The following is a 50,552-nucleotide window of genomic DNA, read 5'->3' as shown; positions in this document are numbered from 1 at the left end:
TGGTTTTCCAAAAGAACCTGCAATGCAAAGACAACACCGATGTTAGGCCTTACTACACTGGGTTACAAATTGAGCCTTACATCATCCAAACCTTCCCTTACAATGCCTAAATTACAAGGGCATGAGAAACAAAGCCCAATTCCTCACACATACCCCGGCTGGCTGGTATTGTTGGACCAGACTAACTCACCCAGACAGACAGTCTCCACACACCGCATTGCTGGTGGCAGTGCAGTTGGCCCTGTGGAGGCGGTTGAGGTGGGCACAGGCTAGACAGGGTTTGCATTTTTGGGCACCCGCGCCGTCTTTGAAGCGCCCGGGTCTGCAGGGCACACAGCGGGCACCCTCACCGTAGCTGAAGCCACATTCCTGGGGGGATTAACACAGGAGACCCAGCTGACGATGGAGAGTGGGGGTTCGGGGTGGAAGTGGGGTGAGGGCAACCATAAGAAGAGTAGTGGGGGGGTGGAAAGAGAATGACAGTATTCATCACTGTGTTTGAGTGATAATTCTTAGGCACCCGCAGAAAAGTGGTAGAAAGTGAGAGACACATAGAAAGGCAAGCTACAAGGCTTTTTTCTGCAAGAAAAGTTGTAGTTCAATACAGAGCTGAATGTCATCACCATTGGTTCCTCCTGTTGGAATTTTTTTTTTAAACAAGACATGCTTCACAATAGCTTACAGAATGCTGCCCTCGTGATTGGTTGGTGGGTTTCAGACCGCCACCGTGCCTGCATCATGAGCAGCTAGTCATCTGTAACGCACGAGCAGTGAAAATCACTGACTGGAACAAAAGGCTTTTGCTTGTTAGGATCCAGAGCACACCACCTAATCTGTTCCCTCCAACAGCCCCCTAAACTGCTAACTGCTTCATTGGTTCTCATTCTGACTTGAGGCAGCAGGCTTTATTTGACATGATTAAAGTTGGGAATGGAGATTTCCTAAGTTTGGACAGTGTGCCTGGCTGGTAAATAGGTTCAGCAAGAAGAGGCTTGTTGGTACAACAACCAATCAGTCCAAGCCAAGACACTGTACTGACAACAGCATCAAAAGTCATCAGGTTGCCTGTAGAACAAGGTTTTAACAGGAGCTAAATCGGCACAAAAGACCTCCACCCAGCCTAAGCATGTCCTCCATCCAGAATTTCAGCTCCTGCTATCAAAGAAACGCTACAGACAATCAATATGCAAATGTAACCACTATGATTGAACTATGATTGCCAGGATTGAAATGCATATTTCCCCAGGGAGAACCCTTCCCTACTGTGAGCCTAGGAGCTAGGGAAGGTACATATAGCCGAGCTGGAATACTTGTACAAAATTAAGTAGGCTCTGCACTAAATTAAAACAATGGTTTTTACTATTGTATGAGAAAAGAGTGAAATGTAATAAAACATTGCATACAATGGCATGTCTTGGTCTACAAACATTATTGACACATGGCAGGATGATACTCACCAAGGAGAGCTCCTGTCCAGGGCCACACTGCCTGCAAGGAACACAGTCCCCAGCGCTGTCCCTGTACTCCTGTTCCCTGCATTCTCTAGCTTCTCCTGCTGCTCCGTGTACCTGACCATGGCAAACGGTCACACACTTGGGTATGATATGATCTAGGCATAAACTTTAGGCCTAATTCTTTCACACATTTCACAGTGTGTTGTTTGGCAGATTCATTGACAGCATAATGGCAAGGCAACTGTTAAAAATCGAATCAACCTTTATTAATTACATTTCGATTAGCTGATACCATAGAATTGTGAGGGGCCGCACTAGCTTTTTAAAATGCAAATGCATGAGCAGAAATTACCATGTAGGAACACAACGTAATCAGCTGGAGTAAATGGCCCAGACTCTTTCTAAGTTTCCACCGCATTCTGTTCACGGGAGGATAGCTCAAATATTGTACTGTGGAGAAGAAACCGTAATGATGAGGTTCCAACAAACAAAGCTGCCAATGATTCATTCAGAAGCTAGACAACTGTATTAATAACACATATGAATAACAATAAATTATTTTTAATTACACTATACTGTGCACATGCAGACGGGAAGAGAGCAAATAAGGCAGAGTTTCACATTAGAAAATATGTTTGTATTATTGCTCACCAAATAGCGCACCGACTTCAGTAGATGTGTCACAAAACAAACAAAAAAACCTCTATGAGTTTGAACTAACACCAGTCCTTATAATGGATTAGTTCATATCATCCACCTGAAGAAGTTCGCAGTGTATACTGGTTGACTTTACCACGTCCCATTCCCAAATACTCCCGTCTCGAAATTAATTTAGAGCAGACAGACGTCTTCATCTCGGGGAAAAAATAGAAAGAAAAAGTTCTGCCCTGACGTCACCATATTGGTAGCGCGTCAACCTTCCCCTAAACTGGGAATGCGTCTTTCTCTTAATGAATGAAAAAATATACATAGTAGGCGTTTTGCAAAACTGGATACAATAGAGACCCCCTAGAGAACCGTATATGGCAGACTTGTCTTAGATATGAGAGTAACAAGGTTGTCTTAAAAAGCCAAATAACTTTATTAAAAACGTTTACTAAACGTATTTTTCGAAAAGGCACCTTGAGACCAACCAACCATCAATATTCTGTCCAATGTGATATTATGCAGATGAATACAAATGTGTACAGGGGATTACAGGTTAAAAAAATAAATAATAATAATAATAATAATAAGAAGAAGAACGTCCCAGCAGTGGAGTGTCAACACTCAAGACTGTTCTCATGACAGGTGGAGGTGAGTCCAGCCTTGGACTGGTACAGTCTCCCATCAGGACAAACACACACTTCATACAGCTCCTCCCTAGGGCTTCTAGGGCTTCTGATGTCTCCTTCACCACTCGCAGGTAACCTGGGCAGCTGCACCCTGTCAGCATCCAGCATCAACTGCAGAAAAGACACATTTACTTTATGCACTATTCATGTTGGGACACATGAAAAAAAGAAAAAAAAGTACAGATAATTGTATTTCGTGAGCTTAGAATTATACGGTTCTATCTCTGTTTCAGGTAGTTCAGAGATATTGAGCGTCAACGTTTTTACATTCCATTATGTTTTGTGAGATGCAACCTTTGTATTCTATTAATTACTAACTAAAAAATGTCAACATTTCAAAAATAACACCACAAAGGCATTAATAAACACCTAATGGATCAGATTATGTAAAAAACTCAATTTTGACAAAAATGGAGATAGAACCTTATAATTCTAACGTCACGTAGACATATTGATGTTAAATTGAAAATGTACACTATTACAGACATTTAATTATCAACCTGCAGTCTTACCACTCCATCCATAGAAAGTAGAGAGATGTCCGTGTTGGACACAGCCTTAGCGCTACCAGACATTGCTCTGATGTGGACTCCTTTAGGAGCGTCCAGGTGGAGGGAGCGAGTGGGGGCCTCCAGCCTGGACAAGACAGGAGATATAGGGATATAATCATATGTTAACATTAGCAAATAAGAGAATCGGCGCAAGTGATGTACAGTAGTAGCTTACAGCTTATGAGGGCCTCAAATGAGTGATTCAAGAAAGACCTTAGGTACAACTGCCTATTTATGAAGCATTAACATCAATGTTCTGTCACTTGAGGCTGTCGAAGTCTGATGCCTTTCAGTTCTTCGTATCTACATGTCACTCTTTGAAGTCTCAGGATCAGCATGTACAATGATAAGCCTGTGGGTGGGACCAAAATCATATATTCCCGGTTTAAAGGGGATTTATGTATATTCCACATGAGAAAAAAAAGAACAATCAAGTTAATCAATTAGAATTCTGAACATTATTTGAATTGCATTACTTGTAAACAGGCAGCTGCTGGCACACATGTGGACTCAGTCAATCAAATTCACTGGGGCTTTCATAGAACAATATGAGCCAATGACATGGATATTCATGCCTGGCATCTGCAAGCTGTTGCCATGAGACCCCTGGATCCCACTAAATAAAGAAAAAAAAACAGCTTAACATCTCTCTGAAGGCTTATCTTAATCAAAAATGTAAATTGAATTCCCTTATTTTCACAACAGCATGAGTGACCTTTTACATCGCCAGAGTGCCAATGAAGAGAGAGAGAGAGAGAGAGAGAGAGAGAGAGAGAGAGAGAGAGAGAGAGAGAGAGAGAGAGAGAGAGAGATGTACATGAGAGTACAGAGGTTTCTGCTCCCACCCACTGGAAGTGCACTGAGCGTGTGGTATTATAGTCAAGAGGCTTAATGCTCTTGTTCAGACTTACCGTTACCGGGTGGATAAAAGGACAACATTTTGCATTAGGCTTCCTTAGGACTTACTGAATGATTTTAGCCGTGGAGCCCACCAGATTTTTTTTTAAATGTGCATACAGTGCTCAGAAATCTCTTGATCAAAACCAATGAGAAAAAACATACGCTCAGTCTGATTTTAACTTGGGTACTGGCCAGCATACCTTCCAAATGATTGATCTAATAAAATAGAGTGCCAAGGCATCTGGTATATGGTACACCTTCCATAAGTCCTGTACAGTATAGACGGAATTTTCAACAAAAAGGAGAAAAAAGTTGTCTATTTTCTTTTTGGTTTTAGACCCAGGATGCGCTACTTCAGCATGTTAAACGGCTAGTGTATCAAGCAGGAATCTGGGCGATCAGCAGACAAAACACAGCAAGTGATTGCTTCTCCACAGGACTATGGATGGACCAAGGAATCAGGGTCATGGGTGCCAGTTTGGCTGACAATTCCACTGGTCTCCAGAGCATGCAGAGAGCTGATCAAATGCTCTTTGCATCTGCAAATGAGGCAATGCAAATTTGGACTGCTCACCACTTTGCAAGTGTAATTGTAACAAACAGACAACATGGGGTGCCCTGGTGGCTCCCTGGACTACCATGAATGAATGAATGAATATGAATGGTCTTTATTGTCATTGATATAGTACAGGTACCAAACAACGAAATTTGGGAGGGGGGGCTCCCCTGGTGCTAGGGGGGGGAAAAAAACAAACTAAAAAGACAAGAAGGGAAAGGAGCTGGTTTACATAAATAAAGGCTATGTACACTATCCACTATACTATACTGTACAGATAAAACACTGTGCTGTACTCTATGCTATGCTATACCTATTCTAAAATTTCCTATTCTCTGAACCTTATGTACCCTAGGGTTGTCATATTGCACATAGTGTTATTGCACATTCATTTAAAGTGTCGCAGTTTGCAGGCTTGAAATGTACACATTTGTGCCTCAGCACTACACCTGATTTTTCAATCCAGCAGCTGCCATCAATCCGTCCAGACTGAAGGCTGGCCCTTATCACAGCGACATGGGTTTGAATCTGGCCCATATTCTGTGCTGCATGACTCCCTCCCCCCCCCCCCCCCCCACACTTTCCTCACTCTCTCACTGTACGATCATTTTTAAAAGCTGAAAAACAATAATAAATAAAATAAAAATACACAACATGTAACAAACTTTAATAATGTCAAAGTAAATCTAAGATACATGTATTAAAAAATAAAAAGTAATTTGATCATCTTATGATGCTTAGGGACTTGAAAATAGCAGGCGTTTTCCACATATTTCATTGATATTGATAGTCTTGCAATTTCATATTTTACACAGACATTTTCCAGGGGCTCCACGGCTAAAATGATATGATAGACCCTAAGGAAACATCCTTAGGGAAAAAAATATTGTGCTTTTATCTGCCCGGTAACAGTAATTTCACTAAGCCACCTGACTATTAGGATTTGTTAAGGATTTGTATTCTAGGGAGGAATGAGCACGGTGCAGTGTAAGGACCACCGGAGGGGTCTGGAGGGGAGACCAGGCTGTAGGGAGAGATAACAACACTCAGGAAACTAAAACTGTTCAGAAAAGGGGGAACTTGTCTGTTATACCTATGCACTCACTGTTGCCTCTGCTCCATTTATATTCTAGAGACGAGGCATCTAGGAAATGTTGTTCTGCTACAATGAATGTAAAATTACCAGTGTGTAATTGCTGAAGTAATACAGCATGAAGGCGATTGTAGGTGGGTTATTTCTGTCAAAAGCAAGCCGTGACAACATTAATCAATTCTCTGTGTAGTAAGGCCTCTCTCCCCCTCGCGCTCCATCAGGGAGAACTATCATTAGGTCCCAAAGCCTCACCTCAGGTCTGTGGAAGCCTGCGCCCTGACCAGAGGCGTCTCTAGGGAATGTTCACACTCCGCACCTACAGACCCTGGGAAAACAAAAACAAGAGCACTGCTCAGTTGACAAGCTGTTCCCTTCCACAGGGTCAGACGCAGTATGAACCAGTCCAGCAGTCGTCTCCAACTCTGGTCCCAGAGAGCTGCTGGGTGTGCCTGATTTTGTTCCAGCCTTCAAGATTCAAGATGTTTATTTGTCACTCCAGTCATACAAGTACAATCGTGTGAGATACTTTCGCTGGGGGGTGGGGGTGGGGGGGGCTCCACCTAGGGTGCGAGCATTTAATGATTTAACATTTAACATTTAACATTTAATAAATAACCTAGACATTTATAATATAATAATAAAATATAACGGAAAATATATTTTAAAATGTTATAAAACCATCGAATCCTATATATTCAAGGTAAGAAAAAAAATGTCACACTCAAGATATACTGTACATTTAGGCGAATGTTGCACAGGAGTCGGATAGCACTTGTGTGTACAGTATATGTGTGTGTGTGTGTTTGTGTGCATGCTTCTATGTGTGGTGTGCGGGGTGTGGTCGTGTCTCAGGCTACATTTCAGCCTAAATGTCCAGCAGCAGTCACCTGCCCTGGCCAGAGAGCTGCTGATTGGCTGCTTGATGTGTGTTGGCGCAAGGCTGTAACAAAACCCTGCATACCCAGCGGGTCTCCAGGACCAGGACCAGAGTGGACTGCCGTACTGTATTCCCCAGTGTGACATTTCATCATACCTGTAATTGTGAGCTTCTCTGCTCCGACAACCATCTGTTCCACATCAGCAGAAAATAGCAATGTCCCCGTGCTCGACATCACCTCCAAGTGTTGTCCTATGGTATCTACTGACCGTGGACCTAAAATAACAACACAAATGAGACATCAACACATTCAACACATAGGTAGATGCTAATGGGCACAAGGTTGAGTTTGAATGTTGATTATCTATCATCTACAGCAGTGTGGTGAGTGATCTGGCCCAAACCAGCTACTGGCAACCTCTCAGGTGAATGAATGAATGAATGAATGAATGAATGAATTAAGCCTTTATTGCCCCTACCTCTCAGGTGAATGAATAAATGAATGAATGAATAAATGAATGAAGCCTTTATTGCTCCTATCTCTCAGGTAAACAAATAAATGAATGATGCCTTCATTGGGAATTCGCTTTGCACAAGGATCTTAAAGTATCAAGAGACATCATCATGAAAACATCATAAAACATCATAAAAGAAGGTGGGTGGTGCACATTGGTAGTGGGCGTTGAACGTTAACCCCTATAATGTAGAAGACTGAGATTATGAACACAATAAGAGCTTTATGAAAGTGATCCATAGAGATTGTTAATGAAGACCATTACCATAACACATTTATATTTCATTCAGACCTCAGGAGGCATGCAAGGGGCAGGCAACACCATGGCAACACCATTTAAAGCTGCCCTCAGCTGGCACATCACTTTGTTAAGGAACGTGATGTTGCAGCTTGTAACACTTTTGTTAATGGACTAGCATTAAGCAATTAGTTCAGTAAAGGGCAATGACCATGAATACATTAGTCTCAGAGAATGAATGTTTATTTGCTCTCACCCTTCTCATTCCCACCCTTTTGAGTGTTACTGTTAATGAAAGGGTATGTATGCGCGTACACACACACATGCACACACGCACGCACGCACACACACACACACACACACACACACACACACACACACACACACACACACACACACACACACACACACACACTTTATACTTGCCAACAATTGGATCAATTTGATCAAGTATTTATAAGACGAAAGTGAATACTAAACCAGTAAAACCATCCTATTGGATTATTCAGGGATGCCTCTAGCCTTATTGATATCTGCCATTGCTCATGAATCTACATTTATGAGCAGAGCAGGTCCTAATTGTATCAGACCCACAGGGAAAGCGGATTGATACTTCACTGTTAGTCTGCATCAAAGCCATTACGGAACCCAAAAGTATCATTTGGGAGCCTAAACAGATTGGGATTTGATTTGAAAAGTGGACTCTCACCCAGAGTAAGTCTGCCTGTCACCCCTCCTCTCCCATCGCAGGCTTGGAGTGAGATATTCTGAGACTCTGAGTGGACCAACAGGGAGGTGTCCTGTGTAGAAAGCAAACTGTTTAAGCGCAGTGTTACTCTGCTCCGATGAAGTAAGACCATTGAATAAAACAGGACAGACACATCAGACATTATGCATGTTGTCCAAGCATGTTGTTTTCATTGACATTTTACATTTTTACCATTTACCAGACATTTTTATCCAAAGCGACTTACAATTACAGATTACAGGGACAGTCTCCCTGGAGTAATTTAGGGTTAAGTGCCTTACTCAAGGGCACACTAGTGGTGGTGGTCCCAGGTGGAACTCATCATCAGTCTACCTCAGTATCCACTAGGCCACCACTACCCTCCAGTTTTCACTACAGCGTACCTGTTTGGAGACGATTTCTTGTACATACAGGTGGGAGAGAAACTCAGACACGCCTTCGAGTCTCACTAGTTCTGATGTTATTCGCAACTGCCCCATTCCTTCCTGTAATAGTGATAAGATAAATCAACTTGGTGTTCGCTTCTTTTATATAAAAATCGAGAATGTCAGCAGAAAAGACTGACTCGACTCATTATTTTCTTTCCTCTGTACCATTGTGCTATGCTGACATTCTCCTCCAAGAATTAAAATCGAACACTACCTGTATTGTATCATATCTATAATATTGCATTTCATAACCTGTACAGTGTTTTTGCACTACTGTTTCTACTGCAGTACGACTGGTCCTGCTGTAGTATGACTACCATCACTTTATTACTTCATTCTACTTTATTATTACTTACTTTACTTTATTTTATTATTGTTGATTTTGTACTTTGCTGCATTGCCAATGTCGAAGAACCTACGCCTAAGAATGTTACTCTTGTGTACCTGTACATTGGATGTAATAAAAGCAATTCTGATTCTGATATGTCATGACCTGCAGGGTGTAAGGCTGAAGGACACTCACAGTGTTCAGACAGGTGACCCTGAGGATCCACACGGTCAGGGCCAAGTTGACCACCAGGATGGAGAGCAGCAGCAGCACCAGCAGGTAGAGGCAGGTCTTCCTCCAGCCATAGATCCCCAGCCTGTTCACATACTGCTCCTCTGTGTCAGCGCCCTCTGCTGGTGGGGGGTACTGCTCTCCAACCATCAGCTGAGGAAAAACAATTAGGGATGGACACTTGGCTGAATACAGCTACAGGGAACACCAGAGACGCTGAAATGGAAAGGTGTACACAATCTGTGCAAAATCAGACACATCAGAGCTTGCTGTTTTTGTTGTTGTTGCTTTATCTACCGGGTGCATGGCACCTGTATAGAAGTCAGCCCAATACGATTTCCCTATTGTGTAAGCCTGACAGCCTGATGGTAGGGAGTAAGTGAAATACATTTCAGAGTAGATGTGAGACCCAAAGCCTAACTTAATGTGCACTTTCAATCTAGATGCTAAACTAGCAGCAGTATGGGGAAAATGAGAGAAGGGATTGGGGTGGGATGAAAATGGTTCAGTATTGTAATGAGATTAATCATCTTAATGCGAGGAATTAAAAAAAAAAGCCTTCATAGTTTGGTGGGGGAGCTCCTTTGCGAAATCTTCCCATCCAATTATATATGTCAACTCCCATTCAATGCATTCTAACAAGCTATTCAGCATGTCCTGGTTGACACAGACGACCATCATCGGACCACTAAGAAAAAGTCATAATCAGTGGCAGGTTAATAAGTATTTCTTACCCAAGTCTCAAAGTGCTTCCCTCAAGCCTCTGCCGAGGCAGTGGGGTTTGTGTGTAGCTCAGACAGTCCTTGGAGCTCCGTAAGGCAGGTAACAGCAATATGCCCTGAACCTCGCTCTGAATTGGCACTGACTGAGTGAGGCTTGGCATCTCCTCTCTCTCTCTCTCTCTCTCTCTCTCTCTCTCTCTCTCTCTCTCTCTCTCTCTCTCTCTCTCTCTCTCTCTCTCTCTCTCTCTCTCTCTCTCTCTCTCTCTCTCTCTCTCTCTCTCTCACTCGCTCTCTCTGTCATCACATGTTCTATGTCTTTAACTTCTCTCTTTGTTCAGCCTGAGTTATGTAAAGATATATATTGGAGGTAAAAAATTAATAAACAGCAGGTCATTATTCTCAGTCCAAAACTCTGCAGAGTAACAGAAAACTGAAGACTTCTTGTAAGCTATTGTTATGTTGCAGCTCCCTACAAGGTTACTGATGTAACTATGACATGATTTCTATGAATCCAATAACCATAAAATGATTGCATAGATTTTAGCTGTTATGATCAATACTGAGTGATTCAACAATGAAAAGCTACATTTATGCTATTATTTATTGCACATTAAGTTTTTAATGGCACTGTTGAGGGTTAAAATTGCTTCTCACGTTCCGTTAGCGCAAAGCTTGTCTTTGAGATCAATCGGTGTCCTCCAATCTCCTCCTAATAGTGGCATTGAGTTAAGTTATACAGTACAGGCCAAAACTTTGGACACACCTTCTCATTCAATGCGTTTCCTTTATTTTCATGACTATTTGGTACATTGTAGATTCTCACTGAAGGCATCAAAACTATGAATGAACACATGTTTTTTTGTTGTTAATAAAATATATAATAATAATATTTAATATAATATGTGTTAATAATAATACGTTATTATATATATATTTAATATTATTATTATAGATTTTATTAACAACAACATTTTTTTATTTTATTAACAACAAAAAAGCAAAGGGTGGCTACTTTGAGGAATCTAAAATATAAGACATATTTAGAGTTATTTCACACTTTTTGTTTTTTGTTAAGTACATCATTCCACATGTGTTCATTCATAGTTTTGATGCCTTCAGTGAGAATCTACAATGTAAATACCGGTAGTCATGAAAATAAAGGAAACACATTGAATGAGAAGATGTGTCCAAACTTTTGGCCTGTACTGTATATATATATATATATATATATATATATATATATATATATATATATATATATATATATATAGACTATACGATAAATTATGTCAAGTAATATTGGCTGTGGATAGGCTACCTGTCTTGAGCTGTCTAGTTGGGAATATTATGTATCCATACAAGCAGAGTGATTTCCTTATAGAATCCTTCTGAGTCTGAGACCGCCACTGTCAATAGCTGCAAAAGCTTCAGGCTACCTAAACTGTGCGTATTTTATGACATTTAAATAGATTATAATAAACAATGACAATACCTGTCAACGCATCACTGGCCACTACTCTCTAGTTCCATTTCAGAATTAGTAACCTGATGCCTTTATGTAATTTTGTGTCAATAACACGCTGCTTATTCAATTCCCTGTGAGCGCTTTATCAAGACAAACATGCCAATCCTGTGAGCCTCTGTGCCGCTACGGATGAACAGGTTTATTTGATTTCAAGTTTAAGCACAAGAAATTAATTCAGAACGTAATTAAATTTTGAGAGGTGGCTTGCGCAGCTGTTCATCCAGCATACACATTCTAAAGACGCAAGCCACTTCCCCCATAGGCAAGTCTTACTCTTTCAGAGATGCTGTTGCCTTGGTTACACAACTTTCCTAACCCCTAGGTGTAGATAGGCCCGCTAGGGGAATACATGGGGTGAACTCAGGTAATCTGGGACACTTAACTTCTTGTGTTCATGACATCCATACTAAACCTATAGTAAAAGTCCTGTTGACTAGAATTTGTTAAAACAGGAAATAAACACACTGGATGCTAGATGTCCCACATCACCCAAGTTAAAGTGACAAAACAGTCACTTACATACAATCAAGAATTTAGGGGAGGTATAGGGAGGTAATAGTAGATGTCTGACCTTTCTCCTAACCAGTGGGTTTAAATATCTGCCTTGCCCCACAAAGGTTTATTTATTTTATTCCATGTCATTCCTATTGTTCCATAAAGCCATGCTGGCACATATTGATAAGTTGTCTGATACATGTATTTAAATATAAATAAATTGACACAATACTTTTCCATGACAGAATGTATATGACAGAATGTTTAATTATCAGTAGCAACTTTGACAGAGCATAACTCCCAAGCACAATAACAAACAGACAATTCTTAGGTTTTTGTTGACTTTATTTTAACCCACAAAGAGATCTTGATTCAGATGACTGGTGCCTGAAAGAAACAAGAAATTGTGTTAAAATGTGACTTGCATGGTTGTGATCACTGGCCATCAAAATGTACAATGACATAATATACTGTATGAGCTTCATTAAACACCAATGGTATATTATATATGGGCCTTTGAAACGAAATGTGAAGTAAGATTATAGGAATTAAGTCTGACAGCGCTGCAGTGTGCTCTGCTCACCTCATGCCTTTTCTGCTTTTTCTGCCTTTTCTGCCTTGTCAGCCTTATCGGGCTTTTCAGCCTTCTCAGCCTTCTCTGGCTTCTCATCACCACCCTCCTCATCGCCCTTTGTGTTGCGTGTGTAGATCACCTGTGCTCTGTGCTTTGACACCAGCCTGATCATACCTGTGGGCAACAGATTGGAAGAATACACCAGATCAGAGTTGCACACATCATACTCATTGTGACATGGCTTGACAGGCACTAGTATTTATTTAATACATTTGTGCACAATCACCAGTACATTCAGATGTAACAATGATAGTGTCACTAATATACCACACCCAAAACCATACTTCCCATTCCTCATAATCAAGCATGGTGTTGACAAGTGTTATACCTTTAGCAAGGAGTTCTTGGAGAGCCCTTCTTGCAAGAGAACCTCTGATCTTTAGCCTCTCAGATACCACCGCAGGCGTGATGAGTTTGTAATTGGGAACTTCTTTCAGGAGCTTGTCGTAGGTGGCCTTGTCGAAGAGGACCAGGTTGTTGAGCTTATCCCTCACCTTTCCTTTGGACCACTTCTACTCGGGAAAAGAACAGGCCAGGCATTAATACAGGGGCATAACAGTGACATGAACTGATCTGCAACAACCATATATATTTGTTCAATGTTGAGTCACTTTTGCAGTCTGCTGGTGGGTTTAGGACATTATTGACAGACATCCAGCAACGGCCGAGCTACTCAGCAGCACGTAGCTATATACATGATGTAGCTACCTTCTTCTTGGCCTTGCCTCCAGATTTGTTGGCATCCTTGTCTTTTTTGGCCTTGCCCGAATCCTTCCCCTTCTTATCGTCCTTCTTGGGCGGCTGTAAACAAAATAAAAGAAATACTGTTGGATAGACATACGTGTATGGATGGTTGAGTACAGTAGGCCGCAACTCATAGCTAGCTACACCTCAGCAAAGTCAAGCAGCCGTCGACTTAGCTAGCTAGTAGCTACACGGCTAACTCCGTGTCCGCGAGCTGCGTTGAATTGAACTAGTATTGTAGCATTAAAATGCATTTTAAGTATATTCTCTCATTAATTTATCGAATACTAGTATACAAGTGTACAAATACAGTAGTCAAATGTAGAAATATTTAAGTAATTTGATGAGGAAAATGAAAATTTCTCTCCAACGTGCTCTCTTACCATGTTGAGGCAACACGAGTCGGTTCAGAGAGAAAGATTCTCAGCTGCGCATGCGCATTTATTTCATGTGCAGAAACGTTACTTCCTGTTTCATATTTTATTGTTTTATTTTTTTAACACAAAACAACAATTACATCAAGACAAGTAGAGCACATACATAATAACGGGCAGGAGAACTACCGCATATCACAAACATTTTACACACATGACAAATAAAAAATGTAAACTATCACAACAGTCCGTCAAGCTTTCTGTTTGTACATTAACGTTGTATTGTGGTGGGTTGACAATTATGTGTCCGTTCCTATTTAAGTAGATTAGGCTATATGTCGATATATTTATTGTCAATTTAATTAAACATACAAGTATATAATGTTTTATACAATTGTTTAATTATCGGTTGGATCTAAGTAGAGCAATACATCCTACTAAGAGGGTTATCTAAATAGAATTAAGAAATTCCTTCCAAAATACAGATATGGACAAACATATTGGACTGTGTGGAATGATATCCGATTTGGCTTTTTTGTGTTGTTCCAATGCAAACAAAAGACATTAACATGTAAATACTAAAGCATTTATAGCCTAATTGCAACCATTTTCTGGGAGAAGTGGTGCATTATCTGGCAGAAGTGCAGGGGTGCCAATATTTTTGTCCATGACTGTAGATAGATGGATAGATCTTTTTTTTCCCAGGGGGAATTGCAGTTGTGGCAAACGGTCAGACAAATACAGATACAGTTCACAAACATGACAAATACCAAGCACACTGGTCAGTGCTCCGAGACTGAGTCAGAGTGACCATCCGCCATCAGACCTCTGCAGCAGAGTGCAGCTCATCCAGAATGCTGCCGCCCGTCTGGTGTTCCATCTTACCAAGTTCTACCATGTCAGAGACCCCTCTCCTTCGCACCCGTCACTGGCTCCCGGTAGCGGCTCGCATCAGATTCAAGGCCCTGGTGCTCCCCTACTGGCCGGCAAAGGGAACAACACCTCCCTATTTGCAAGCAACGGTCAGCCCCCAAACCTCTGCCCGATCACCCCCCAAACCTCTGCCCGATCACCCCGATCTTTCACCTCGGCTGGCAGCCTGCACCGCCGTCTCTACGTGGATGCATTAGTCGGCCTACTCGGTCACGGCTTTTCACTGTCCTGGCGCCCCGCTGGTGGGAGTCACTATCTATCTTCCGCTGTAGACTGAAGACCCATCTCTTCAGGCTACATCTTAACTGTCCCTCCTAAAGACATCTTCATCATTACCCCCCGTCCCCGTTCAGCACACTAAGGTAACATTGAATCATGAGTTGTCTGTAAAGGTACTTGTGCATGACAGCTTTACATAGAATGTCAGGTTTTAAAGTAAAACAATGACTGGGTGACTTTGCTTATACTTTATTAGCTCTTCTTACAATTTCACATAATTATTCCAGTACTCCCAAATGGCACCAAAGTGAGATTGACATTTTCACATAGAGAAAATAACACAGTAGAGGTGCTGATGACAACAACAACACATTTGAGGGACAAGTAAACCTGTTACAGTGAATGTCAACATGGTAGTGACAAAATAGTGTCATGTGACAAACACTGTAAAGGTTGACAGTTGCAGAACAGCTAAGACAGATCTCTACATTGTAAACATGTCTGTAACATGCAGTAGGGTGTACCAAAATAGACTTCTTTTATTGCTTTTCTTCATTCAACAACAGCACCCTATTTGTTTCATTTACCGTAATATTAATGTGTGAATTATGTATAGAAAGAGGAAACTATCACACATCAGGCTACTTGTGTGCAAATTCTTTAGACCCAAGAGTGTGTTCCATCAATTAAACATTCAGTAACTTCAAGACATTTAGCCTCCACTGAAGGCAATCTATGCAATTGGCATTACCAGCACACATTCACTGTGTATTCCACACTGTCCTTCAAATCAGTGTTTACAGGGGTGACATGACTAACTAGCATAGTGGTAAGAGAATAGATCATTTTAAATTAATCTGTAGGACATGCTGTATATACAAAAATGACTTCAAATGAGGTCAATGAATAAATAACATTGTCAGGTCAAGCATTTGCTGAAGCACCAATACTGTAGCTTATTTTTTCGAATATACATCCATGTGCTTAGGGGTGGAATCTTAATACGAGATCTGCACACAAATTTCCCATTGAGATAAATGCAACATTTACGTGAATGTCCGAGTTTGGTGGCCTGATCTCGAGTTAGCATTCCACCCGTAGGTGTTTAGTTCACTCATTCAGCTCTTCATACTGACATTGGGTCCGAGCAAACCAAGTAAAAACATAAGATACTGTCATTGACTTGAGGGTTCTGAACGTAGATAAAAGATCGATGTGGTCTGTGCTAACTGCAGTATTTATGGAGCATTTCAGAGTCATTTAATGTGTAATGTGTTCCCTATTAGGAGCGTCAACATGGTTACTCTAATTAATTCATATGACTAAAAGTGTAATATAGGTCATGATAGGTTGAGATGAGATCACCTTGACACAGTGTTGTGTTATGAGGGAAATAGGGGTACTGTATGAAGTGTTAAGTCCCAGTAGACTGATCATCCAGTCCCACAGTGGGGCTCGGTGCCTTGGTTCAGCTGGCGCAGTGATCAATCTGTTTTCTGGGGGACCCGGCCCATCTTGGTGCGCATGTTACGCAGCAAGAAGAAACAGACGGTTGCCACGGCACTGGTCACCTCAGCTACCCAGAAGGCCGTTTCCCAGCTGTGTTGCTTGGCAATGGTGCTGAAGGGGAGTCCCGCGAGAAATGCCCCAACTGTGACCAATAGAAATGCAGTTTACTGACACTAATCACAGAGAATGACAGAGGCTCACATCTCTGTATGCATTTGACATATCAGAGGAACCAAGCTACAGACTTACCATTAGCCATTAGAGCTACAATGGCATGGGAGGTCCCACAGTAGTTTGACGGAGCACACTCATTTGCAATCACTCCGAACAATGCGATTGGTCCATAACAGGAAAATCCAAACATGGCACCCAAGGAGAGGATCCAGATCTTAATATGAGAATATGAGAAGTTAGGAAATATTGGTCTGTCTCAGATGTTTTTGTCTTCCTGTTCTCTCATACTACATGTTTCCCCCTGCTATTTTCACCAATAGCTTGATTTAAGACTGAAGACCGTGAACATATCTGACAAGAAAGTGTGTAAGAAGAGTATGGTACTCTGTGGCTCAGTTGGTAGAGCATGATGCTAACAATGCTTAGGTTGTGGGTTTGATTTCCACTGGGACCATATACACTGACAAATGTATGCACTCACTGCAATGTAAGTCGCTTTGGATAAAAGCTAAATGGCATTTATATATACTGCCACCAATATTAAGATGTCTACCTCTTTCTCTGACAGGCCAATGAGGACAGATAGGGGATGAAGGGCCTGACTCCAGATGGGAGCTTCCTTTGGGAACAAAGAGAAAAAAAAAGGTCAACGACAGATTAAAAAGAAAGGAGTTAACCAAACTTAAAGTTACAACATAATTGAATAACTTGCAAATACACTTCAGGATGATTGACAGAAATTCAAGAGCAATTTGTCATTACCGTCGGGGCCTCAGATGTGACGGTGATCCGGAAGAGATACATAGACACAAACATGCCAGACATCATGGTAAGCAGCAGACCATGGCGAGGGTTGCCATGGGTACTCAAGCCTTGCTGTGGGACATGAGGACAGTAATGAGAGGAGGCACATCATACAGTAGAAAACAGGAGAGAGATTGGCCTTCATTAGGAATTAGGAATATTGGTGGTTTATGTGTAACGGCCAACCTAAAAGCATATTAAACCGTGGGCTCCATTTTGCTTAAGCAAAAGAAATGGCAAAACCATGTGAGCCATGTCCACCATGGTAACTGTTATATTCTAATAGACAGGATGAGACATCAGTTAATGGGATACTAGCCAATGCGTTGTGTGCAATATATTTTCATGCTGTTTACTTAAACATCGGTTGAATAAGCACAGTTGCAAGAGTTTGAGTTGCTGAGTATGTTATGCTCAGTTCAGCACCCCGTTTTGCTGAAGCACAATGGAGCCGCTTGCATTTTATGTTCTCACTTACCCTAGCGACAGCCCTGTCTGAGAGGAAGCCAGCTGCAAGGCTGCCCACCAGGCCGCCCACCTCTAGGGCACTCATGTAAGAGCTGCCTGTGGACGACATGTGTGGACAAACATGCACAAATGCAAATAAGCTGCAGTGGGCCCTCTAGCCATTCCGGAGCAGTGACTCCCAAGAAACCAGTGTGTGTGAGAGTGAGAGAGTATGAGTGAGAGTCAGAGTGAGAGTCTTACCCATGAGGACAGTCTGGCCCTTCTCCTGGATCAGGTAGAGCTGACCCCAGTCAGTGCAGGCAGTCTTCACCCCAAACACCACCATGTAGCCCAGGGACAGCAGCCACAGATAGGGGGACAGGAGGAACTCCCGCAGGGTGCTCTCACTGTTGGCTGCTGCTTGGAAGAGGAGAAGGAGAGGAGACAAGAGTCAACACTATCCAATAACACGTGTTACCTTCACACGTACATGTTTTGGGGTGAGTGGTTGCACTGGTGGAAGTATCGCAACCGTAGGAATAGTAAAAAAGTAAGGCCATAAACCGATGAGTGTGTGCGTACTTGTATGTGTGTGTGTGTGTGTGTATATGTGTGTGTGAGTGTGTATGTGTGTAAACTGAGGCTGTTCACCTCCCTTGGCCCCCTTCTTGGCTACAGCTTCGATGCTGGGCAGGCCCACGTCTTTGGGCTCGTTCTTTACGAATATCAAACAGATGAAGGCAAAGGCAGCACAGACAACGCCCGACACGGACAGGATGGTCCTCCAGTCGTAGTACTGGAGCAGGATAGTGGCTAGGAGAGGCCCCAGCCCACCAGCCAGATTCATACTACATGACAGCACCGCCCACCACGTACCAAACTGGGATGGCTCAAACCACTGAGGATGGACAGAGAGAGAGAGAGATGTCAACATTAAAGTAATCAATTGCATCCTTACACTGTACACACACAAACAAGTTAGCCGACCCATCTAAACTTCACTCTCGCTTTTACATGAATTAAGTACCCTTATTCACACACAGCAACCAACAGTCACCCTGTAATATCGTCACTTTCCTTTATCTTCACTTATGTCTATTGCCTTATTGTCTTGTGCTGCAATGTCAGGAAACGAAGACTAAGAATTTTACTCTCTTACACTTGTGTAATGTGACGCAACAATAAAACATGAAACTTATTTTATATTATTATTCTGTGCATATTATGACAATGAACACGGTAGAGATGGAAGGGTAACTAAATGAGGGTTTCTGTCAAATCACCACTGCAGAGAATAAGCAGTAAACTCTGAGCAGAACAGTATCATAGATGTCTGACAAGTCCAAATACTTATTCCTGGAATCACATCACCCCAAAATCCTACTCCTGACCTACAAAGCCCTCCACCAACTGCCTCCTTCCCTCAGTAACAATCTGACCTCCTACTCATCCACAAAATCAAACCCAAATCCAACCTCCCCAGTTTTTGGTAAGAATGTCCAAAAGGACATTCTCCGGGCCTGTCCATAGGCTCTGGAACTCACTGCCCCCATTCATGACCACCTTTCAACGGCGTCTCAAAACCCACCTGTTCTCCCTGGACCCTGGCCTTTAATAACCTCCATGACATTTACGCCCTGACATGCCCTGACATGTGTTTACCATTCAGCTGGAATGTTGTGGACCCTTGGTCCCCAAGCCGGCAAGGATTTATTTTTTTATACAGATTATGAAAGTGCAGCTTGTGGGCTTTCAAATGATGTGTCATGCATTGAAATCAGAAGAAGATATGCTTATTTGAATATTGGTGCGTTACGCCACCAAGCGCCCCCAGGTTGATTTAGTATCTTGATGATCCGCAATGAAGTACTGCTAAGCGCTTCAGCACTGCCTCTTACAATGTGTCATCATGGTCAGGCTGAGGTGCTAGCTATTATCCTTGCCATTAGGAACGAACACACCTGTATCTATGTGTTTGTATTAGGCTTGGTCAGCAGCCTCTATAAATACTATAGCAACCTAATCCCTCTCTCTCAGCCTGGCACACATGCCAAAGCCTATTTATTCATCTCTCTTTGACCTTGACAGCAGCTCCTTGGAACTCCAGTTGTCTCAGTGTATAGTCATTCAAATAAACAAATGATTCATCTAAACTGCATGCAGAAACTTAATATACTGTAGTTGTGTATAAATGAAGATATTCAGAACATTATTGCATAGAATCTACATCTTATGTCTATTTCCTTAGGGCCCCTGGACATGTCACTATGAGCACCCAGTGCCAAGATGACCCAGTATCAGCTGGTGTGGCTCCTTCACAGAGAACAGTCTGGCCCTAAAGGTCAGTGCTATGTGAGGGCAAGGGTTAGGATTCCTTGTAACCGTGCCAACTGGTGAGTGTCAGGTGCACTTTCCCCCTAATATTGACGCAAATAGTGACGCACATAAACAGAAGACTAAATCTAAAATGGTGGGGAGAGAGGAGAGGACTATTAGGTTTAGGGGCCAAACGGGATTAGCCTGTTCAATATCAATACCTTCAATACCTAGAATATGTGTGTGTATACTGTTAAAGTCAACTTGTTAGTGTGGAGCTCTGGCCTTTGTTAAGGGAGGACTCTGGGCATAGGAGATTCCTTGGTTCCAAGATGTATATGTTCATGAATTCAACCTTCTTGTATGGAAGCCCCTTCCCATAGTCTCTCCCTGTAGGATGAGTAGTCTTACCTTGCGCAGCACCTTCCCACAGGGTGGCCAGCCCAGACCTTGACCCAGACCGTTAACGAACCACAAGGCAGCGAACACAGTCACAGTGGAGGACCAGGAGAAGACCACGTTAATGGACCCCACCACGAAGAGGCCGATGGAGAAGAGCCAGCGAGCGCTGATCTGGTCTGACAACACGCCACTGATGAACTTACTGATAGCATAGGCCATGGTCTGGCTACTGGTGATCAAGCCTACGCAGAGGTAATAAGACAGAGAATGAGGACGTGTGTTTTATACAACGTATACATGCAGCAGGGAGAGACAGCCTAACAAACAATGCTTGACCAAAGGGTAGCTAGAAAGTCTAATAAGACAACTCACTTACCGAGGTCATCCTTGTCCAGTTCAATCTCCTCCATCACAGAGGGCATGACAAAGGAGAAGGTCTTCCTGTTGAAGTAGTACAAAGAGTACCCAACAAACATGGACATGAAGATGACCGTGCGATAGTAACCATAACCTGCGGCCCCCATGATTCCAGAGGTAGAGAGACTAGTAAATTGGGGCAAGTAGAAAATAAAATAAAAAAAGACTTCAGGGAATGTATCCCCTAACTTCTTCCGTATGAATCAAATACCACTTTGTCAGTGCTGACAGGTTCCTAGATCACTTTTCATCTGGAACACGGCCAATCAGAGAGTGATGGCATCAGCAGTGGGTGGAGTCAGTAGCTAACTTGGATAGATTAAACACTCTGTTGTTCATGTTTACACTGGAACAATGGAGGCGTGGAGTTAAAGAGTAGCATTGGCTTAATAAGAATGGCTGGAAGTAGATGGACTTCACAGAAATGGGTCAAAGTCCTCTCTGTCACTCTTACAGAAAGCCAATGGCGCTACTACACAGGCAGAGGAATATCCCCTCTCTTCCTTGACAGTTTGATTCTGTCAAGTTCCAAGCAGTTATTTCTCCACTGTATATGTTTCTGGTTGCTGTGTTCACTGTCCTGGCTTTGGTTCCTTCTACAAGTGAGGCAGGAAATTCCACAGTAGGTCCAATCTGTGGAGATCCTTGTAGAATCGGGGAACAGAAGAGGGGAAACCTCAGACCCACAACCTAGAAAACAGAATCGCCTTTATTACATCTTACTGTACATTTGATACAACAGGGGCAATTCAAAGTGGTTTTACATACAGCATTAAAAAATACAGAGAGGAGAGGAGGAGGATAGTAAGAAAATAAAAATTACAAGAATATATATAATGATTAAAGCACTTTGAGCTGCAACGTTTGCAGGAAAAGCGCTATACAAATAAAGTTATTATTATTATTATTATTATTATATATAGAGAGAGAGAAATGTAATAGATAAACATTTAACAAGATAATAGACAATGAATAAAAAGCAGATATAAGAAGTAAATAGATAAAACATTTAATAAGATAATAGTTAATGGATAAAAAGGCTAGTCTCAGCTGACCATAGTGGCCTTGCTGGAATATTGAGTGGGAGGAGATCTGTATTTTGGTCCAAGACCATTTTGTGATTTGTATGCAATTAGGAGTACTTTTAATTAAATTTAAATTCTCTGAGACTGGTAGCTGGAGTAAAATGATTTGGCTTTGGTTTCTCAACCTTGACATTGCAGCATTCCAACATAGATAGACATGTATTCAGATCATGCAATCTAAGAATATTTGACTCTTCCCTATACTAAAAAAAGATTAGCTTAAAACCAAAATTACCACTCAGCATCAATGAACCATGTAACTGTTTGTTTCTTTGAAGATAAGCCAGTAAATGCACAACTCATAATGCAGTCATGAACAATGGTAGAAGTAAAGCCAATGTTGCATGGCTGTAAGTAATCATGGGGTGATCTATCCTCATTACAACTCTTGAAAGCAGACACCAGTGTCACTGTCACCCAAGGAACTTCAATCATGCAACATAGAAACTGACCCCCAACTGGAGACATGACTCCCTGAGCCAGAGTACTCACTCCAACATTAGATTGAGGTGGGGCAACCCGACATTTTAAGTATAAGGCTATTCAATGTTCTTTCACTGAAACAAATAATTAAGAAACGACAACCCTTGGACATCGGTCTGTATGCAATTGGAACAGCACTGTTTCTTGCAATTGGAACGGGCCCACAGAAGTGTTTTCTGGTGTATTACCGCTAGACCACCTTTGTTTATAAAATAAGTACATTAGGACCCAGTTGATATAGTTCTGAGAATATCCACTGTAAAGTCACAACAAACATTCTCGCATCTCTCCATCAATCACAGATCACTGACGATAAAGTGATTAGAGCACTGCAATGAACATGCAATGAACATAGAGAGCGTTGAAACCTCAACGCCTCGGTTCTAAAGTTCGATTACTTCCACATTAGAAACGGTTAGATGTTCCCGAACAACACACTAGACTAGGGTTACTTGATCGATATTATGAAGTGAAGGACGTGGTACCTTATCGCCCGAATCCCCCTCGCTGCTCACGTTCACAAGCCGTCGAAACAGGAACTCCTGCCGTGCCCTGTGCTTTCATTGGATCATGGAGCTGCCAGTCATGTGAGGTGGCCGTTTCCACTGCATGAGTCGCGACTGCACGTAGACGTAGACGCTCAAGGTTATAATATCTATAGTCTGCCAAAATTACTTTACATTACGTTTTAGTCACCCAATTAAATGATTACTAGAATTAAGAATTTAATTACTACTAACATACGTATCCCAAAGGACGCTCAAATATCGCACTACTGAAATCAACAAAAACACTGCTCATTCTGGGATTTACAATCCATGTGCAGATTATTGTTTACCATAATGTTGGTAAACAATAATCTGTGATATCTTGCCACTAGATGGAGGTAGATGAATGCATACGATCTATTAGGCTGAAAATATGTTGCATTGACAGTAAAAACATGACCATAAAATATATCAACCACCACCAGACTGTGTACAAAATAGTTCTTTAGGTTATATGGAAACTTTATATGGAGGTTCAACAGTTTATTTATAGAGCTACATAATCAAAGAGGTGCTTTATTTTTTAGATTTGTTTGACTTTTTAATCAAACAGGTGGTGTTTGGACTCTTAACTAATTGTATTACATCTGTGCTCATGTTCATGCATGCATTTGGTTGGGGTGGTTGGTATGGTACCCGTCTATCGGTGCGGCATGCCACTATTGTCATGCATATTGTCATGCAAGGCCATTCACCTTTGAGTTCTTGTAAATTTTAACTGTAAGATGTGTTCTGTGTAAAATTCCTGTGCTCCTCCTGAAGCTAGGTTCCTACTTCTAAATACAACATAAAATATCTGTCAAATAAAATAATTTAAGGTTCTTAAAGCATAAAATCGATCCATTGAAGTCAATACAAGGGTTCTATGCCATTATTAATAAATGTCTCCATACATTCTATTTAGCACCATTTAAAGAACCCCCTGTGTTTCCATTTAAAATAGTTCTATACATAACTTTTGTTCTAAGAGTGTAGAGGCTACATTGACCAGCTGACTTTGAATCAACAACACCAGACCATCTATGCCTAGACCACACTGTCAAACAGTATATATTCACACTGCACACACAGTAGCCTATATGACAACATGCAGCAACAGATCTGGTGCATGGTCTCTGCAGGCAGGGTTTCTTAGGCCTGAGTTAACGCAGTGAAGTCACGTCTCAAGGCTGGTTTCCTGTGTGGGTGGGGTCATTGATGTTACATGATGAGTCAGTTACGGTATTTTGTCTGTGGAAGAGGTGAGACTTAAATATCATGCTATTATGGTATCAGAAGTGGGGGAAGCCTGTATGGCTGTAGGCCTGCTGTCTGCTAGTGTAATTAAGCTGTGATGCTTATTATTCTAATTAATTAATTTTTCCATTAATTAATTAAAATTATTGTCTCTCCCCAATGCATTTATTTATGTTGATGTAAGACCACCCTAATGAGTGACCACAAAAAGCAATGTGAAGAATGACTAAACATCTGGAGGAAGATTTCCTTGAATCTAGTGGTCTGTGCTATTGAATCATACGTTTCACTTCACACTTCACACCTCTTGACACATACATACTGTATCTTGGTAAGGAACATGCTGCACAAGAAATGGAGAAAGATATCTACTTGTTTTTAATTGATCAAAATGCCCCATTTAGTGGATGAATCACAAAACATAAATAGACATTTCCTTGTTTTGATCTATCACAGTGGGCTTCATGAGCATCCTACATCTGTTGACAGGTTAGGTCACATGACACCTATATGGTGTCAGTGGTGGGAGAGAGGGCACACATTCGGCAGGTGACACTTCTCAGACATCATGAGAGGGGGAAGCAGCATTCTCAGACAATGTCTTTTTGTTCTCTTCATTTGTTCTCTACTACCTTTGCCTGTTGTTGCTCCTGGTAAGTTATTATTATTATTTATTTTTTAAATGATGCTACACTGGACACTGAATTATGTCAGGTTGATGAGTGCAGGAAGGTACATTACTAAATGGGGCATTTAGTCTTTGCACTACTGCTGTTTATAAATACTACCTTTGTACATACCATATTTTTGCATATTGCACGTATGTACAGTATCATATGTACAGTATCGTATGTACAGATGTATACATAGAAGCTAATGATGTATGTCTTTAGCTTCTATTTATATATCTGTACATATGATACTGTACATAAGCTGCCTTAACTGTACATAGCTCATAACTATATACCTCTAAGATGCCTCTGTACCTATCACTATCATTGCCATGTTTTATATCACTATTTGCACTTCTGGTTAGATGCTAAACTGCATTTCATTGTCTGGTACTTGTACTCTGCAATGACAATAAAGTTGAATTGAATCTAATCTAATCTAATCTAATCTACTAATTAATATTTTAGCATTTGTTGAGATAAGCTTTATTTATGACAATATGTGTGACAACTGTGTGACTCATGTAATTTGTTCTGGCTGCATATATCTTCCCAAATATCTGACTGAACTTAATGAAATGTTTGATTTTAGAAACTGTTGTCACAGGGTATCAGCCTGCACATATCAGAGGCAGAATTGGATCTTCTATAACCTTAGATTGTCAGTTCAACTACACTGGAAATGGGACTGAAAGGATGTATAAGACATTCCACACAGTGTCACCCATGAGGAACATACATGTACCTACCTACTGCACAGTTGCTGTTTTAACAACACATGTATTCGTCTGTACATTCTCCCATACGATTAAGAGGCTTCTCTCAGACAACAACGCTGTATATTACTGTGAGGTGGAAATGCCAAAACCTGTCGATACAATAAGGGTCCAAGGAAATGGAACCATGGTTTCACCTTACTGTAAGTAGACTTAGTACTTCAAAAACGTCAAATGCTACCTCTGTACAGCTGAGAAATGTGAATCTCTAAAACCGTTCTCACATCCTTAAACACAACTCAGATTATTGTTTCTGTTTTGTTCCCAAAGTGGAGCCTGCCTCTGTTCAGATAACGCAGCCACAGGTCTTACTGCCTGGACAGAGATGGGAACTTGTCTGCTCTTCCATTGGGTTCTACCCTAGAGACGTACATGTTGTTTGGTCCTGTGGGCACCACCATGTACCAACTGGAGATGCCACTACCAACACACACACCAATAGCGACGGCACCTTCTCTCTGCACAGCCGCTTCAGTTTCATCCCTGAGGAAGCGAGCCATATCCCTGCTGTGTGTACCTGTGAGGTGTCTCACCAACTGTGGCCACATGGGAAGACAGCAAACTACACACTTAACTGTGAGTCTATTATGTGAAAGAAGACTGATAATGACTTTATTTGTGTTTAAAATGAGAAGTGTAATGTACTGGTCTATGCTATCCTCTTGCAGGTGGGCCCAGCACTGTGACTGTGAGGACCCACTCTGGTGCTGTTATACAGGGCTCTCTGAACTTGGCAGTGGGGTCCCCCTTGACTCTCCACTGTACTGCAGATGGGAACCCCAGGCCACAGACACAGTGGGAATGGGAAGGCGGTGATATGCACAACATCAGTGAGACTCTCAACATCTCTGCAGCTCAGGTACCGCCAGTGTGATAGAGTGGGCAGATGACAGTATAGTGAGTGAGTCGTATGATGTCAATGACTAGACGCTGGGCCATTGCTGCCTACCACAGTGTTCTAGAATCTAGAGAATCCTCCTTTCCAAGCTACAAGAAGGTAGATCTGGGAGACTACAGGGTTGTTCTACCTATTTGTCTACATAATGACATTCCAACACATACTGTATATCGTGTGAGTCACCTTCAACATTGAGAGCAGTAACCAGTGATTGATTTTATTCAGAAATATTCCATTATTTAAATTCTCAGGAGAAGCACCAGGGGCTATACTGGTGTATCGCAGAGAACCAGTGTGGAGTGAGGAACACCAGCATCATGGTTCACCTAACTGAACAAGAAAAAACAACAGGTGTTTAACATTAAGTACAGTAATTGTTTCTATGTTGACAATGATACACACAGCATGACACAGCATGCTTTCCAAAGAAAGGAAATCAATGATATGCCTACGAGAAGTTGGTCTTTTAAAGATCACAAGAGAGATAGAGGACACTAGAGGGTTTCAGATGTTTCCAGGCGTTCTCTGTGACAGGATATCCTCAAACCTCTTCTATGACCTTATTTAAGGGGCTAAACCAAACAGTTGTCTAAGTAATAAGAGTTTGTAAATCTTCCCTATGAGCATCTTATCTTTATGAATGAGGGTAGCCATGGGATAACATAAATTCAACTTCAATATTGTGCTTCAAATGCACCTTTCATTGATCATGTGTGTTGCTATAAAGCATGTATTGGCTACATTTGATGTAAAATCAACAGCCTACACTGTTTGTTTGTTTTTCAGGTTCAAGAGCATGGTATGGTCTGTCTGCGCTGTTAGTTGTTCCTCTACTTCTGATACTTCTGAGGAAGACGTCAATTCAGAAGATAACTGGAAGACTCAATAAGCAGCATTGTGATTGTGGTACAGTTAATTATTTTATGTATTTGATTTATGTTGAAGCCAACAGTGATTTAATGCTTTGTAGTTTTCATTCAACTAGCAAACCATGTAATATGTGATTATGAAAGTTGATGTAATTGGACATAAATAAATAAAAAGTGTGGCTCTAATAAATGTAATTTTCCACAACGAGTTACAGTATATGGGCATTGTTGTTATCAAGCAATCTAAGCATGAAGGCAATTTGTTCTTCCATCACACATAGATTGTTGGCATATATCCCTCTGCCTCTCTATTGTACAACCAGCTCCAGCTGTTGAGGATGCAATCTATGAGGATATCATGACCACCACCATCTCCTCTTCACCACGGCATCCAAACGTGACGGTAAAACTCTCAGGCTTGTGTGCAGTGTCTCAGCAGCTGTAGCATGTTCCTATAGGCGTCTCAGGGGATGCTGCATATCCCCTGCAAAGCTGGCTTTTGAAGCCATTTTCTGATAACGGACGACTGACTGAAGAACAACTACAGTACAACATCAAAACAAGCAGAGCAAGGGTTGCTGTTGAGAATGCCTTTGGCAGACTCAAGGGCAGGTGGCGTTGCCTTATGAAGCGGAATGACTGTGATCTGGCCCTGGTGAAATCAATGGTGATTTCATGCTGCGCTCTACACAACCTTTGTGAAGCCCATGGTGAGGACTACAGACAGGAATGGAGTGTTCATGACACACCAGAACCATCCTTGGTGGCGCTGCCACAAAGGGCTGAGACTGAGGGACTGGGTGTGCGTCAGGGGCTGATGCGCTACTTTAGCTCACTGTAGCATCATTGTTATGTTGAGCATATGAGATGGCTACTACTTTAGCTCACTGTAGTATCATTGTTATGTTGAGCATATGAGATGGCTACTACTTTAGCTCACTGTAGTATCATTGTTATGTTGAGCATATGAGATGGCTACTGCCTGATTGTCTGCATGTTTGAATAATTTCTATTGGATTTTGTTCTGCTATGTACACATAATAAAGTCATGTTTTTTGAACCCTTAAAACCACTGCCTTCACTTGTCTGCTTTATGAAAGCTCGCAATACACTTGCTGTTTGTTTTGCAGTGTTTGATTATGCGGCTGCTGTTATTTTGCACACAGAATTAAATGGAGATTAGATCACGGTGCTTGTTTTTATTAAGGTGCAAAAGTGTTGTGAAATACAATTAAAACACTGCAAACGTGTAGTGAAATACAATTAAAACACTGCAAACGTGCAAACTCACTCTCAAACTATATACAAATATTTGTTAAACATAACTCAAACTATATACACAGAACTGCAAAAGAGCAGACAGTCTTTTTACTCCTTTCGTCCTGCCAGGGCCTTGGCAAGCTCTCCAAAGACGGACAAAAAAAATCGCGGTTGAAGGCTTTCTGCCTCTCCAGGAAGGCCTGCTCCTTGGCAACCTCCCTCTCCTGGGCGGCCTGCTCCTTGGCATCCTCCCTCTCCTGGGCGGCCTGCTCCCTGGCATCCTCCCTCTCCTGGGCTGGAGGTAGGTAGTGCAGGTAGGAGGTCAGGCTGGGGGTCTGGCAGGTATGCAGGTACTCAGACAGGCAGGGGGTCAGGCAGGTAGGCAGGTACTCAGACAGGCAGGGGGTCAGGCAGGTAGTCAGACAGGCAGGAGGTCGGCAGGCAGGGAATCCTTAAACGGGGAACAGGGAGAATAGGGTTAGGCTAGGGTAACGGGTAACGTCTAGAGTTGAGGGAACGAACACATGAACCAACCATTAAGTGGCTACGATCTGGCGTTGACTGGAAGCAGGAGCAGGGCTTAAGTAGGAACCAGTCGCGGTCTTAATCGGCCACACCTGGCGCCACTGATAGACGGCTGATGAGCCGGGGGCGGAGCTGGGGGCGGAACTGTGACAAAGTCAGAGGACAGATGCCAAACTACCGACATGTTTGCTGTAATTATATGTATTATCAGTAGGCAGTCATCAGTCAATATCTCTTTCAATAGCCTTTTCACACCGAATGTACTTTTTTGTGCTATTTTCGGCCCAATACATGCGAATTTCGGTGCATTCCTACTTCCAACTACACTTGCTCCCTGCATCCAGTTGTTGCACATTAACTGCATCGCTCTCATCAAATTCCCCCATTCTGAAAATGAAAGCAGTGTAACGTGTCCACTGGCGATACAGAGCTGACTACGATAGTTATGGAGATATACTCCAGTTCTATGAGTGGAGCGGAGCCCCATAGGGGAGCTCTGCTCCTATTGGTTTACCCCGCTACCTAAAGCTCTGCTCCTATTGGTTTACCCCGCTACCTAAAGCTCTGCTCCTATTGGTTTACCCCGCTACCTAAAGCTCTGCTCCTATTGGTTTACCCCGCTACCTAAAGCTCTGCTCCTATTGGTTTACATACTCCAGTTCTATATCGTGGAGCTCCGCCCCATAGGGGAACTCTGCTCCTATTGGTTTAGGGCCCTGGGCATCCGCGATGCAGAACTGCGTGGATGGCCCGGCCGATATCAAAAGTTTTGGGCCGCGGTCTGCTGAAATAAGTTATTAATTATTATTAATATATATCTATTTTTTATATAATACATTCTGAGCGGCCCAGAGTCTCGCGGCCCTCCTGGCATTTGCCAGGCTTGCCCGGTGGCCAGTCCGCCACTGCTTCTAGGGGATGCTGCATATCCCCTGCAAAGCTGGCTTTTGAAGCCATTTTCTGATAACGGACGACTGACTGAAGAACAACTACAGTACAACATCAAAACAAGCAGAGCAAGGGTTGCTGTTGAGAATGCCTTTGGCAGACTCAAGGGCAGGTGGCGTTGCCTTATGAAGCGGAATGACTGTGATCTGGCCCTGGTGAAATCAATGGTGATTTCATGCTGCGCTCTACACAACCTTTGTGAAGCCCATGGTGAGGACTACAGACAGGAATGGAGTGTTCATGACACACCAGAACCATCCTTGGTGGCGCTGCCACAAAGGGCTGAGACTGAGGGACTGGGTGTGCGTCAGGGGCTGATGCGCTACTTTAGCTCACTGTAGCATCATTGTTATGTTGAGCATATGAGATGGCTACTACTTTAGCTCACTGTAGTATCATTGTTATGTTGAGCATATGAGATGGCTACTACTTTAGCTCACTGTAGTATCATTGTTATGTTGAGCATATGAGATGGCTACTACTTTAGCTCACTGTAGTATCATTGTTATGTTGAGCATATGAGATGGCTACTGCCTGATTGTCTGCATGTTTGAATAATTTCTATTGGATTTTGTTCTGCTATGTACACATAATAAAGTCATGTTTTTTGAACCCTTAAAACCACTGCCTTCACTTGTCTGCTTTATGAAAGCTCGCAATACACTTGTTGTTTGTTTTGCAGTGTTTGATTATGCGGCTGCTGTTATTTTGCACACAGAATTAAATGGAGATTAGATCACGGTGCTTGTTTTTATTAAGGTGCAAAAGTGTTGTGAAATACAATTAAAACACTGCAAACGTGTAGTGAAATACAATTAAAACACTGCAAACGTGCAAACTCACTCTCAAACTATATACAAATATTTGTTAAACATAACTCAAACTATATACACAGAACTGCAAAAGAGCAGACAGTCTTTTTACTCCTTTCGTCCTGCCAGGGCCATGGCAAGCTCTCCAAAGACGGACAAAAAATCGCGGTTGAAGGCTTTCTGCCTCTCCAGGAAGGCCTGCTCCTTGGCAACCTCCCTCTCCTGGGCGGCCTGCTCCTTGGCATCCTCCCTCTCCTGGGCGGCCTGCTCCCTGGCATCCTCCCTCTCCTGGGCTGGAGGTAGGTAGTGCAGGTAGGAGGTCAGGCTGGGGGTCTGGCAGGTATGCAGGTACTCAGACAGGCAGGGGGTCAGGCAGGTAGGCAGGTACTCAGACAGGCAGGGGGTCAGGCAGGTAGGCAGGTAGTCAGACAGGCAGGAGGTCGGCAGGCAGGGAATCCTTAAACGGGGAACAGGGAGAATAGGGTTAGGCTAGGGTAACGGGTAACGTCTAGAGTTGAGGGAACGAACACATGAACCAACCATTAAGTGGCTACGATCTGGCGTTGACTGGAAGCAGGAGCAGGGCTTAAGTAGGAACCAGTCGCGGTCTTAATCGGCCACACCTGGCGCCACTGATAGACGGCTGATGAGCCGGGGGCGGAACTGTGACAAAGTCAGAGGACAGATGCCAAACTACCGACATGTTTGCTGTAATTATATGTATTATCAGTAGGCAGTCATCAGTCAATATCTCTTTCAATAGCCTTTTCACACCGAATGTACTTTTTTGTGCTATTTTCGGCCCAATACATGCGAATTTCGGTGCATTCCTACTTCCAACTACACTTGCTCCCTGCATCCAGTTGTTGCACATTAACTGCATCGCTCTCATCAAATTCCCCCATTCTGAAAATGAAAGCAGTGTAACGTGTCCACTGGCGATACAGAGCTGACTACGATAGTTATGGAGATATACTCCAGTTCTATGAGTGGAGCGGAGCCCCATAGGGGAGCTCTGCTCCTATTGGTTTACCCCGCTACCTAAAGCTCTGCTCCTATTGGTTTACCCCGCTACCTAAAGCTCTGCTCCTATTGGTTTACCCCGCTACCTAAAGCTCTGCTCCTATTGGTTTACCCCGCTACCTAAAGCTCTGCTCCTATTGGTTTACATACTCCAGTTCTATATCGTGGAGCTCCGCCCCATAGGGGAACTCTGCTCCTATTGGTTTAGGGCCCTGGGCATCCGCGATGCAGAACTGCGTGGATGGCCCGGCCGATATCAAAAGTTTTGGGCCGCGGTCTGCTGAAATAAGTTATTAATTATTATTAATATATATCTATTTTTTATATAATACATTCTGAGCGGCCCAGAGTCTCGCGGCCCTCCTGGCGTTTGCCAGGCTTGCCCGGTGGCCAGTCCGCCACTGGGCGTCTGCATGACCAGTTGCTAATCGCCTTCTTCCTCTTGGCAGTCCTGGGTGTACAGCACAGTGCTGCCTGCTGCAGCCAGGCGGACCTTGGCTGAGGAAGCAGAGAGAGGAGCCAGGCCTGCCACTAAGCACACTGAGAGTGGAGCTATAGACAGTTTCTATGTCCTGGCAGAAAGGCCAACATAATGCTGCCACTAATAGTCATCAACAGAGTCATCATGGAGATGAAAAGCACTTTGTTTAATATTTGAATTTGAAGGGAACTGCATAGGTTTACTCTGAAAAGTAGCTGAACTGAGCAACCCGTCTAATGAACAGGCTTGTTAGCATAACCAAGTAGCCTCAACTGATAGCTGCCCATTAATTTCCTATTTCCCATGTAACATCAACATGCACACAAACAAATATGTTGCAGCAATGTTTTCAATTAGGAATGATCATTGATTATTATGTTTCTTGAATGTGAATATTCTGCCAAAATAAAATAATGTTTTGTTTTACCATTGGGCTGTGGTACAATGTTCAATGTAGTCTGTATGTAGTTCAATGTATGCTGAATTTAGCTGTACACTGTATGGCAACAGAAACATCCACTGAATTTAAAACTGTAAAAACTGCTCCGATTGGCTGTCAATCATAATGATCAAATATCGTCCTACTGAAATCAACAAAAACACAGCTCATTTTGGGAATTGAATAAGAAAAAATTAAAGCAAACATTTCACAGTGAATATGTGAAATGAACATGAATGTCGGTCCTTCAAAGCAGAGGATGGATCAGACAAGAAGCTCTTGATGTTAAAATGTGTGTTATATATATACAGTATATATACTGTATATGTAAGCTTATATCTTTTCCTTCTTTCAGAGAAACACAGATGCAGACACATACTAAGACAAACAACGCTCAGAAACTACTCTTTGGATTCAAAGTAACAACAAGCCTGTCTGTTGCACACAGTTTATTTCACAATATGGTACATAAGTAGGAAATTAGTATTTAACCATTTTGATGCTGCATCATCTTAGGCCTGGAGCTGCTGCTGCCTCAGCTTGTGCTTGATGTTGAGGCAGAAGGGCACAGGGGCTCCTAATATCGGTGCTTTTTAGTGTTTTTAAGTACATTTGGATGTACATTTTTATGTCAGTACTTATAGGGATTCCCCCCCTCCCAAATTTCGTTGTTTGGTACCTGTACTATATCAATGACAATAAAGACCATTCATTCATTCATTCATTCATTCATTCATTCATTCTCCTGGCAGGATTTGTGTGGTAGCAGCACAGTGCGTTCAGCTGCTTGCACACAAGACAGCCACGGGTGATCTTGCGCTTGCAGCCCTTGTTGTAGGGAGCATGTGGCACTTGCAGGCGTGGACCAGGGACTTGATGCAGCGCTGGATGCTGAGGCACTGGCTATCCTGCAGGCTCTTGAAGGCCTCGCTGTTGGCTGTCGTCGTCCAGGCTCCACTTCACCATCTGGTGCTGGTGGCTCTTCATGCCGCAGATGTTGACTCATAGGTCAAAGTCCTGAGGAGGGGAGACACAAGGATGAGGAGGAGATTAAAAAGGGTATGGGACACCAGGACACTATATAACGTTTTCAAGGATCTTCTACCAAAAATTAATTCAAATGCGTTTTTATTTTTATGAGACAAAGCTAATCAAGCAATTAGTAATGTAATATTAATTACTTTACTGGAATTTAGATCAATAAAGTACTGAAGCACATGAGCACATTCATGATGTGCTCTGTCCCATGATATGAAAAAACCTAACATTGCATCTTGATTGAGTACTGGTTGCTTCAGAATAGCAAATCTCGACACTTCTATCAGTAGTGCTCTAGAAAATGTGGACCCCAATTGACAACGGCTATTTTATTTATAATTTATAGGCCTAGCTATCAATTGCATATTGGTTTGAGTTTATATATAATTTAACATGTTTTTAAATGTTAATTCATACTGACTGACATGAACCAAGGAGTAAACATTACCGTCTACAGCCGCGAGAGGGCGCTCTAGGCTTGTGACAACTATATGCTGCTCCTATAATCCTATATTAACTTTAGGATAGGGCACACTGGACTCAACAGCACACTATATACAAGATAGGGAAACATTCAAATGGAATATGTGATTAGGTACTGTAATAACCTAGAATCGGTGCAGCATGTGCTCCCCCCCCTTAATTGTGTTTATTTCTTTCATTCTTAAGTTTTCCCTGTCAAATATACCGTCCATACACAGTCCGGTAGGTGGCAGTAATGCGCCTCAAGTTGGTCGCAAACCGCCATTCAAACTGAAAAGAAGAAGAAGAAGAAGAAAAAAGACAACTGAGAAAGACTGAACACAAACAAAATGCCCCTCAAAAGAAAATCCTATTCTGCAGATTACAAACTGCAGGTAGTAAAACATGCAGCCGAAAACGGTAATCGAGCAGCAGAAAGAAAGTTTGGAGTGAATGAGAAACTTGTGAGGGACTGGCGAAAAGCAGAGGTTACTCTTACTGCAATGAAGAAAACGAAGAAAGCTAATCGCGGGCTGAAAGCCAGGTGGCCAGAGCTGGAGGAACGAGTCCACGGATGGGTGCTTGAACAACGTGCTGCCGGGAGAGGCTGGTCAACGGTGCAGTTACGTCTCCACGCCCTGGCTGTGGCCAAGGAGATGGATATAAATGACTTTGCATGCGGGCCTTCTTGGTGTTACCGCTTCATGCAACGCAACAGAGCACTGGCAACAGTGTGTCAGGAACTACCAGCAGACTGCCAATCCAAGGTCGACAGTTTCCGTGAGTTCGTTGAAAAGCAGGTAACTGAACACAAAGTGTCACCGGATCATATTATTATCAACATGGACGAGGTCCCCCTCACGTTTGACATCCCCACGGGCCGAAGTGTCGCAGAGAAAGGGCAGAAACGTGTGAATAGAGTGACAACTGGTCGTGAGAAATCACACTTCACAGTGGTGCTGGCATGTTGTGGAGCTGGATAGATGGGTGAGATGCAGAGATCTGAATTTCCCCAACAGGGGAGTAATAAAGTGCTAATAAAGTTTCTTCTTTATTTATCTCATTACCTCTTAGCACTTGTGTCCTATTTGCATTAGCTTATTTACAGTTCACAGACATTGTTTCACCTCATTCCTATTTGTGTGATTGTGATGTGATTTTGATCTATATTTTGTTCTTCATGCAGCTAGATGATTCACTGTCAATGGACCGCACTGCTGACCAAGAAGAGAGTGATGACTTTGGGGAACAACCTTCCTCAGCACAGGACCCACCAACCCCAGTGTCCTGTCCATCCTCGCCCACACTGGACACGCAACCTTGTCAGGCAAAAAGGGTCCAACATAAACGTCAGGACGTCCCTTATTAGTCGTTAAAACGTGGTGACGACGTCTTGTAGGACGTCGCTGCGACGTGACAAGTGAAAGAGTTTTTAACTTGTGACGACGTCGTGTGTTAGCTGGGCTGTTTGAGCTTAAAATAAAATAGCCCCCCTATCAATTATTTTAAGCTCAATTGTAATTGAGCTTTTAAGAGTTACAATCCCGACTTCCTCACATACCGGTATGTTCGTAACACATGTGTACTAGTGACAATGGCTCAAATAATGACTGGAGACCGAGGGGGTAAAATATTAGTTCTGGATAATTTTAGGTACCACAAACACCGCACAAACTTACAGAATATTCGGTGGCGGTGTTGGAGAGAAGACTGCCGGACAGTTCTGGTTACCAACATCTTTGATGTAGAGGTAGTCAATCCCAACATCGAAGTTCGGGAGGTCTACGAACATGTACATGCCCCCGATACACAAATGGTGAACAATGCGCAATTTCGCCAAGTGATTACTGGAGAGGTGGTGAGAGAACCCACAGTACCAATCAAACGCATTTACAATGCTGAGCGCGTAGGTCTACAGCGGGGCCGTCCGATCCAGGGTGGAGGTCGGGGGCGACCTCCTCAAAGATTTCTGTCAGTTAGGTCTGTTATGGCCAGAGCCAGAGCTGCTGTAATCCCTCCCATCCCAGCTACCGTTGATGATGTAAGGATCGACGGTCCATGGGCTGAGACATGGGGCAGAGACCACTTCCTCCTGCACCAAGACAGTGAGTGGGGCATAGCAGTGTTTTCCACAGAGGACAACCTGAGACAGCTGCAACACTGCAGGACATTGTACATGGATGCTACATTCAAGTCGTGCCCACGCCCATACATGGACAGGACATTCATGGCCTCGTTGTCCCCTTGTAGATGTCCTCAAGGAGCAACGTACAATTGGACACTACCGACAAGTGATCCTGAAGGATCAGCAAACGCTTGCAGAGGATAAGCTGGGGATGGCAGACAGAGGCCACGCTCCCCCAACAAGGAGACGGAAGTGGAGGGAGTTGGAGGCCCGTCTACTGAGGCTGAAAGAACAATATATTCAGGGCCTCAGATATCTGGCTTCGTACTGGAGGGCTGTCAGCCGTAGCGTCCTTATGGGCTAGATCGAAAGGGGTAGACTTTTGTTCCTTTTTTTTGGTTTGATTTTTGCATTTATGCACCTTTATTTGGATAGCACTTTTCAAACAAATAATCAGGAGGAGGTTATTATGTTGTCCAGTAGGCCTATATTGTTGTTATTATTATTATTAATATTGGCCTAATTTAATTATTATTGTTATTGTTATTATTGTTATTATTTAGGTTTACTGTTTGAAGTAAATATGTTGTCCAGTAGGCCTATGTTGTTGTTATTATTATTATTATTGGCCTAATTTAATTATTATTGTTATTGTTATTATTGTTATTATTTAGGTTTACTGTTTGAAGTAAATTGAACCATATTACCATTTACCACCTATATACCACCGACCATATACCACCTCGAAAAATATTGACAAGGTCTTTAAAAAGTCTTAGAAAGGTATTGAAATTGAGCCCCGCGGTGGCGCAGCGGTCTAAGCACTAGCCACTAGTGCAAGCTGCCCACCGGCGACTGGGATCGAATCCCGGTCTCGCCAGACCCGGATATGGCCAGGGCACACAGGGAGCGGCATATTGAGCGGCCGCTCCCAAAGGGAGGTATAGGACTATTTCCGGACAAGGATATATAGTTATATATATAGTTATATATATATATATATATAGTTGTTATAGTTTCGATTGTGTCTGTTTGATATTGAGCAGTATAGCATTTACGTCATTAGTTATGTAAATGTAAATGTAGTTATTGTCTTATTCGAGGCTGATCAGTTTGTATTACAACAGTTTCGAATACAGTCTTTTGGCTGATTTGTAGTTTCTGTTTATTGTGGTGCGAATTAATGGACAACAATTTGCATGTACACACACACACACACAAAGTCAGCTTTGGCTTCATTAAGATTTAATAAAATAGATTTTGTTGCTAGAACATTACATAATAAAATACCGTAAACATTTTTTTTAGAGAATCATTAATTCCCTGTGCAAAATCCCCATTAATTCTGATTGTCTTTTTTACCACCTTTGTTTATAGAACGATTACACAACAAGGCACTTTACTGTATTAAGAGAACATCATCCAGGTGACATTCACCTTGTGAATGTAGTATCAACAACCAACTATTTATTTCAATATTTACACATCCCTTATGGAGAATAATTCAAAACCCAATTTGCTCAAGTGTGTTCATCTGGGAGCATTCTGTTTTTGCTTTAGACAACGTGTTGCTGCTTGAGCGAGGCACCTACGTAGTATGGTCTAAACCAGACAGACATACAGTATACACAGATACCCAGGCTACAAACATTTTGTTCTTACTATACTTGTAAATGCTCTTCCCAGGTGTTTGGTGTACACATGTACAGACAGACAGACAGGTTGACAGCCTGCTGAGGGCGTGCTTAACCCTCTTATGTAAGTAATAATTATGGCCTTGTTCCAACACTGTGAAAACATATATCCTTCCTCCCCTCCTCTCCTCTAAATGTGATAGCAGATCTCACTTGGTCCAGGAAGGAAGGAAGCCAGCAAGGATGGACATTTTACATCCCCCTAATGGTTAAACATTTAAGAGATGTCTTCTACCTCAAGCCCTCTCAGAGTAGGGTTAGGACAAGACAAGGCATCCAATGACTCCTCAATGCGAGGTAAAGGAAAGGCATCCTTCCGTGTTCTGCTGTTCAGTTGGCGATAGTCTACACACATACGGAGGCTGCCATCTTTCTTTTTCACCAGGACAATTGGGGAGGCATATGGGCTACTACTTTCCCGAATCACCTGGTTTTCGAGCAACTGGTGGATGTGGGCTTTCACTGCATCATAATCGGCTGGTGGAATACGTCTATACCTTTGCCTCACTGGGATATTATCTTCCAGTGGGATGTCATGGGAAATTAGGTTGGTACAGCCCAAATCACCCTCATGCGCTGAAAACACTGATTCATATTTCAGCAAAAGGGACCTCACTTTTCTGTGTTCCTGCGTGGGTATACTGGATAGATCTATTTCTGTTAATGTCCCTTGCACTGACCTTGCGTCGGCTGACTGGCCTGAGGTGACTGCCGTTACACTATCCTGAAATGCTGTCCCTACCACTTCAGTGATCCCTGCGGGTAGGCTCACAATCTCTGCTGGGCCCAGGGTTCCCATGATGGTCCGGGGGGAGAGAAACAGGGGGATTGACCCCACATTGACAACTGGGATATAAGCTGTACCCTTCGCTACCTTGACCACCGCTGGTGATAATAACAAACCCCCGGGAAGGTTACAGTTATCCCGGGGTTCAAACAGGACAGAGCATGGAGTGTTAGTATAATACTGGGAACAGGTGGCAGCCACCAACTTGGTGGTGCCTGCTGGAATGCACCTCCTCCCCTTACCCCGGACCCTAACAGTCCCCCCTCTGTCTGCCTTGGGCCTAAGCCGAGCTTGGTGACAATGTAACAGTGCCGGTTGCCAGGTACTGTGGGCCTCCTTTACAGGAGGAAGATCAAACATATCGAGGCCATGCTGGCCAAACAATTCCTGATAGCATTCGCCAATGATGTTCATGCCTAAGACCCCTGGGCAATCTGGTCTAGGCAAATGTTGTGGTGGGTCCTGAACAACTAAAATGCCACGGCGGAGGACGACCTTACCCAGTACTTGGATGTCCAATTCCATATACCCCAGGTAGGGGATGTTTAGGTGGTTGGCTGCCCTCAGTTGTAGCCATCCACAGGACTGGAGTCTCTTAGGGCCCCAGGGCTGAAAGTTCTGGGTAAAAAAACTTTCGGTTATGGTAGACACCATTGATCCGGTGTCCAATAGGCATGAGACTTCCACCCCTCCCATATTAACAGTTACTCTTGGGCAGGCCCCGATCAACTGTGTAACCGGCTCTAGACCCCCATGAACAATGTGATTTGAGCCAACAATGGCCCCTTCTGATAAGTGACTCTGCATATCAGAGGGAGTTAGTTTCCCGATAACTGCTGGGTGGGTCGTAGTCCTCCTACTCTATGCGGGGGATGGGCGCGTGGGGCTTGCACTGCACGTTCGTTGTCACAGTCTTGGGCAAAATGACCTGGCTGTTGGCATCGTCTACAAATAATTGGGCCTCTACGCTGGATAGGTGGATGCGGGGGAGGGTTTAGTGCCAAAAGTGTTTGAGAGAACTCCTTAAACTGCTCTTGCTGCCTCTTAAACATCTCCCTTAGCTCTGCCACCTCAAATGCAAGAGATGCGTGGGGGGGCAGAACCTCTGGCCCACCTTGGGCCTTATGCTGTAGGCTCTGAACAGATGGAATTGAATACCTTCTGGGTCTACCTTCCCATGGTCTACCCTCTCTCTCCCATCGGATGGCTGCGTCACGAGTATCATGCAGGTCATAATCGGGGTTATTTCGAACTATGTCTTTTAGAGTTCTGCTAAGGTTGCCGTCACAGACGTACTCTACAAACTGGTCACGTAACAACACATCAGCCTTCAGAGCACCCTCGGGAGAATGTCTGACAACCATATCCATTAGAGCAATTAGGGCGTTAGCATACTCGCGCAGAGTCTCACCGTCCTGCTGTCTCCTAGAATGAAACTTCTGCAGAAGGGCAATAGGTGCATCTGCACAGCCATACTGGGTCTGAAGGGTTGAAAAAATACTGTCTGGGTCTTCCTGAACCCACCGATATTTTATCTCGTCCCTTGCATCCCCACCCAAGTGCTCATAAATAAAGTGCGCCTGTTCAATAACGGACATTCGACGAGTGCGTAATGTGGACGTAACCTCATCAACCCATTCACTGATAGCTAATTCCCCCCGCCCTGTAAAGGTAGAACACTTGTCCTTAGGGACATAAACTACTCGCTCAACTGTCGGGGAAGACCCCCTAGACGGACCTCTACTGGACCTATTGGAAGGTAGGGGGTTAGGAACAGACTCAGGAGGGGGTGTAGAAGGGCTGGGGGCAGGCTCCAGTCTCTCCCGAGAAAGCCTCTCATTATCAGCCTGCAATTTCTGCACCATGTCCCTAAGTTCCTGCACCTCCTCGTCCATGGTTACCCCGCTCAAACCACCCGATCACCAGGTAATTCCTCTGGAGGGAGGATGGCTGAAGGTCGTTGTGTTGGCTGCTTTGATCTTCAATGGCCAGCTGCTGTTTTGCTCTCCACTAATCTATAGACGCTCAATATCAACAGTAAAACAACAAGTCGTTTGGAAAAACAGTATAGTATCAGAAAACAAACAGGCAAATAAACAGTAAACCAACTAGTCACACAACTCAAAATTAAATGGAATACATGTCTCTGTCCCTCAATCCTGCCGACCAACGGCAAATCTGACATAAGGCACTCAAGGCCCCGAATGGTTGCGGCTAATCAGTAGATGAATTCACTGCAAGACAACGCCACCTTTTTGTTACACGAGGTGAGGTCCTCGGGACTAAATTAAAGCACTTAGGTTCGTGTATGAGGGAGGGAGACATGAAACCAATTCATCAACCAGAGAAGGATTGTTTACGGTGTAATAGAAAAATAGTTTATTTAACATCTATATTTAAAAACTATTACTTTATATAACAACACCATACAAAACAAACACTTCCAGTAAGACAAAAACACGAGGGTAGGACGACTGGCAGTAGAGAGGGATACTACTACCCCGATGGACAGGTACACCAGTGAATCTGTGACATGAACACACACAGCACAAAGACACGGTAGACAGTGGGCTAAGTGTTCCCCAGTGACTAATCACACCAAACACGACACGCACACACAACATGCAGTGCAAGGAGACTAAACCCGGGAACCCCGACTACCCTCTCCATGCCGGCGCCCCCCACTCAAACCAAAGAACAGAAAAACAATAACGACTAATATATCAAAACGACCAGTTAGTTCATGTCTGGTAATAAATAACACGTCAGGTGGGCTTATCCACTACACAATATAGTTTGTTTTCATTACGATACACCTTGGATATGAGCAGGGAGTGAGATTTTTTGCCGGTGGAGCGACGCAAAACTGAGCACGTTTGGCAGCAGCGGCCCCTCTCTCCCACCCAATTATTATTATTATTATTATTTTTGCTAGTTTCCTACAATTTTACATCATAATAAACCAGCACAAGAAATGAAAACAATTGGAAAATTGTATAAAACAAGACAAATTCAGACAGTAATAAAAATATATTATATTTATTATCATCTATCTATAAATAAATAAATCATGTAACATCAGAATAACTCTTTTAACTGTCAATCAACCATGTAACATATTAATCACTCTTTTAATTGTCAATCAACCATGTAACATATTAATCACTCTTTTAACTGTCAATCAACCATGTGACCTATAAAGTTACAACATCTTATGCAGTACAACAACCCCAACCCTTACAAGCGGTGTTCATAACTCTGTGTTGTAGATGTTTGTGGCAGATTTTGATGCCTTAATAACAGAGGTAGGGGGCTCCCACTTGAAACATTCTGGCTCGAGGCCAGCCATCTTCACCGTCATGATGGATGAAAGGGTTCCATCAAGAGCCAGACTGTTACGGGTTTTGGTTTTGTTCAGCCCCACCATGGAGAACACTCGTTCTGCATCAGCATTTGAATGCGGAAGTACCAAAACCAATTTGGCAATATGAGAGAGCCTCCCAAATCTGCTCATCCCGTTCACCTTAGAAAAATGTACATAGGAAGCCTAATTACTCAAGGATTTTCTTATGCAGCAAGTTGATTAAGTCAATGTGTAGTATGTCAAAGGGTGCAGAATAATTATTACCTTATTCTTCTCTGATGCCATGTTCCCCCAAAAGCTCTCAACGTCGAATGTTGCTGGGTCTGGTGGCATGGGAATGTCCATGAACTGATAATCCAGAAACTCCTCGCTGAGTTTGTCATGCTCTTGAGGTCCGTGGTACGGGAGAAGTTCAGCAAATCTAAAAAGAACACAATGTGCACTGATCATATACAGCAGCTGGAACAGCAGGGTTTGTTTTTCAGATGTGATTATCAAACTTAACAATCTATTCAAAATGATCAGAACTTGTCAACCCTAACCTGTCAACAAAGTACAAGGCATCTTCCACACCACACTCTGTCCTCTGTTGGACATCAACAAACATGGCATGTTTGAGCAGGGGCTCTCGCAGGGGTAGTTTCTCCATGGCATACTCCACAGCCCTCAAAAGAAATGCCAGTGCTGCCTGTGCTGCCTGCCTGCCTCCACTTGCTGCGGTGTAATGTCTCCTGCATCAAGGAGCCTGTTGAGCGTAGCTCGAGTAGTAAAGCCGATATTCAGCTTTTCTCCTGCCAGAGACACAATAACAATACAACTATCAATTACTTTAGAACAGGTAAGTTTAAAATAAAAAATTATTTTGTTTGTTTACAAGAGTTCGTTTACAGAGTTCATTTACAATCATCAACAACCACAATAGCTAACTTCAATACCCTTCTTTAAGTATCTCCCATCACATCAGTGATGACATGATCAAACTCATAACTTGTCTGAACAAGCAGCCGTCACACAAACAGTCTACGTGAGGTCAGTGAGTGGATAGTGTATGTGTATCTGCTTATGTAAAACTTGGAGTCACCTGGCAGTTGGTTTGACGGGATTTCATGTGTTCTCCGGCCCTGCAGTGCTACAGGCTTCAGAAACTTCGAGCACAACTTGCGGATGAAATTTGTCATCTACAAAATTGTATTTCAGAAAAGATTTTCAAAATGACTTTAGACCTAAGACATAGCACTTAATGAAAAAAGGAACAAACGTATATCACATTATTGGCAGAAGCATATCCTGACCCTCCCATTTTACCTCATCGTGTAGAAGGAAGATGGAGGACTTCTCTTTCTGGAGGAGGAGGCTGAAAGTGGAGAAGACAGTCAATGTAGCTTGATAGAAGAGCAGGTGCACCTCCGTCATTGGGTTAGAGAACGCTTCCAACAGCCTCCTGAACCTTGGTTGTTTCTCATCTGTGAATAAAAAAGCACAGGTTGTGTAGACTAAGTTTACATTTCAGTCTCTTGTAAAAATCTTGCATTCGTATCATTGAAAAATTAGACCTACTTGATGACTTGAAGTAGCTGGTCAGTGGCCCATACTGCCGCAGAACACGAGTCAAACACTTCTCCAGGCTCAACCATCGGATGGAAATGTGCTGGAGTATTTCCATGTACTCACTTCCATGGAACTCACAAAATTCTATGACAAGAATGTTACCTCTTAATTTCCATCTAATCAAAATGTTCTGCATTTAATTTGTACTATATTGGGACTGGGACTGGTTAAAGTGCATACCTGTCAGGTAACCTTTACGATTGGTGCTACCTCTAAACCAGTATCCCACATCCACTGTCAGATCCTCTGGATCAAATCCAGACACCTGCAATACATGATGATTCACAATCACATTACATTTTGGTCATAGATTCATTACAGCACAACAAATCATTTTACTTGGCATTAGGTTAACAGATAGGTAATTGAAAGCATACATGGTTATACTCGCCTCTAAGAACGCCAGCCCAGCTTGTTTCGCAGTGTTGTGGACGATGTGACAGGGGCACCCATGAACATAGATGTTGCCATTTTCATTGTGAATTCTGGAGGCAATGGAATTTCGGACTCCTGTATTGACCGGTGCATTATCAACGGACAAACTCACACAGTTTCCCCATGGTATGGCGTGTTTCTCCATGACCTCGTTCATCCTTTGGTAGATTACTTCAGCCGTGCCACAGCTACGGCCGCTGGTGGTGCACATATCCAAAAACCGATGGACAACTTTTCTAGTGTCATCGTCGTATACCCGCACAGTGAGTGGGTTCATCTTCTCTCGTCCTGCAATGATAAGTCGATCAGATTAAAGCTACACGTCAAACTGAAGTTTGGTGAATTACAATATCTATAAAATGGGTGCTGGAAAGTGTGGAAAAATATAAATATAGGCTGTCAAAAGTAATACCTGTATCGTTTGACCCATCCGTGATCAATGTGAAAGGATTTTCCCTCATCTTCATGACCAACTCCTTTCTAAAATGTGGTGCCACTGCCTCATTTATAATGCACGATGTTTTTGTGCGGGCACACTTTAAAACAATCTTTCAGCAATGGGCCAAAATGGTCTGCCACCGCAAATGGCACATTGTGTTCAACCATTGCCACTGCCAACCTTTACTTCAGCTCTCCTTGTCTGCAACAGAAAATTGTTAATTTAAGAGCTAAATTATGTTAAACAACCCGCCAGTAAAGCCCAGCCCATACAGTTTAAAATAAAATAAAACACCACCAGGGCCAACTACGTACTTAGCTAGATATCCTTTTACGAGCTCACAGTTTTACAATTACGAGCTCACAGTATCAATTACCTCACAGGCAGTTAAGTGATTCAATTTAGTTTATATTTTAATCAAGAACCTGGATTCTCATTCGAATGAGGTGAGATTTACCTACCGTTTTGGCCGTCCGCTTCATGCTGCAGCTCGCGTGAACACAGATGCAATGCTCGTCTCCCGCTCCGACTGCGCACGCAAGCATAATAACGTGCGTGCAGAAAGAGGACGTCACGAAACTCATGTCCAGTAGCTTTCTTTCAAGGAATTTCAAAAATAAAAGTCCCGTAAAACAAATTGTTATTTCTCGCCGTGAGAAATAGAGTTGCGGCGTGAGAGCGTGAGAACTGGTTGAAATGCGTGAGACTTGGCAGCTATGTATATAAACAGGTTATTTTGATAAACGGGACACATTTTGGGTCACCCCAGGGCTGCGTGCTAAGCCCCATCCTCTACAACCTCTACACCCACGACTTCACCCCCATCCACCCCAGCAACTACATCGTAAAGTTTGCAGACGACACCACCGTGGTGGGATGTATCTCGGGGGGGGGGACGAGGCTGCGTACAGGGATGAGGTAGAGCAATTGAGCAAGCTGTGCAAGGTTAACAACCTGCTGCTAAACAAGTCAAAGACCCAGGAATTCATCGTAGACTTCAGGAGGAAAAAGTCCGAGATCCTGCCCCTGCTCATCGACGGAGAGAGCGTGGAGATAGTCTCAAACCTCCGATTCCTGGGACACAACATGCGGGATGACCTGGCCTGGAAGGACAACACTAAAGGCACCATCAAGAGGGCACAACAGCGGCTATACACCCTGAGATGCCTCAAGAAACAACACAGCAAGAAGGAGATGCTGGTGGCCTTCTACCACGGCGCAGTGGAGAGTATCCTCACCTTCGGCATCTCCAACTGGTTCCACAGCTGCACGGCAGCGGAGAGAAGCGATCTACAGAGAGTCGTGAGAACAGCACAGAGGATCACCGGCGCCCCCCTCCCCTCTCTGGAGGAGCTGTACAAAACACGCTGTCTCAGGAGGGCCTCCAAGATCTCCAAGGACCCGACCCACCCTGGGCACGAACACTTTGTCAAGCTGCCCTCGAACAGGAGGTACAGGACCCCGGCCGCTAAGACAAACAGACTGAAGGACAGCTTCTACCACAGGGCCGTCAAGGCCCTGAACACAGAAAAGGCCTAAGTTCTGGGCCCAGGACAGTCCGGACGGATTGTATGGCAGCTAGTGCTGAGGCACAAACATGTACATTTTCAAGCCTGCAAACTGTGACACTTTTTAAAAAATGTGAAAAAATACTTTCTTGTGAAATATGACAACCCTAGTTGACTATCTGTGCAGTATAGTACAGTGGATTGTGTACATAGCCTCTATTGATGTAAACCAGCTCCTTACCTTCTTGTGATTTTATGCATCTATGCTTTTTCCAAAATGTGTTTCTTTTTCCTTTCCCAAACACCAGGGGAGCCTCCCCTCCTAAATTTCGTTGTTTGGTACCTGTACTGTAGCAATGACAAATAAAGTCTATCTATCTATCTATCTATATACATGGTTACTTCCTCGCCTGAAAACATATTAAAACAGCTTTTAGACAATGGAGGTTCACAATTGAGGGGAAAAAATCCTCGCTGCGAAATGCATTCTGGGATGCAGTATGCATACTGCAGTGTAAACGGTCGGCTGGTATTCGGTTGTTAAGTCTGACGTCAAACGTGACGTTTAGCAACTTCCGGGTCCAAACCAGAAATTCCCTGCACCAGAGTATAAGGTTTACTACAGCGGTAGAATGACAGTTCAATCGTTTTTTAGACTCGGATCTATTCATACAAGGGACACAGCACTTTCCCGTTTTCCCCATATTTGTCAGCGTCTTTGAGCCTCGGAAAAGCGCTATATAAATATAATGAATTATTATTATTACTGAGGCATTTCGAAGACAGCGGCTCAGCCAACTTTGGACCCGGAAACACGTCACGACTTAACAACCGAATTGGCATACTTATTATGAATTTAGTAGGCAGTATGCACTATATACTCATTGAGTATGCTAGTATGCAGTATACTAGTATGCCATTTCGAACACAGCCAGAGAAGAGAAAACTACTCGTCTTGTATAACGAGCGAGCCCATGCCCCGCCCCTCTTGTCCTTGCACGCGTGGTTACTCGACATGTTTTTCATAACCAGAGAAACGTTATTGTTTATGTTCTGATTCTGTTACTGAGCCTCGTTGTCTTTCATCACATGTCATTCAAACCTCGTTTTCTAGTTAAGCCTGCCTGTTCAATTTGGGAATCAATCTGCTGGAACAAATCAAGACGGAATATGGAGAAATGCGATAACACAAAGACGACTTCTAAAAGAAAAACATCCTCTTCAGCTGAGAACATTGCTGGTAAAAGGTTTAAACCGAAGGAAAGTCGCACAGGTATTAACCAACACCAGGATCATAACGTGGGTTAGTCGTCTCGTTTATGTAAGGGAGTTTATGGGCAGTGGATTATTATTACTAGCTATGGCTTTTAGGAATTGCCTATGTATTCTGAAAAGAATATGTGCATTACCCCCCAAAATTATATATTTGCTTAATAGACGAGAAGAAACCGAAATCCGTGTGCAGCTCAGAAATTCTTCCAAGTTCAAAGGATGGAAGCAAGACTCCAATTCCAAATGGATGCCCAGAGGTGAAAAAGAATGACAAAGGGCAACTTGTATTTAAAGGTAAAGTATATGAGCGTTTCTGTTTTTAAAACGTTTTCAACTATAGCTTTAAGGAGTCTCAAGTCATTCTACTGTTCCTTAGACTTCCCAGTGTTCAGACCCAACTTGTCCCCAGAGGAGGTCCTTCAAGCTGGCAGCTTTGGTGGGACTTACTTCAGACCAATATACTCAAAAATCACAAGTAAGTATATTCTACACAAACCTAAATCATTACCATTTGGGATGTTAGCATTATGGCACACTGTATTACTTCATGACTTATGTCACATTTTCCACAATTGGAGTATCAGTGTTTTTCCCTATCATCTAAGAACAAAACTATGGAGATGAAGTATGGAAGGAGCTCCCTGACGACTGGCTGAAAGGCTTGGACATTCCCAAACAGGTGACTTTTCCAAACCTACACCGATGCACTGGTAGTGTAGGCTACTGTCTTTTTAACCAAACTTGGTACTACTGCCTTCTGTTTTCATTCCAGTATCACTGACTGTTATGTGTGCCTTTCTTCACTGGTGGCATCAGGTGGCATCTGCAACATACAGAGAGAGTGTAAACACACATAAAGTGAAGTGTGGGGGCAGTCTGGAGATGTGGGAGACAAGTGGATGGATCATTCCCCAGGACCCCTACGGCTGGTTTCAGTGGTACTGCAGGTATAGGCAGTTATGTTTGAACTGGGCATAGTAGGGGAATATGTGACGGCAGCTGGTAAAAGGGGGAACACGTCGGCAAACAATCCAAATGTTCTGACTTTTATTCTCAAAATGTAAATACATTTTAACGTTAAGCCAAAATATTGCAATGGAATGGAATCGGTGAGTAATCCCCACTACCAAACTACCTAGTTATCTATAACACTACTTTACATTGTTAGCAGGCTCTAACTCTAGCGAGTGTGTCATTGATTTTCAACAAAGTTTACATTTATTTACATTTTTCAGAAAAAAAGTCTGAACATTTGGTCAGTTGCCGACTTGTTCCCCCTTTCACCAGCTCCCAGGAGTGCAGAGAGGAGGAAACTATCAATGTCGACAGAAATATGTTTCCCAGCGAGTTTCACCCAGCATGACTACTTGTAACTGAAACATTAAGTCTGCCAACTTTCATGTTTTTCTCCAGTGAAATTCTTACAGTAACATGACTTTGAAACTAGCAGAGGCATTTATTTAGTTATAAATGTGACTAACATACTGTGTCACAGTATGGTGACCAAAGTAACAGTTTATATCTAATGCCTGACTGTAGTCATTGACGTAGCACTCAACTTGGCAGATAAAGATTGTCTATGGAGATTGTATGTATATCTGTAATGTTTTTTAGTGTACCGCTGCCCATTTAACAATGAAAAACACTTAAACCTCAGCATTTTTCTCTCCAGAATCTCATTTTGAAATGTTAATTCTTCATAGGTTTTACCAGGGTAGGCGCACTAAGGATGACGACCGTCAGATTGGGAGATGGGCAAAGTGTGCAGGGCTGAAAGGCCGGTGGAGAAGTAATCTGATCACGAAAGTAGTCCGGTCTGGCTGTGGCTTTGACAACCCCACAGTCTCTCCAGTGGTCAGACAGACATTACAACACTGGGGATATCGGCTGACAAAGGAGGACTACATGGAGGGTGCCAAGAGGGTCAAATTAAAATAACCCATTTACTCTGCTCTTGTCCTCATGTTATTGTCAGCTAGATACAGTACAGTACAATATGTGCAACTTTAAGCATGTGTACTTGTGTGTTTATTGATTTGTATGTGTATTGTCTACTATTAAACTTCCATAATGTTTAATGAATACTTGTGTCTTTTAAAATAAAAGCAACCCTTTATTTGAATATACAGCTCTAGAAAAAAAATAGAAACCACTGCAAAAATATCAGTTTCTCTGGTGTGTTTGAGTGAAATTAAATGTTTTGTTATAAACTACTGACAACATTTCTCCCAAATCCCATATTTGCCAAAAAAAATGACAACTGATCAAAATAACTAAAAAAAGATGCAGTGTTTTCAGACCTTGAATAATGCAAAGAAAATGTTAATCTTCAATGGGGTTCAGGTCTGGAGATTGGGCTGGCAATAACAGAGTCTTGGGGCCTCATTTATAAAGCTTTGCGTAGAACTGGTGTAAACAGCCTGCGTACGTATGCAAAGCAAGAACATTTCCGCACACCAACATTGAGATTTATAAAATGGTGCGCACCCAAGTGGTGTTGTGCAGAATTCTCTCTCCCCTCGCTTCTTTTCAATACAATTTCAATACAATAGTTTACAGTAATACATTTATGTATTATAATATTTAAGAAGAAGAATTTTGACAACCCTTTGCTTGTAGTTACAACAGAGAACAAGCGATCGTATATTTTAGGTTGTAAACGTTAAGAGGAACACATCACAATGCTAAGCGTAGGGGAGTGAGAATTGACTGTGTTGGTAAAACCAAAGTCAATAATATTAATTTCAAACTGTTATTGAGTGAATGAGTGCCCTGCACTAGAGGAAGATGCAGTAACGG

General features: G+C 42.8%; 4 protein-coding genes across 4 annotated transcripts; 1 reads left to right on the top strand and 3 right to left on the bottom strand.

Moving 5' to 3' along the window:
* Positions 1–2,716: 2,716 nt before the first annotated feature.
* On the bottom strand, positions 2,717–9,402 carry LOC308155280 (gamma-sarcoglycan-like; the record flags this gene model as incomplete). Its single annotated transcript, XM_080528570.1, has 7 exons — positions 2,717–2,899; positions 3,301–3,424; positions 6,141–6,213; positions 6,922–7,041; positions 8,227–8,317; positions 8,649–8,750; positions 9,217–9,402. The coding sequence occupies 7 exons, from the start codon at positions 9,400–9,402 to the stop codon at positions 2,717–2,719; spliced, it is 879 nt and encodes a 292-aa protein (XP_080384696.1).
* Positions 9,403–12,233: 2,831 nt separating this feature from the next.
* Positions 12,234–13,790, bottom strand: rps25 (ribosomal protein S25). Its single transcript, XM_080528573.1, has 5 exons — positions 13,756–13,790; positions 13,337–13,429; positions 12,957–13,140; positions 12,578–12,742; positions 12,234–12,381 (listed from the first exon to the last, which is right to left on the bottom strand). Exons 1-4 carry the CDS (start codon positions 13,756–13,758, stop codon positions 12,579–12,581), a joined length of 444 nt encoding a protein of 147 aa, XP_080384699.1. The 5' UTR covers positions 13,759–13,790; the 3' UTR covers positions 12,234–12,381; position 12,578.
* Positions 13,791–15,204: 1,414 nt separating this feature from the next.
* Positions 15,205–21,074, bottom strand: slc37a4b (solute carrier family 37 member 4b; the record flags this gene model as incomplete). The annotated part of the gene is made up of 9 exons (XM_080528567.1): positions 15,205–16,549; positions 16,657–16,795; positions 17,135–17,200; positions 17,344–17,457; positions 17,864–17,949; positions 18,094–18,252; positions 18,484–18,730; positions 20,560–20,792; positions 20,927–21,074. 9 exons carry the CDS (start codon positions 21,072–21,074, stop codon positions 16,383–16,385), a joined length of 1,359 nt encoding a protein of 452 aa, XP_080384693.1. The 3' UTR covers positions 15,205–16,382.
* Positions 21,075–47,651: 26,577 nt separating this feature from the next.
* Positions 47,652–49,691, top strand: LOC308155877 (uncharacterized protein; the record flags this gene model as incomplete). The annotated part of the gene is made up of 6 exons (XM_080529243.1): positions 47,652–47,784; positions 47,919–48,047; positions 48,130–48,228; positions 48,359–48,432; positions 48,570–48,700; positions 49,457–49,691. 6 exons carry the CDS (start codon positions 47,652–47,654, stop codon positions 49,689–49,691), a joined length of 801 nt encoding a protein of 266 aa, XP_080385369.1.
* Positions 49,692–50,552: the final 861 nt, after the last annotated feature.

The sequence above is a fragment of the Nansenia antarctica genome, assembly GCF_963989245.1.
Source record: "Nansenia antarctica genome assembly, chromosome: 4".
NCBI classification, from domain to species: domain Eukaryota; kingdom Metazoa; phylum Chordata; class Actinopteri; order Argentiniformes; family Microstomatidae; genus Nansenia; species Nansenia antarctica.
Note: the sequence above shows the minus strand (reverse complement) of the source record. Positions and strands in the feature narration are given on the sequence as shown.

What these genes read in the sequence shown, in the direction of transcription:
- rps25 (XM_080528573.1), bottom strand. An exon ending in GAGGCAAGGCCAAGAAGAAG is followed by an intron (nt 13,141 to 13,336) that starts GTAGCTACATCA and finishes TTTCCCGAGTAG; the next exon opens with AAGTGGTCCAAAGGAAAGGT. An exon ending in CCAAGAACTCCTTGCTAAAG is followed by an intron (nt 12,743 to 12,956) that starts GTATAACACTTG and finishes TGTTGCCCACAG; the next exon opens with GTATGATCAGGCTGGTGTCA.